The sequence below is a fragment of the Scyliorhinus canicula genome, chromosome 19 (genome assembly GCF_902713615.1).
Source record: "Scyliorhinus canicula chromosome 19, sScyCan1.1, whole genome shotgun sequence".
NCBI lineage: Eukaryota > Metazoa > Chordata > Chondrichthyes > Carcharhiniformes > Scyliorhinidae > Scyliorhinus > Scyliorhinus canicula.
The window spans coordinates 54,829,966-54,896,983 of NC_052164.1; the positions used below are offsets into that span (position 1 = coordinate 54,829,966).

The following is a 67,018-nucleotide window of genomic DNA, read 5'->3' on the forward strand; positions in this document are numbered from 1 at the left end:
AAGAAATAAACTAACTTGCTCTTATTCATGACTGATTGTTTCTGGGTTTTCCTTTTTCCCACCACAATATAGTTTGCTTTCATAGAAATCATAAAATTTACAGTGCAGAAGGAGGCCATTCAGCCCATTGAGTCTGCACTGGTCCTTGGAAAGAGCACCCCATGCCTCCACCCTATCCCTGTAACCCAGTAACTCAGTAACCCTACCCTTGGACACAAGGTCAATTTATCATGCCCAATCCACCTAACCTGCACATCTTTGGACTGTGGGTGGAAACCGGAGCACCCAGAGGAAACCCATGCAGACATGGGGAGAATGTGCAAATTCCGCAGATAGTGACCCAAGGCAGGAATCGAACCTGGGACCCTGGAGCTGTGAAGCAACTGTGCTGACCACTGTGCTTCTGGGCTTCCCAGAAGGAGTTTGAAGCTGCTGGTTGAAACTGGTTCAGAAACCTAGGAGAAAGATCAGTCACATTCAAGTGAGAATACAGTGTGCTGGGCCACGCCCTTGAATAGGGATTTTTGGTTTATTTGATTTTGTTATTGAATTGGAACAGTTATGGGGGAATTTATTAAGTGTTATACATAGAGTACTGTAGCTGCGTCGGGTCTTTATATTTGTAATTTTTTTTTTTTATAAATGTTTTTATTCAGTTTTCATATTTTATATTGAACAAATTACAAATTGTTAGGAGAGAAAAAAAACAAAAAAAACAAACAAACACGCAAAAATTAACATACATATTTACAGGTAAGCATCTTCGTAGTAGTAACTGCGCCCACCCCCCCCCCCCCCCCTCAACATGTTTATTTAGTTTGGTTTTGGGCCTTAGCTAGCCATCGAACCCCCGTACCGAACCTGTAGCCCCCCCCCCCCCCCTCCCGCTACCTTCCCCCGACTATTCTTCCTCTTGTACATTGGCCACAAATAGGTCCCGGAACAGTTGCATGAATGGCTCCCACGTTCTGTGGAAGCCGTCGTCTGACCCTCGGATGGCAAATTTGATTTTCTCCATTTGGAGAGATTCCGAGAGGTCGGACAGCCAGTCCGCAGCTCTGGGCGGTGCTGCTGACCGCCAGCCAAACAGGATTCTACGGCGGGCGATCAGGGAGGCAAAGGCAAGGGCGTCCGCCCTCCTCCCCAGGAATAGATCTGGCTGTTCTGAAACCCCGAAGACCGCCACTATCGGGCATGGCTCCACCCTCACTCCCACCACTTTGGACATAACCTCGAAGAAGGCTGTCCAGTACTCCACGAGTCTGGGGCAAGACCAGAACATGTGGGCGTGGTTGGCCGGGCCTCTTTGGCACCGTTCACATCTGTCTTCCACCTCCGGGAAGAACCTACTCATACGGGTTCTTGTTAAGTGGGCTCTATGTACCACTTTTAGTTGCGTCAGGCTGAGCCTTGCGCACGTGGAGGTGGAGTTGACCCTATGCAGTGCTTCGCTCCAGAGTCCCCACCCTATCTCCATCCCCAGGTCGTCCTCCCATTTCCTTCTTGTTGCGTCCAGTACGGTGTCGTCCCTATCTACCAGTCGGTCATACATGTCACTACAGTTCCCTTTCTCTAGGATACTTGCGTCCAGTAGGTCTTCCAGTAGTGTCTGTCGTGGCGGTTGTGGGTACGTCCTTGTCTCCTTTCGTAGGAAGTTTTTGAGCTGCAGGTACCGTAGCTCGTTCCCCCCAGCTAGCTGAAATTTCTCTGTCAGTTCGTCCAGTGTTGCGATCCTGTCGTCCGTGTATAGGTCCCTGACTGTCAGTGTTCCCCCGTCCTGCCTCCACCTTTTGAAGGTGGCGTCGGTCAGTGCTGGTTTGAACCTATGGTTGTTGCAGATGGGAGCCCTGTTCGACATTTTGGTCAGGCCAAGTTGCTGCCGCAGTTGGTTCCAGGATTGGAGGGTGGCTGTCACCACTGGGCTGCTGGAGTGTTTTTTGGGTGGGGATGGGAGTGCTGCCGTGGCGAGGGCCCGGAGGGAGGTTCCCATGCAGGAGGCCTCCTCCGCACGCACCCACTCAGCCTCTGGCTCCTGGATCCATCCCCTTACTCGCTCGGCTGTTGCTGCCCAGTGGTAGAATTGTAGATTCGGGAGGGCTAGCCCTCCCCTGGTTTTTGTTTTTTGTAAGACCTTCTTTGGGATCCTAGCATTTTTACCCCCCCATACGAACGCCATGATGAGTTTGTCCAGCGCTTTGAAAAAGGCCTTGGGGATGTAGATCGGAATGGATCTAAACAGGAAGAGGAACCTGGGCAGTACGTTCATTTTGATCGTCTGGACTCTCCCCGCGAGGGAGAGCGGGAGTGTGTTCCATCTTTGCAGGTCCTTTTTAACTTCCTCCGTCAGGCTGGTGAGGTTCCATTTGTGGATCCCTTTCCAGTCATGGGCTATTTGGATCCCCAGGTAGCGGAATTTATGTCGGGCTTGATTGTTTATATTTGTAATTGATAAAAATTCTTGCTGTGTGTTAATACATAAATATATATATATATATAAATATATATATATGTGAGAAGGAATGTTAACTATATTCTTAGAATAAACGGTGCTGGTGGAAGTCGTGGCAACCAGATGGCAGTAGCGTAGATGCAAGCTGGAGATGGCAATCCATGTGCAGGTGACCACTGCACACCCTGAGGACCCAGCCACCCATTAGGTCGAGGAAGAACCCAGAGGAGGCCACAGCGATGGTCCAAGGTGTACAGGCATCATTGGTCTATCGAGGAGATGACAGAGAGTGTATGCCACAGGAGACTCTGTCTCAATAAGTAGTCAGTGCGACACCCCGTGAAAGAGGAGGATACCTGCTCCTAGTGGCCATGAAGGTCACTGCAGCCCTGAACCTCCATGACACTGGTTCATTCCAGGGCACGGGCGGGAACTTGTGCGTACTTCTCAAGATACAGCCCACAAGTGAGGTCACAGATGCCCTGTATGCCCGGGTAGCTGACTATATCAACTTTGAGCTGTATCAAGCCCACCATGATTTCCAGCTGGGATGCCATTGCCGGATGCCCCAGGTCCAGGGGGTAATTGATAGCACACATGTCACCATGTGTGCACCGGGGCATCAGGAAGTGCCCTTCATTAACAGAAAGGGGTACCACTCCCTGAATGTTCAACTCATGTGCGACCACCGCCTCCGGATCATGCTTCTCAGGACACGACAGCTGCATCATGGGACACTCAATTCCAGCATCTTTGTGGACCATCCCAGGATGAGGGGTTCGCTCTTGGTGGATAAAGTCCTGGCCGATAGCACAAGTGCAGAGGCTGGAGACCGAGGCAGAGAACCGATATACCTAGGCAAAAGTTGCCACTGTGCTGTCTTTGAGTGGTGCATCGGACGGCTGAAAATGCCTGGACCGCTCTGATAGTGCACTGTTATACACACTCCAGAGAGTCGCCCATTTTCTTGGTGGTCTGTTGTGCCCTCAAAACCTGGCATAATAGAAGGGTGACATGATGGAGGAGGAGAAGGAAGTACCTGCGGCCTCATCTGAGTAGGAGGAGTTGGACCAGGAGAGGAGAGTGAACAAACGCGGGGAGGAACCACAAGAGGAGCCGGAGGGTGGAGGACAGGCAATGACAAGTGTCCTGCATGCCCAGAGGACCAGTGAGACCTTCATACTCGTCCTGTTCTCATAGGATGGGGTTTTGTCCGTCAGCTCACCCTTCCCCTCCATTCCCCTCCTTCTCCCCCATTCCCCTCAGAATTGGAAAAAATGAATTGGGTACTCTAAATTTTATTTTTAAAAAATTAAAAAATGAGAAATGGTGTTGCACGTTTTACTATGGGCGTAAAACGCGTTTATTGGAGTGTATTAACACGCCTCCGAGTTCGACGTGTGCTTAACACTACTAGGCTCTGTTCTATGTAATTATTTAGCTCTGGAGTCGCCAGTTGCCGTATAGGCAACGTCACAAGTATTCCAAGGTCAAGTTCAAAGTAATAAAGACGATACACCGATTAGTAAAGTTCAAACGATCAATATTTATTATACAGTTATAATAAATACTCATGCACACACTAAGAGACTAAGCTATAACTAAACTTAAGTGAACAGAATACTTATCTAACAGGAACAGGCAAGGTCAGAGAACGAGGCCTTCGTCCTGGTTTTGTCTGCAGCCTTCAGCAAGCGTTCTGGTACTTGGGAGTCTAGTGGGCTTGGATCGCGTAGCGAGCGTTGAACTTACGGTTTCGGCGGCTGGTGCTCAACGGCTGGAGTCAGGATGCAAGATGTCAGTCAGAGCCGGAGCACGGGTTTAACAGACCGGGGCTCTGTGGGGGATTTGCTTTTATACCCCTCTCTAATGTCCTTGCCCCCTTCTAGGCGGGCTCTACCTTTCGGTACCGATTGGAACGTTTCCAAACGGCTACCTTCGAAATCCTCCAATGCGGGGCTTTCCTCGATGTTGGGGGGTGGTTTCGATATTTGTTACTCTGGTGCCATCCTGTCTACTCCACCAATTAACTGCTACATTGAGATGGAAATGTTGCCATTGTTTGTGTCTGGATCTGGGCTGCCTCATCAGGATGTTAAGCGCTTTGCCATTAACACCTTTGCTTGGAGATCTGCACCTGGCCAGAAAACTGGTTTGCTGCTTGCAAAATGCTAATTAGTTGAGAGCAGGCTGTCTGTTCTTACTAAACAGGTTTTCCCTGCTGCCTTCCATTTTAGTTTGGCTCAGTGTCCATTTTGCGTGGCCAGCATGGCTACAATGGTGAAAGAAGACCTCTTGGTGGCAATGAGGTCAATAGTTGAGGCCAGAGTTGGCCCCCCTAAAGGAGGCAATGGACAGAGCGGAGCAGAGACTGGGGGCCAAAGAGGCAACGGTGCAGGACCTGGAAAAGGCTGCTGTGGACCGGGGGAGTGGATCGTCTTGCTCGTAGCTGAGGTGGCAAAGTCGGCAATGATCCAGAAGGCAATGAAGGGAAAGGTAGATGACCAGGAATACAGGTCCCATCGGCAGAACCTACTGATCATCAGGCTCCAGGAGGGCACAGAGGGGAGGGACACAACAGAATTTGTGGCTCGGAAAGCTCGTTGGAGAGGAGAGCTTCACCAAACCCCAAGAGGTGGACTGGGCCCACAGGTCACTCCGACAGAGACCCAAGTCAGGGAAACACCAAGGGCCATGATAGTGAGGCCCCAAAGATTCCAGGATAAAGAGCGGGCCCTGAGGTGGGTGAAGTACACGCAGTGTGGCAGTGGGAAGGACACACTGTCCGCTTGTACCAGGACATTGGAGCGGACCTGGCCAAGTGGCAAGCCAAATTTAAAGGAACCAAAACCGTGCTGTTCAAGAACACAGTGTGGCTTGGTGTGCTTGGTGGCCCGGCAGACTCTGGGTCACATACCACGGCAAAGGAGTAAAGCGACTTCACCCATATGAACGAGTTTGGAAAGAAGCAGTGAAGGCCAAGAATCTCAATGTGGACTTTCATGATCCAGGGGGGTAGGGGTACTATACCATGGAGATGGCGGAAGAGGGGGGGGAATCAGATGTGATGGGTACAAAAGAATCTGTTTCTGGGGGGAGCCACCACACTAGCAGCAAGCTGGTGCATGGGAGTAAGAAGGGAAGGAGGAGCTTTACACACCTCCAAGGAGGGAGGGATCACCAGGCAGGAGGGGGGCATAAAGCAATAATCCAGGGAGGACAGGGGGCGAGAGGCAAGGGAAGTGAGGGGGAAGGCAATAGGGGAATGGAAGTAATGGTGAAGCGGGGAAAGGGAAGGGAGACATAAGAGAGCGGGGAAGGTGGGGGTTGAGAGGGGGGAAGGGAAGTGGGGGAGGGTAGAATGCTGGTTACAACATGTACGTGGAGGTGGCTGGAAAGAAGAAGATGATGGCAGTCATCTTGGATGGCACACGATTCTCCTGACCAATTCTCCTGATCGTCCACCTTCACCTTCAACTCCTTACAGGCCGCTCCCATCATCGCCATCTCTGCCTCCAACTCCACAATCTGATCACTGTGATCTGCTACCGCCCTTTCCACCACACGGATTGCTGCACCGTGCGATTCCAGGGGCTTCTCCACCAGCTCCAAAGCCCCATGAAGAGGGGCTACTGCTCCCTCAATAACCTTGGACCTCTTGCATCTCCAGCTAAAACTGCCAGAGTTCCCCCTTGATCAAAACCATCAACTGCTCCGTAGGCAGTGGGGTGGACGATGACAGCGCTCCCGACTCCGTCATTGCCTTCTGTAACTATGCAGATCCTGCACCTCTGGACCCACCACCTTATTCGATTTCTGCCGGGTGTGGTAACCCCATGACATTCCACTTCAGAGGAGAGTTGGAGAATCTCCAACAAAAGTGGCCATTAACTGGGCAGAAAGAAAGCGAGGGAAGAAGCACAAGATGGCGGCCGGCGGAGACCTAGAGGAATGGAGGGAGTGGGCGCAGGAGCAGCAGGAGACTCTCCAGCGCTGCTTTCGGGAGCTCAAAGCGGAGCTGCTAGAGCCGTTGAAGGCTTCCATTGACAAGCTGCTGGAGACTCAGACAGCCCAGGGGGTGGCAATCCGGGAGATCCGACAGCAGGCCTCTGGAAGAGAGGATGAGGTCTCAGCCCTCGCGGTAAAGGTGGAGATGCATGAGGCGCTCCACGAAAAGTGGCAGGAATGGTTCGAGGAGATGGAGAACCGGTCGAGGCGGAAAAATCTGCGGATCCTGGGCCTCCCGGAGGGGCTGGAGGGGTCAGACCTGGGAGCCTACGTGGTCGTCCTGCTGAATTCGCTGATGGGAGCTGGGTCCTTCCAGGGGCCCCTGGATCTGGAGGAGGCCCACAGAATACTGGCAAGGAGGCCCAAGCCGAATGAGCCGCCATGGGCGGTGCTGGTGCGGTTCCACCAGTTCGTTGACCGGGAGTGTGTGCTCAGGTGGGCCAAGAGTAGCGGTGGTGCGGATCTACCAGGACTGGAGTGCGGAGGTGGCTAAGCGGAGGGCCGGGTACAACCGGACGAAGGCGGTGCTACACAGGAAAGGAGTGAAGTTTGGCATGTTGCAGTCGGCGTGTTTGTGGGTCACCTACAAGGACCGACACTTACTTCGAGTCCCCGGAGGAGGCGTGGGCCTTTGTGCAGGCCGAGAAGTTGGACTCAAACTGAGGGTTGGATGCGGGGGTCTGTATGTAACTGTGCTATTTTTCTGAGGCTTTTTGTTTAATGCTGGTTCTGTGTTGTTTTCCGGGCGGGTGGGGCACTGTTTTCCTGCGTGGATTCGGTGGATGGGCTCGAGGCGGGAGGTAGACTTGCAGTGTGGGGAGCTGTTGGTGGGAAGGGGGCTGGGGCCGACAATGGGAGCTGCTTTAGAGGAGGCGGGGTCGGGCAGGTGGAAAGTGCGGGCTTTTTCCCTCACTGAGGGTTGATGGGGGCGGGGTCGGAGCGGAGAAGCGCGGGCTTTTTTTTTCCACGTGAGAGCAGGAGGGGGAGAAGGAGAGCCTGCTGGTGGACACTGGGGAGGAGGGGTAGCCCCACGATGGGAGGGGTCGGAGGAGTGGCGGGAGTTGCCGGGGTCAACAGATGTCAGCTGGCTTATGGGAGTACTATGGAGGGAGTAACGCGGCTAGGAGGGGTCCTAGCTTGGGGGAGGGGGGGGCGTGGGGGGGGGGCTACCAGGTTGCCACTGGAATGGCCAGGGAAGAGCTGGAGTATGCAGGGGGGGTTGAGATGGGGCTTTGCCACCATGGGGAATGGGCCGAGGGGGGGCGCTGGCCAGTGGCAGGCAGGGGAAGGGTTATGGCTAGTAGGCGGGCGAGGGGGGCAGGGAGCCCCCTGATCCGTCTGATAACTTGGAATGTGAGGGGACTGAATGGGCCGGTCAAACGGGCCCGTGTGTTTACGCACTTGAAGGGGCTGAAGGCGGACGTGGCCATGCTTCAGGAGACGCACCTGAAGGTGGCAGACCAGGTTAGACTGAGGAAGGGATGGGTAGGCCAAGTGTTTCATTCAGGGCTGGATGCAAAAAATCGTGGGGTGGCGATCCTGGTGGGAAAGAGGGTGTCGTTTGAGGCGTCAAATGTGGTGGTAGACAGCGGTGGGAGGTATGTGATGGTGAGTGGCAAGCTGGAGGGGGAGCGGGTGGTGCTGGTGAACGTATACGCCCCCAACTGGGATGATGCGGGTTTTATGCGGCGCATGTTGGGTCGCATTCCAGATTTGGATACGGGGGGCCTGATAATGGGGGGGGACTTCAATACAGTGCTGGATCCCCCATTGGATCGATCCAGGTACAGGACGGGTAGGAGGCCAGCGGCGGCTAAGGTGTTGAGGGTGTTTATGGATCAGATGGAGCAGTGGACGCGTGGCCTAATGGGGAAGGCGTCTGACTTCGGTGAATCTGATGACATCAGAAGATTGCACGTTCGAGTCCTGCTGTGGTCGTTTTTACTGAATGATCTGTTGAGCTGCTTGCAGAAAAATACTTTTCACTGTACCTCGGTACACGTGACAATAAACAAATCCAATCCAATCCAATCCAATCCAATCCAGATGGGAGGGGTGGATCCTTGGAGGTTTGCGAGGCCGAGGGCCAGGGAGTTTTCATTCTTCTCCCATGTGCATAAGGCCTATTCCCGGATCGACTTTTTTATTATGAGCAGGGGGCTGGTTTCAAGGGTGGAGGATGCCGAATATTCGGCGATTGTCATTTCGGATCATGCCCTGCATTGGGTGGACCTCGAGCTGGGAAGGAGAGAAACCAGCGCCCGCTCTGGCGCTTGGAGGTGGGGCTGCTGGCAGACGAGGAGGTGGGCAGGCGGGTTCGTGGTTGTATCGAGAGGTACCTGGAGGCCAATGATAATGGGGAGGTCCGAGTGGGGACGGTCTGGGAGGCATTGAAGGCGGTGATTAGAGGGGAGTTGATCTCCATCCGAGCCCATAGGGAGAGGAGAGAGCAGAGAGAGAGGGAGAGGCTGGTGGGGGAGTTGGTGAGGGTGGATAGGACATACACGGAGGCTCTGGAGGAGGGATTGCTGGGGGAGCGGCATAGTCTTCAGGCCAAGTTCAACTTACTGACCACCAGAAGGGCGGAAGCTCAGTGGAGGAAGGCACAGGGAGTGGTCTATGAATATGGGGAGAAGGCGAGTAGGATGTTGGCGCATCAGCTCCGTAAGCGGGATGTGGCCAGGGAGATTGTGGAGTTAAGGATAGAGGAGGGAATGTGGTGCGAAGGGGGGCAGACATCAATGGGGTCTTCAGGGACTTCTATGGGGAATTGTATCGGTCTGAACCCCCAGCGGAGGGGAGAGGAATGGGGCGCTTCTTGGACCGGCTGAGATTCCCGAAGGTGGAGGATGGGCAGGTGGAGGGACTGGGGGCTCCAATTGAGCTGGAGGAGCTGGTCAAGGGGATAGGGAGCATGCAGTTGGGGAAGGCGCCGGGGCCGGGTGGGTTCCCGGTCGAATTCTATAAAATTTATGCAGACCTGCTGGGCCCCCTGTTGGTTAGGACCTTTAACGAGGCAAGGGAGGGGGGGGGGGGCTTTGCCCCCGACTATGTCCCGGGCGCTGATTTCCTTGATCCTTAAACGGGACAAGGACCTCTGCAGTGTGGGTCATACAGGCCGATCTCGCTGTTAAATGTAGATGCCAAGCTGTTGGCGAAGATCTTGGCCACAAGAATAGAGGACTGTGTGCCATGGGTCATCCACGAGGACCAGACGGGGTTCATGAAGGGAAGGCAGCTGAACACCAACATACGGAGGCTCTTGAATGTTATAATGATGCCGGCGGTAGCGGGGGAAGCGGAGATAGTGGTGGCGCTAGACGCGGAGAAGGCCTTTGATAGGGTTGAGTGGGGTACTTGTGGGAGGTGCTGGAAAGGTTTGGGTTTGGGGAGTGGTTTGTCAGATGGGTGAGGTTGTTATATGAGGCCCCGATGGCGAGCGTGGCCACGAATAGGAGAAGATCGGAGTACTTTCGGTTATACCGAGGGACGGGACAGGAGTGTCCCTGCTCTTTCATAGAATTTGCAGTGCAGAAGGAGGCCATTCGGCCCATCGAGTCTGCACCGGCTTTTGGAAAGAGCACCCTACCCAAGGTCAACACCTCCACCTTATCCCCATAACCCAGTAACCCCACCCAACACTAAGGGCAATTTTGGACACTAAGGGCAATTTATCATGGCCAATCCACCTAACCTGCACATCTTTGGACTGTGGGAGGAAACCGGAGCACCCGGAGGAAACCCACGCACACACGGGGAGGATGTGCAGACTCCACACAGACAGTGACCCAAGCAGGAATCGAACCTGGGACCCTGGAGCTGTGAAGCAATTGTGCTATCCACAAGGCTACCGTGCTGCCTACGTTGGCACGTTGGTTCCTTTGCATTGGCAATTGAACCCCTGGCCATGGCGTTGAGGGAGTCGAGGAACTGGAGGGGACTGGTGCGGGGGGGGGGGGGGGGGGGGGGGGGGGGGGGGGGGGAGGAGCACCGAGTGTCGCTTTATGCGGATGATTTATTGCTTTATGTGGCGGACCCAGTGGGGAGAATGCCGGAGGTGATGAAGATTCTCAGGAAATTTGGGGACTTCTCGGGGTATAAGCTCAACTTGGGGAAGAGCGAGCTGTTCGTCGTGCACCCGGGGGATCAGGAGGAGGGGACTGGGAGGCTCCCACTGAAAAGGGCGGATAGGAGCTTTAGGTACCTGGGAGTCCAGGTGGCCAAGAGTTGGGGGGCCCTGCACAAACTTAACCTTACAAGGCTGGTGGAGCAAATGGAGGAACAGTTTAAAAGATGGGACATGTTGCCGCTGTCGTGGGCGGGCAGGGTGCAGTCAGTCAAGATGACGGTGCTCCCGAGGTTTTTGTTCCTGTTCCAGTGCCTCCCCATCCTTATCCCGAAGGCCTTTTTTAGGAGGGTCAACAGGAGTATTACGGGATTTGTATGGGCGCATGGGACTCCGTGGGTGAGAAGGGTGTTTTTGGAGCGGGGCAGGGATTGGGGGGGCTGGCGTTGCCCAACCTCTGTGGGTATTATTGGGCTGCCAACGCAGCGATGGTGCGTAAGTGGGTAATGGACGGGGAAGGGGCAGTATGGAAGAGGATGGAGAAAGCGTCCTGTGCGGACACGAGCCTGGAGGCGCTGGTAATGGTGCCGTTGCCGCTCCCTCCAACAAGGTATACCACGAGCCCGGTGGTGGCGGTTACTCTCAAAATTTGGGGGCAATGGAGACGGCACAGGGGGGAGATGGGGGCCTCGATGGGGTCCCCGATACGGGGGATCCACCAGTTTGTTCCAGGAAGAATTGATGGCGGGTTCCTGAGTTGGCACAGGGCGGGTGTTAGGAGGTTGAGGGACCTGTTTGTAGATGGGAAGTTTGCGAGCCTTGGTGAGTTAGAGGGGAAATACGGGCTCCCCCTGGGGAACATTTTTAGGTATATGCAGGTAAGGACGTTTGCCAGGCGGCAGGTTCCCTCTGTTGCCCCCACATGGGGTCCAGGATAGGGTGCTCTCGGGGGTGTGGGTTGGAGGGGGAAGGATTTTGGACATGTACCAAGTGATGCAGGAGGTAGACGAGGCCTTGGTGGAGGAGCTGAAGGGTAAATGGGAAGAGGAGCTGGGTGAGGAGATTGAGGAGGGGACGTGAGCGGATGCTCTGGAAAGAGTGAACTCCTCCTCTTCTTGTGCGAGGCTTTGCCTCATACAGTTCAAGGTGCTACATAGGGCTCATATGACCGGGACGAGGATGAGTAGGTTCTTTGGGGGCGAAGACAGGTGTACTAGGTGCTCGGGGAGTCCAGCGAACCATGCCCATATGTTCTGGGCATGCCCAGCGCTGGGGGAATTTTGGAAGGGCGTAGCAAGAACGGTGTCGAGGGTGGTAGGATTCAGGGTCACTGGGGACTTGCAATTTTTGGGGTTGCTGTGGAGCCGGGAGTGCAGGAGGCGAAAGAGGCCGGTGTTCTGGCCTTTGCGTCCCTAGTAGCCCGGCGGAGGATTCTTCTTCAGTGGAAGGATGCGAGGCCCCCAAGCGTGGAGGCCTGGATCAATGATATGGCGGGGTTAATCAAATTGGAGAGGGTGAAAATTGCCCTGAGGGGATCAGTACAGGGGTTTTTCAAGCGGTGGGAACCTTTCCTAGATTTCCTGGCAGAACGGTAGGGGAAAAGGTCAGCAGCAGCAGCAGCAGCAGCAGCAGCAGCCCCGGCGGGGGGAGGGGGGGGGGGGGGGGGGCCGTTTCGGTGGGTTGGTTTGAAGGGACGTGTACATGTGTACCTTGTCTATGATGGGTGTTAATCTATTTCTTATTTTTTGTATTTACCGGGGTGGGGGGGGGGTGTTCTTTCTTGTTTTTATTAGCTGTTAATATTATTTTCTGTTAATATTTTCTGTTATTGATATTTTCTGAAAATCTGAATAAAAATTATTTTTTTTTAAACTGGACAGAAAGGGCCAAAACCAAAGCCTCCAAGCAGGAACCACCTTATGAGTGACTGATCAGCTCATGGCTGCCACCGGAAGCCCGATGTTTCCATTTGTGAGCATGAATAAAAGGGGCCATAGATATCAGATCGTGAGAATGAACCCAGAGATAATTAAGGTTAAACTTCCCTACATCGTCAGTGACTAGAATATGAAAATCTCTATCACAAGGAGTGGTTTGTACAAATATCATGGATGGACTTCAGGAAATGCTAGCTAAAGAAATGTAACATAACGCATTACGATACAGTTATCAACTGGGAGGAGGCTCATTTGGAGCATTAACACCAATATGGACCTGATGGACTGAATGATTTTTGTGCTGTAAATACTTCTGCAAGATGTAATTTTATGTCGAGTTAAATTCCCAGCCCGTGCTGAATTTGTTGAACTCAATAGTGAGCAGTGATTATATATTTCATATAATTTGCAGAGGCCATTCGGTCCATCAAGTCTGCACCAGCTCTTGAAAAGAGCACCCTATCCAAGCCCACACCCCCACCCTATCCCCATAACCCAGTAACCCCACCCAACACAAAAGGCAATTTTGGACTAAGGGCAATTTATCATGGCCAATCCACCTAACCTGCACATCTTTGGACTGTGGGAGGAAACTGGAGCACCCGGAGGAAACCCACGCACATACAGGGAGAACGTGCAGACTTCGCACAGACAGTGACCCAAGCCGGGAATCGAACCTGGGACCCTGGAGCTGTGAAGCAATTGTGCTAACCACCATGCTACCGTGCTGCCCTCAGCAACCCTGGTGTGGGGAGGAACTGATAAACTTGCTGCTTCCTGATCACTATCTGATCACTATCTGATGATCCTCCCTGGACAGTACACATATCTGGAGGCAGGGGGTCAGGGTCAGAGGGAAGGAGAGGGCAAGGGCAGGGTCTCATCCAGGGTCAATCTGAGACCCAGGACCAGGGTCAAGTTAAGGCTTGGTTCCAAGTTCACCCAACCCCATGATTGTCAGTGTTTGTGGATGAAATCATTCCAGGAGGCACAGAATGAAAGGCCAAACTGGTTTATTTTAAACTGACAGTAAAGCCGTTACTGCATCAACAAAACAAATGTCCCAAAGAACAAAGAAAATTACAGCACGGGAACAGGCCCTTGGGCCTTCGTCCCAGCCTAGGACTATCAGGAACGGCCGCCCTGGGTCTGGGAGCTACATTTAAAGGTCCAGCTAGTGAACCCCAGCTGGGCGGGTATCTGCCTGCTCACCAGGGAACTCATATTCTACAAATCCCATGTGGAGGTCATTTAGTGATTTCCTCACGGTCCTTGTGAGGATTATCACAGTAACCAAGGCTTCCTCATGAATAAAGGCTCATGGTGAAGGGTCAGACAGAGCAACTGTGATCCAGCAAAACTCAAGACTGTTGTGTTGTATGGGTCCGCTGATCATGAAGAAATGCATAGAACATGCGTGTTTAGCTCCAACAAGTATTTATTATTAAACACGTGGGCAGGTAACCAACAAATCTGTGGACAGACAATGATATCAAAGTTCCTTGAGAGCTTCTGTGAGATGCGACCATCCTGCTTTCCATCCTGCTGCCAACTGCCGCCTCTCGTCAGTCACCTGATCTATATCTGGCTCCATGTATATCTGGCTCCACCTCCTGGCAGGAGGTCATAACTGTCAATACATGTACTGATGATCAGCTTTATACATTTGTACAGTTATATACAGTTACATACAGATATGCATATTATTATATTACTTGAAGTAATATATGTTACGAGAAGTTCTTAATTTTGAAGTCGTCCAGTGATAACAAATAATTTATTGAGTAACTAATCAATTAACTTGTGAGTTTGATTCTTTAATACTTTTACTAGCTATTAAATTAAACAAGATAGAATTAGATTAAACTATGAATATTATACTTGCACTCTGAGCTAACTCTATACTTCTGTTCTCTCGTCACAACACACCCGAAGAGAGCGGGAAAACAGATTGAGCTTGTATTTATACCCTCTGTGTTGCCCTCTGGTGATCATTTGACTGTACTGACTACACATTAACCCTTTAAGTATATACATATACAGAGACCACTACACATATCAGCACATCCCACTTCCTTTGGAAAAAAGAGTATTCACAAACACATTTTCTGGACATTCAGTTACAAGATCAGTCTATCAGACTTGCGCCTTATTCTGTTGACCTTCTGAGTTGGTGAGCCTTCATTAACTGCTGACCTTTCCCTCGGCCCCGCAGTGGATACATAATTAACCTCAGGCTGTGCTAGACAGTCTGTATCTATCTCCAGTTTGGGATTACACCCAGACTCGTCTACTGGGTTAAGAACAAAAGATTGGTGTACTTTGAGGAGCTCGTCGATTCCAGCACATAAGTGAGCCATCCTCGGTAAACACCATATATGAGTGTGGACCTGCTTGTCGAACAACCGTTGCTAGCTTCACCCATCCTTTGCCATTGGGGTCTTCGATTCTGACAGTGTCCTTTATCTGCAAGGGGTGGAGTGCCCTGTCAGGCCTATTGTCTGCTTTTGTTTCTGAATAACCAGTTTCCTCTTGAGCTGTCGATTGACTGTGGAAGCCACCTTGGAGGGCAGGGCTGTTTGCAGCAGCCTGTTCATAAGCAGCTGTGCTGGTGACAGGTTATTTACCAGTGGGGCTGAATGGTAACTGAGTAACGGGAGATACATGTCTTCCCGGCTGCCCAGGGCCATTGTCAGCAGCTGCTCCACTATGTGTATGCCCTTCTCCACCTTCCCATTCGATTGGGATAGAGTGGACTCGAGGGAATGTGTCTGAAGTCATACTGGCGAGAAAACTCAGTCCATTCATGATTACTGAAGCATTGACCATTGTCCGACATGACAATAGATGGTATGCAATGTCGGGTAAAGATCGCTTTGACTTGTTGAATTACACAACAAGCTGTCGCGTTGGACAACTGCGCCACCTCTGGGTAATTGGAGAAGTTGTCGATTAAACCAGGCAGTCACTCCCATTAAAGTGGAACAAGTCCATACCGACTTTCTGCCATGGACTGGCAACAATGTCTTCCACATATATGGGTTCCTTGCTTTGTTTTTCCAGTGAAATTTCTGACAGGTATTACATTGATCAACCATACCTGCTATGTCCTGGGTAATGCCGGCCCATTCTCTCGTTTCCCGGGCCCTGCACTTGCATTTTTCAATTCCCAGGTGCTCTTGGTGCTCATTCTTCAGCATGAGTGGCCTGAGCAAATGCGGGATGACGATTCTGCGTTGCTGTCAGAGAGGACCATTCACCTCACTGAGCTCAGCAAGAACATTATAGTACGCAGAGCACCAAGAACACCAACCCCCGATACTTCCAGCTGCACTGGGGCACCAGACAAGGATGCCCACTGTCCCCGCTGCTGTTCGCTCTAGCGATCGAGACATTAGCAATAGCTCTCAGAGCAACAATAAGCTGGAGGGGGGTCCGAAGGGGAGGCAGAGAGCACAGAGTCTCACTCTATGCAGATGACCTGCTCCTTTACATTTTGGACCCACAAAGCAGCATGGACGGAATCATCCTGAAAGAAAATGAAAATGAAAATCGCTTTTTGTCACAAGTAAGTTTCAAATGAAGTTGCTGTGAAAAGCCCCTAGTCGCCACATTCCGGCGCCTGTTCGGGGAGGCTGGTACGGGAATTGAACCGTGCTGCTGGCCTGCTTGGTCTGCTTTCAAAGCCAGCGATTTAGCCCTGTGCTAAACCAGAGTTTGGCACCTTCTCGGGCGACAAACTCAACATGAGCAAAAGCGAGATCTTCCCGATACACCCACAAGGAGGTGGGTAGCACTAACGGGACTGCTGTTTAAACAAGCCCGACACAAATTCCGCTACCTGGGGATCCAAATAGCCCATGGCTGGAAAGGGATCCACAAATGGAACCTCACCAATCTGACAGATGAAGTATAAAAGGACCTGCAAAGATGGAACACACTCCCACTCTGCCTCACGGGGAGAGTCCAGATGATCAAAATGAACGTACTGCCCAGGTACCTCTTCCTACTTAGATCCATTCCGATCTGCATCCACAAAGGCCTTTTTCAAAGCACTAGACAAACTAATCATGGCGGTCATATGGGGGGGGGGGGTCCTCCCAAACCTACAACTCTACCACTGGGCGTCGACGGCCGAGTGAATAAGGGGATGGATCAAGGAGCCAGAAGCCAAGTGGGTGCGCGCGGAAGAGGACTCCTGCATGGGGTCCTCCCTCTGGGGCTCTTCCCACGGCAGCACTCCTATCCCCACCCAAAAAACACTCCAGCAGCCCGGTGGTGATAGCCACCCTCCAGTCCTGGAACCAACTACGGCAGCAATTTGGCCTGACCAAAACGTTGGACAAAGCTCCCATCTGTAACAACCAGAGGTTCACACCAGCGCTGACTGATGCCATCTTCAAAAGGTGGGGACAGGATAGAGGGACACTGACAGTCAGGGACCTTGATGCACTATCAATTACTACATAGATGAGAGCAGTTAATAATCGAGGCTTTATTGAGCAAAGATGTTGTGCCTCCTGTAGCTGCTACTAGAATGGCTGCAGCACCGGCAAGCACACACATTTATACACCGCCTACTGGGCGGTGCCAGCAGGCAGGGATTTACCCATGTACCTCTAGTATATGTGTCTTACCGTAATACATATAATACAGCTAGTGGTGATGACCACATTCACCCCTTGTTAAAAAAAGAGTCCGGCGGGGAGGGTGGAAAAAAATTAACAAGTTCAGTCTGTCGGGGGCCTTGATCCTCCTCCGTGATCGCCTCAGTCCTGGTGGTGATGTGGGCACCGACTTGGTCACCTGTGACTCTGGGAGCGTGTTGTCCTCGTCTTCGTCACCCCTGAGTGGAACCAGTGGGAGGACGGATCCTCCTGGGGCGGGGACTACGGTGAGGTTCGCTGGGGGGAGGGTGAGTGGCACAGGGGTGAATGAGGCAACCGGAGGGAAGGGGTGTGGGGGGTGTTGGGTCGGAGGCCGTGGGTGGGGATCCAGCGGGTGCCAGGTCCCGGAGGTAGACTGTGTCCTGGTACCTGTTGGGGTGCGCCACGTAGGCGTACTGTGGGTTCGCGTGTAGGAGGTGGACCCTTTCGGCCAAAGGGTCCGACTTAATGGTCCGCACATGCTTGTGAAGGAAGACGGGTCCAAGAACTGTCAGCCATGTTGGGAGCGAGACCCCAGAGGTGGACTTCCTGGGGAAGGCAAACACGCATTCGTGAGGGGTCTCATTAGTCGCAGTGCAGAGGAGCAATCGGATGGATTGGAGCGCGTCGGGGAGGACCTCCTGCCAGCGGGAGACCGGGAGATTTTTAGACCACAGGGCCAGCAGGAATGCCTTCCAGACCGTCCCGTTCTCCCTCTCCATCTGTCCATTTCCCCGGGGGTTGTAGCTGGTCGTGAGGCCGCATATGGTGAGGGGAGGAGGGGTCCGTCGAATTTTAAGGTTAAGCTTTGGAGGTGGCACTGGAAGTCCAGGCCGAGTAACAGGGCAGCGCAGAGGTGGGGGAGGACATACAGCCGGAAGTTGCTAAACTCTAAGCCTTGGGCGGTGAGGGTTGCGATGCAGTACCCCCAGATTTCCATGGAATGGGATCCGGAGGCCAGGGAGACTTTCTGGGAAACGGGGTGTACTGCGAGGTAGCAGCACCTTACCATCGTGGGGTGGATGAAGCTCTCTGTGCTCCCGGAGTCAAAAAGGCAGGACGTCTTGTGCCCATCGATTTTCACTGTTGTCGTTGCGGTTGCGAGGTTGTGGGGCCGGTACTGGTCCAGGGTGATCGAGGTGAGCTGTGGCAGATGCTGGGAGGCCCCAGGCTGGTCAGCGGTGGTGGTAGGCGATGAACGGCCAGACAAAATTTCCGACGAGCAGGGGTCCTGAGGCGCTGTCCAAAATGGCGCCGAAGATGGCGGGCGGCATTAAAGATAGTGGTGCCCACGGGCCACACGTGGCCTACGGAGAAGAAGATGGCGGCGCCCACGGGCTGCACGTGACTTGCGAGGAGGAAAATGGTGGAACCCCTGGGTCGCATGTGGGGGGTGTAGGAATGCTGGGCCTAGAAACTGTGGTGTCCGAACAGGCCTGGAACACAGAAACAAAGTGTCTCTTCTTTCCACATCCATTGCAGGTTGCGCTCCGCGTCGGGCAGCGCTGCCGGGGGTGTTCTGCCCGCAGGAATAGCATTTGTTGGCTGGCTGCCGCGCGGCGCAGGCTTGCGGTGAGCTGTGTTGGTCGTTCTGGGTGAGTGTGCTTGTCTCTGTTTCTCGTTCTAAGCTCTGGAGTCGCCAGGTGCCGTAAAGACACCGCCACCGGTTTCAAGGTGAAGTTCAAAGCAATAAAGCTGTACACCAATTAGTAAGTCCAAAACAATTAGAGTTTATTATAACACAATTATAATAACACTCATGCACACGCTAAAGATTAAACTTACTTCTACCACTAAACAACTAATACTTAGCTAAGAAGGAACTGCGAGGTCAGGGAACAAGGCCTTTGTTCTGTTCTGGTCTGCAGGCTTCGAATCGCTATCAGTTGGCAAGGGTGTCAGTAATGCCGGTTTCAGGTAGCGGTCGTCGTTTAGGCACTTACGTTTTGGTGGCTGCTGCCCCTAGAAGACAGGGGTCTGGAGGCTGGAGCCGGAGGCCGGAGACAGGAGACTGAACCATGTGTGGGACCTTTCTTTTATAGGTCCCAGGGGGTCCGCGCCCCTTTGGGCGGACTCCCTTACCTGCTTGGGATCGATTGGGCCTCTTCCCAATCAATATGTTTTGAACCCCCCAATCATAGGGCCGTTCCTTGGTTGCTGGGGCGGTTCTTAGGACTTATTGTCCTGGGCTTCTCTGGTGCCACTGGGTCTGGTCTCCTATAGAATGTATCGATTGATACTTAATTTGTGTCCATTGTATCTGGGACTTGCCCGGTATCACCTCATTAGTATGCTAACGACTTCTCTTTCACAGCGCTGCCTGGTCTCTGCAGCAGTCAGAAACCGGTTTCTGCAGTTGTCCCAATACATAATTGCTCTGCAAGCTGTTTGCTCTTTAACATGTCCGTTTTCCCTGCACTCTTTGCAGTCTTCCATTTTGTGTTCGTTAGTGGCCATCTCAGGTGGCTACAGCTGGAGTCGGCAGCTGGTGGGGCCCACGATGCCCATAAGGATGCCATGCAGTCGGGGGCGTACGACTGGATGTTACGGGAGGCCACTGTTAACGAGTTCGCGAGCTGCCTGGTTCCTGAAAGATCAAGCGTTCCCCCATCCAATAGGCACTGGCGGACGTACGTAGACCTCATGCCCATAACAAAGCCGTCTCGGATTAAATGTTCTGTGTGCTGGACTGCCGAAACTGCCTGGCAGTTGCAGTTCCTCCCCAGGATGTGCAGGGCATGCCAGAAATCGTCTAGGTTCTCACCGGGGAGTTGCTGTCTCGTGGACAGGAGGTGCCTGGCGTATGGTTGGTTGACTGGCCGAACGTAATGTCCCTTCAGGAGCTCCATTGCTTCGGAGTAAGTGGGCACATCCTGGATGAGAGGAAAAATGTTAGGGCTAACCCGTGAATCAAGGATCTGGGGCTTATGTGCGTCCGACGGTTCCGCAGCGGATGTTCGGAGGTAGCTTTCAAAGCAGGCTAGCCAGTGGTCAAAAGCGGACCTAGTGTTGGCTGCTTGAGGGCTCAGCTGCAGGTGATCAGGCTTGATGCGAAGTTCTATCTTTTTCTATATTTTTCAAAATCTTGCTCAATAAATTGATGCACTATCACTTACTACAAAGACGAGAGTAGTGAATAATCGAGGCTTTATTGAGCAAAGATGTTGTGCCTCCTGTAGCTGCTACTAGAATGGCTGCAGCACCAAAATTGCCCTTAGTGTTGGGTGGGGTTACTGGGTTATGGGGATAGGGTGGAGGTGTTAACCTTGGGTAGGGTGCTCTTTCCAGGAGCCGGTGCAGACTCGATGGGCCGAATGGCCTCCTTCTGCACTGTAAATTCTATGATCTATGATCTGGCCCTTCGAGCCTGCTCTGCAAACCTCACATCACTCCGGGAGGCATCCTTCTGAAGGACGACAATGGTCACCGGATGCCAACTTTGGGAGAATGCGAGCTTGATGTCACCGTTAGGGAGGTAACGCACTGAATACTATTCTCCGTGGTGGAGACAGAGCGTGGATCGCTCATTGGGGTGCAGTCATGTGAAGAGCTCGGGCTCGTCAAGAGGATGTATACCGCAGCGTGCATCACACCCCACCGACACATCTCAGTGGAGTCGATCCTAAAGGCACATCCAGAGGTGTTTCAAGGGTTTGGCACCCTACCCTTCACTTACTGCATGCAGCTAAAGGAGGATGTGAGACCGGTTGTGCATGCACCCAGACAGATGCCTGATCCGCTGAGAGAGAAGCTCAAAGCTGAATTGTAGCAAATGACAACCCTGGGTCATTAGATGCATAGAAGAGCCCACTGACTGGGTCAACTCCATGGTATGCGTTAAGAAACAGAATGGAGACCTAAGAATTTGCATGGACTACAATTGCAAGAATTTACTGACTGTATAGAAAGCATTTGTTGATTTGTATCACAGGCTTATCTCTCACTTCCACCTGGAAAACTATCAGACTTGTCGCTCGGATACTATTGTGAAAAATATTGCTATCTTCCCCATTCCTCCCAGGAAAATGGCAGTGACATTGCCTCCAAATGACTCCTCCCAAGTCTCTGTATAAACATTATTACAATACTTGTGTTTCTATAAATAGGACTGTGTGGATCCCCTGTGGAATGTTGCCCCAGCTTCTCCTGATAAGATTGGATGTATTTCCTGCTGTTTTGGAAAAGCAAATTCCTGTTTCATTTCTGAATGCTGAAAGAAGTCTGATGGTTTTCCAGGTGGAAGAGTGATCAGTTTGTGGCATAAAAACATAGAAAATAGCAGCAGGAGGAGGCCATTCGGCTCTTTGAGCCTGCTCTGCCATTCATTGTGATCATGACTGATCACCCAACTCAATAGCCTAATCCCGCTTTCCCCCTCATTTCCTTTGATCCACTTCGCCCTAAGTGCTACATCTAACTGCTTCTTAAAAACATATAATGTTTTGGCCTCAACTACTTCCTGTGGTAACACATTCCACAGGCCGCCCACTCTCTGGGTATAAATCATGAAGACCCAGGTTAGCTAGCAGTCAACCAACAAAGCCAATAGCCCCAGCATAAAGAGAGCTTGCCCTTAGCCAGATCCCTGTGCATGCATCCCTCATCTCTCCCACAGCCCTTTGTTACTGGATTCCAGTTCCCCACCTTCACTGCTGCCTGACCCAGACTCTATCTTCCTGCTCCCCCATCAACTGGAGGAGGTGGGAGTGACAGGTTGCAGAGTTGGGCATGTTGAGCACAGGTGCTTTGGTTTGGTGCTGGGGTCCTGGCTTCATTGAGGAGTTTAAATTCTTTAAAAAAAATAAATTTAGAGTATATAATCTTTTTTTTCCAATTAAGGGTCAATTTAGTGTGGCCAATCCACCTCGCCTGCATATCTTTGGGTTGTGGGGGTGAGACCCACGAGATGTGTTGGGTATTCTGGATCCGTGGAGAATGCGTCTACCTCAGCAGTAACACATACAGGCTACCAACACTTGAAATAGTACAACACTATTTTATTAAGCTAGAAACTGTTGAACATATTTTCACTGTGGGTCGACACTATGTTAGATTAAACTAAAGACCTATGCCTATCCTAACCAGTCTATGCACTCAGCACATGGTGAAGATCTGTGCTGTAAGCTGAGAGCTCAGTCCTTCTGAGAGGCTGCATCCCGAATGAGCGGGAAAACTGATGCCCTCTGTCTTTATAGTGAGTGTGCTCTAACTGGTGATTGGCTGTGGTGTTGTGTGTGTTGATTGGTCTTGCTGTGCGTCAATCAGTGTGTGTGTCTGCACCATGATATACTAGTGTATATTATGACATCACCATTTTATAAAAAATGTATGTTTGTGGCAATAAATAATGTGTGGTGATGATGTTCCTAACTACATGTGGGGTGCGAAGACATATTTACAAGACAATGTACATAAGAACTAAGCTATTTACATGGGAAGGTGCCTGGAGCAGATAAACAGCATGCAACAAAAGAGTAACTAGATCACCATTATATACAAACCAGGGAATTGATCAAACAAAGCAACAAAACAATTCAGAGAGTCCATAAAATCGAATAGTTCATAAATTTAGTCTCTGAGGTGGGCGACGAATTCTGGTTGACCGCCTCAAGGGTAGGTCGAGAGCCGCCGGTTCAAGAGCGGACTGGACTGCGTCAGAGTCAGGGGGAGGCAGAGCGACAGGGAGCTCTGCATAGTCCATGGCAGGGTCGCCATGATGGCAAGGCGAGACCTGAAGATCACGTGGCGAGCGTGGAACGAGGCGAAGAGCGCGTCGATTGCGGCACAGAATAGAGCCATCCGGTAGACGAACCTGGAACGAACGGGAGGGGCCACCTGCCGAAGGACAACAGTGGTTGCAGACCAGCCACCATCCGGAAGATGGATGCGGACGTTGTCATCAGGAGCCAGAGCAGGGAGATCAGCTGCACGGGAGTCATGAGCCGCCTTGTGCTGTGCACAAGGCAGCTGCATCCGGCGAAGGACCGGAACGTGGTCGAGGTCTGGGACATGGATGGACGGCACCATCGTCCTCAGGGTGCGATTCATGAGTAGTTGGGCTGGCGATAGGCCAGTGGACAGTGGGGCGGAGCAATAGGCCAGCAAGGCAAGGTAGAAATCAGACCCAGCATCGGCAGCCTTGCATAGGAGCCTTTTGACGATATGCACTCCCATCTCTGCTTTGCCGTTGGATTGGGGGTACAGGGGACTGGACGTTAAATGGGCAAAATTGTACTGCCTGGCAAAGTTGGACCTTTCTTGGCTGCTGAAGCAAGGGCCATTGTCTGACATAACCGTGAGCGGGTTGCTGTGTCGAGCAAAGGTTTCTTTACATGCACGAGTGACTGCAGACGAGTTGAGGTCATGCAACTGTATCACCTCCGGGTAGTTTGAAATGTAGTCCACGATCAGGAGATAGTCTCTACCCAGCGCGTGGAACAGGTTGATGCCCACCTGGGTCCAGGGTGACGTGACCAACTCATGGGGCTGCAGGGTTTCACGTCAGCTGGAATCGCTGACAAGTGGGGCAGTTGAGCACTGTGTTGGCTATGTCCTCATTAATGCCGGGCCAGTACACTGCCTCTCGGGCCCGTTGGCGGCACTTTTCCACGCCAAGGTGGACCTCGTGTAGTTGTTCCAGCAAAAGTTGGCGCGTGCTATGCGGGATGACAATGCAGTCCAGTTTTAGAAGAACCCCGTCTACAACCGCCAGATCACCTTGGACATTATTGAATTGAGGGCATTGGCCCTTGAACCACCCATCCATTAGGTGGCGCATGGCACGCTGTAGCAAGGGGTCGGCAGCCATCTCGTGACGAATTTGGATGAGGCGTTTGATGCGACCATGAATTCATTCGAAGACTCGTGTCGAAGTAAACAGTGGTTTTAATCAGCTTACAACTTTGCCTGCCTGCGACCGGTACAATACTGAAGGCAGTCCCGCAGGTCTGCTGCTCTTATCTTCCTATTAGGGGCGGAGCCATGGGAGGAGCCCGTACATGCTCCACATCTCCCCCTGTGGGTGAAGCCACACAATGGCAGCAGGGTAGCATGGTGGTTAGCATAAATGCTTCACAGCTCCAGGGTCCCAGGTTCAATTCCCGGCTGGGTCACTGTCTGTGTGGAGTCTGCACGTCCTCCCCCTGTGTGCGTGGGTTTCCTCCGGGTGCTCCGGTTTCCTCCCACAGTCCAAAGATGTGCGGGTTAGGTGGATTGGCCATGCTAAATTGCCCGTAGTGTCCTAATAAAAGTAAGGTTAGGGGGGGTTGTTGGGTTGCGGGTATAGGGTGGATACGTGGGTTTGAGTAGGGTGATCATGGTTCGGCACAACATTGAGGGCCGAAGGGCCTGTTCTGTGCTGTACTGTTCTATGTTCTATGTTCTAATGGCCCATAGATGGAGCCCACAGGCTTAATAACATGGTGTAACGTAATACAGTATACTGGTGAATTAACAGTACCACATTCACCCCCTGTAAAAAAGTCCGGCGGGGGTGACGGGTTCACAAATTCAGTCGGTCCGGCGCCCGGATCGTACGTTGCAACCGCCGAAGCACTGGTGTCGCAGCCGTTTCGGGTGGCTGTGGAAGTGGGTCCGGTGTGGGCCCGGGGGTGGACCCCGGGGGCGGTTCTTCCGGAGCTTCATTCCTGTGGACTGATGTGCCGGGTGGAAGGGAGCGCGGGAACCAAATAGGTGCGGGGGCACAGGACATGGGAGGTTGGGTGGGGTATAGTGTGGGGGGTACAGAAGTGGTAGTGGTGGAGGAGCCTGCGGGCACCAGGTCTTGGAGGGAGACGGTATCCTGCCGGCCATCGGGGTGTTCGACGTATGCATAGTGTGGGTTTGAGTGCAGGAGCTGGACTCTCTCTACTAGGGGGTCGGTCTTATGGGTCCGAACGTGTTTCTGAAGGAGGACAGGGCCTGGTGTCCTCAGCCAGGGCAGAAGCGAGGCCGCTGTGGTAGTTCCCCTGGAGAAGATAAACAAGCGGTCATGGGGAGTCTGGTTTGTGGCCGTGCAAAGGAGGGACCTAATAGCGTGGAGCGCATCGGGGAGGACCTCCTGCCAGTGGGAAACCGGGAGATTCCTGGACCGTAGGGTCAGTAGGACGGTCTTCCAGACCGTCGTGTTCTCCCTCTCCACCTGCCTGTTTCCCCTGGGGTTGTCACTGGTAGTCCTGCTCGAGGCGATGTCCTTACTGAGCAGGTACTGACGCAGTTTGACGCTCATGAAGGACGAGCCCCTGTCACTGTGGACATAATTGGGGAAACCAAACAGGGTGAAGACGCTGTGCAGGGCTCTGATAACGGTGGGGTGATCACATCGGGGCATGGGATAACAAATGCGAAGCGGGAGAACTCATTTATAATGTTGAGAAAATAGGTATTGCGATTATTTGAGGGGAGGAGCCCTTTGAAATCAATACTGAGGCATTCAAAGAGCCGGGATGCCTTTACCAGGTGGGCCTTATCCGGTCGATAGAAACGCGGTTTACACTCCGCAATGATTTGGCAATTCCTGGTTACTGCTTTGACCTCCTCAGTGGAGAAGGGCAGGTTGCAGGCCTTGATGTAATGGGCGAGCCGGGTGACCCCCGGTTGGCAGAGGTCGTCGTGGATAGCCTGTAGTCGGTCATCTTGCGCTCCGGCGCATGTGCCGCGGGACAGGTAATCTGGGGGCTCGTTGACCTTCCCAGGACGATATAGTATATCGTAATTATAGGTGGAGAGTTCGATCCTCCACCTCAAGATCTTATCATTTTTGATCTTGCCGAATGATCAAACATGAAGGCAACCGATCGTTGGTCGGTGATGAGGGTAAACCTCCTACCAGCAAGGCAGCGCCTACAGTGCCGCACGGCTTCCACGATGGCTTGAGCTTCTTTTTCGACCGAGGAGTGTCAAAGTTCAGAGGTGGAGAGGGTGCGTGAGAAAAACACTACCGGCCTGCCTGCTTGGTTAAGGGTGGCGGCGAGAGCGACCTCTGATGCGTCGCTCTCCACTTGGAAGGGGACAGACTCGTCCACCGCACTCATGGCGGCTTTGGCGATGTCTGTTTTGATGCAGTTGAAGGCCTGGCGAGCCTCGGCTGACAGTGGGAAAAGGGTGGCCTTAAATAGTGGGCGGGCTTTGTCCACATACTGGGGGACCCATTGGGTGTAATAGGAAAAAAATCCAAGGCACCTCTTGAGGGCCTTGGGACAGTGAAGGAGAGGGAGTTGTAGGAGGGGGCGCATATAGAATATAGAACAGTACAGCACAGAACAGGCCCTTCGGCCCTCGATGTTGTGCCGAGCAATGATCACCCTACTCAAACCCACGTATCCACCCTATACCCGTAACCCAACAACACCCCCCTTAACCTTACTTTTTAGCACACTACGGGCAATTTAGCATGGCCAATCCACCTAACTCGCACATCTATGGTCAGGGTCGGGCCCTAGGACCCCGTTTTCCACGACGTAGCCGAGGATGGCTAGCCTGTGTGGTGATTGTAGATGCAATACAACTGAGCAAGCACTAGAGGGAGCACGGGAGAGCTATAAATACAGAGGAACAGGAAGTGAGGGAACACTTCACAGAAGGGAGAACTGGTAGCAAGACACAGGGAGCAAGACACAGGCAGGCAGCATTTGAGGTAGCTGTAAGTTAAGCTCTGAAGACAGAACAAATTCACAATAAAGCATCTTCTCCACCTTTGAGACTACGAGCTTCATTAAGACACAAGGAACAACACATGGTACCCAGGAGTGGCTTCAGACGCTTACTACAAGATTACTCAGCTGCAGACACAGAAAGACCAAAATGGCAAGAAGAACTCCTACCGGGCATTGGACTTGGGAAGACCTCGCTTATTCGATGATGTGGGTTGGAACCCCACCTCAGCTGGACCTAACCAATAATGTAAGTAATGTCTGGAAAAGATTTAAACAAGTGTTCGATATATATATCATAGCTAATGATTTAGCAGCAGCCTCAGACGAAATGAAAATAGCAATGCTCATCGCAGGACATGAAGCTCGAAAAGTATATAATGGCTTTAAATACTCAAAAGCTGAAGGAAGCAACAACTTACAAATAATACTAAAAAAATTTAAAGAGTGCTGTATGGAATTTGAACAGTACTGTATGGTCAGAGGCCAAACTGCACAGGGACTGAGTGATGCAAAACTCAAACAATCACTATCAGAACAGAAAGGGTTCAGTCTAGAAATCGCAAGTGAAAAGTACAGATCAAAAGGAAACAGTAACTTGAACTTCTCACATAGCCAAAACGCTGAAATCCAGTTGAGATCAAAAGAAAGAAGTAACTTGAACTTTTCACAAAGACAAAACGCTGAAATCCTGTCCAGATCGAAAGGAAAAGGTAACTTACACTTTTCAGAAAACAAAAACGCTGAAATCCGCTGTAAAATGGCGTCGGAGCACATTTTACAGTCTCTGGGGAACAAAGAACGAAAATCTGCATCTGCGCATGCGCAGGAAACAGAAGCCACGCATGCGCAGTTACAATCACCCGATTTGCGTTCTGCGCATGCGCAAGCCGCTCATGCGCAGTCTCAAAAAGTTTTGGTCGCGGATCGATATGCGCATGCGCAGTGGACACAAAAACCGCACAGTAAAGGAAGGCCGATTTGCGCATCAAATGATGATTTGTTTTTCGAACAATACTACTCAGACTACTCAGATAGCGCCATCACTTGTATAGATACACATATCGTAAGTAATCTAACTGTTTTGTACAATTTTCTTTAACGATGTACAGAAAATATGTAAAGAAAAAAGGGGGGGATGTGGTGATTGTAGATGCAATACAACTGAGCAAGCACTAGAGGGAGCACGGGAGAGCTATAAATACAGAGGAACAGGAAGTGAGGGCACACTTCACAGAAGGGAGAACTGGTAGCAAGACACAGGGAGCAAGACACAGGCGGGCAGCATTTGAGGTAGCTGTAAGTTAAGCTCTGAAGACAGAACAAATTCACAATAAAGCATCTTCTCCACCTTTGAGACAACGAGCTTCATTTTAAAAAAAAAATAATTTTTATTGAGATTTTCAAAAACATATCAAAAACAGAAAATAACAACAAGAAAACAGTATTAACAACAACAAAAAGAAAAACACACTAACCGCAAAAACCAACCCCCCCCCAGTAACTACAAAAAGAAGAAATAGAAACCCGGCATATTCAATAAACGCATATACACATTTCTCCCTTCCCCGAAACAAACCCCCCCCCCCCCCCCCCTCTCCCTCCCTCCCCCCGGGTTGCTGCTGCTGCCGGCCTATTTTCCTACCGTTCTGCAAGGAAGTCAAGGAAAGGCTGCCACCGCCTAAAGAACCCCTGTACTGATCCCCTCAGGGCAAATTTCACCTTCTCCAATTTGATGAACCCCGCCATATCATTGATCCAGGCCTCCACGCTTGGGGGCCTCGCATCCTTCCATTGAAGCAAAATCCTCCGCCAAGCTACTAGGGACGCAAAGGCCAGAACACCGGCCTCTTTCACCTCCTGCACTCCCGGCTCCACTGCAACCCCAGAAATTGCGAGTCCCCAGCCTGGCTTGACCCTGAATCCTACCACACTTGACACCGTCCTTGCTACCCCCTTCCAAAACTCCCCCAGCGCCGGGCATGCCCAGAACATATGGGTGTGGTTCACTGGGCTCCCCGAGCACCTAGCACACCTATCTTCGCCCCTGAAAACCTACTCATCCTCGTCCCAGTCATGTGGGCCCTGTGCAGCGCCTTGAACTGTATGAGGCTAAGCCTCGCACAGGAAGAGGAGGAATTCACTCTTTCCAGGGCAAGTCCCCTCCTCAATCTCCTCGCCCAGCTCCTCCTCCCATTTACCCTTCAGCTCCTCCACCGAGGCCTGATCCACCTCCTGCATGACGTGGTACATGTCCGAAATCCTCCCCCCTCCAACCCACACCCCCGAGAGCACCCTGTCCCGTACCCCACGTGGGGGCAGCAGAGGGAACCCCTCCACCTGCCGCCTGGAAAACGCCCTAACCTGCATGTACCTAAACATGTTCCCCGGGGGGGAGCCTAAACTTCCCCTCCAACTCACCCAGGCTCGCAAACCTCCCATCCACAAACAGGTCCCTCAACCTCCTAATACCTACCCTGTGCCAGCCCAGAAGCCCACCATCGATGCTCCCTGGAACAAACCGGTTGTTCCCCCATATCGGGGACTCCATCGAGCCCCCCACCTCCCCCTATGCCGTCTCCATTGCCCCCAAATTTTGAGGGTAGCAGCCACCACTGGGCTAGTGGTATACCTCGTTGGAGGGAGCGCCAACGGCGCCGTTACCAGCGCCTCCAGGCTCGTGTCCACGCAGGACGCCATCTCCATCCTCTTCCATGCTGCCCCTGCCCCGTCCATTACCCACTTACGCACCATCGCTGCGTTGGCAGCCCAATAGTACCCACAGAGGTTGGGCAACGCCAGCCCCCCCATACCTGCCCCGCTCCAAGAACACCCTCCTCACCCTCGGAGTCCCATGCGCCCATACAAATCCCGTAACACTCCTGTTGACCCTCCTAAAAAAGGCCTTCGGGATAAGGATGGGGAGGCACTGGAACAGGAACAAAAACCTTGGGAGCACCGTCATCTTGACGGACTGCATCCTGCCCGCCAGCGACAGCGGCAACATGTCCCATCTTTTAAACTCCTCCTCCATTTGCTCCACCAGCCTAGTGAGGTTAAGCTTGTGAAGGGCCACCCAGCTCCTAGCCACCTGGACTCCCAGGTACTGAAAGCTCCTCCCCGTCCTTTTCAGCGGGAGCCTACCAATCCCCTCCTCTTGATCCCCCGGGTGCACGACGAACAGCTCGCTCTTCCCCAGGTTGAGCTTGTTCCCAGAAAAGCCCCCAAATTCCCTAAGGATCTGCATCACCTCTGGCATTCCCTCCACTGGGTCCGCCACATAAAGCAACAAGTCATCTGCGTATAATGACACTCGGTGCTCCTCCCCACCCCGCACTAGAACCCTCCAATTCCTCGACTCCCTCAACGCCATGGCCAGGGGCTCAATTGCCAACGCAAAGAGCAAAGGGGACGGGGGACACCCCTGCCTCGTCCCCCGGTACAACCGAAAGTACTCCGACCTCCTCCTATTCGTGGTTACGCTCGCCATCGGGGCCTCATATAGCAGCCTCACCCAACTGACAAACCCCTCCCCGAACCCAAACCTTTCCAGCACCTCCCACAAGTACCCCCTCTCAACCCTGTCAAAGGCCTTCTCCGCGTCTAATGCTACCACTATCTCCGCCTCCCCTTCTACCGCCGGCATCATTATAACATTCAGAAGCCTACGTATATTGGTGTTCAGCTGCCTTCCCTTCGCAAACCCTGTCTGGTCCTCATGAATGACCCCCGGCACGCAGTCCTTGTGGCCAAGATCTTCGCCAACAGCTTGGCATCCACATTTAACGAGATCGGCCTATATGATCCATACTGCAGGGGGTCCTTGTCCCTTTTAAGGATCAAGGAAATCAGCGCCCATGACATAGTCGGGGGCAAAGCCCCCCCCCCCCCCCTCCCTTGCCTCGTTAAAGGTCCTAACCAATAGGGGGCCCAACAGGTCTGCATACATTTTGTAAAATTCGACCGGAAACCCATCCGGCCCCTGCCCCTTCCCCGACTGCATGCTGCCTATCCCTTTGACCAGCTCCTCCAGCTCAATCGGCGCCACCAGCCCCTCCACCTGTCCCACCTCCACCTTCGGAAATCTCAGCCTATCCAAAAAGCGCCCCATTCCCCGGGGGCTCGGACCGGGGGCTCGGACCGGTACAATTCCCCATAAAAGTCCCTGAAGACCCCATTAATGTCCACCCCCCTTCGCACCACATTGCCTCCCCTATCCGTCACTCCACCAATCTCCCTGGCCGCGTCTCGCTAACGTAGCTGATGTGCCAGCATCCTACTCGCCTTCTCCCCATATTCGTACACCGCTCCCTGTGCCTTCCTCCACTGAGCTTCCGCCTTTCCGGTGGTCAGCAAGTCGAACTTGGCCTGAAGGTTACGTCGCTCCCTCAACAGTCCCCCCTCTGGAGCCTCCGCGTATCTCCTGTCCACCCTCACCATCTCCCCCACCAACCTCTCCCTCTCTCTTTGCTCTCCCCTGTCCCTATGGGCTCGGATGGAAATCAACTCCCCTCTAATCACCGCCTTCATTGCCTCCCAAACCGTCCCCACCCGGACCTCCCCATTATCATTGGCCTCTAAGTACCTCTTGATACACCCCCGAACCCGCCCGCCCACCATCTCATCCACCAGCAGTCCCACCTCCAAGCGCCAGAGTGGGCGTTGGTCCCTCTCCTCCCCCAGCTCAAGGTCTACACAGTGCGGGGAATGGTACGAAATGACTATGGCCGAATACTCGGCATCCTTCACCCTCAAAATTTGCCCCCTGCTCAGGACAAAAAAATCGATCTGGGAATAGGCTTTATGCACGTGGGAAAAAAATGAATACTCCCTGGCCCTCGGCCTCGCGAACCTCCAAGGATCCACCCCTCCCATCTGGTCCATAAACCCCCTCAACACCTTAGCCGCCGCGGGTCTCCTGCCCGTCCTGGACATGGATCGATCCAATGGGGGATCCAGCACTGTGTTAAAGTCCCCCCCCCCAGTATCAGGCCCCCGTCTCTAGATCCGGAATGCGGCCCAGCATGCGCCATATAAAACCCGCATCGTCCCAATTTGGGGCATAGACATTCACCAACACCACCCGCTCTCCTTGCAACTTGCCGCTCACCATCACATACCTCCCTCCACTGTCAGCCACCACCTTTGATGCCTCAAACGACACCCTTTTTCCCACCAGAATCGCCACCCCCCGATTTTTTGCATCCAGCCCCGAATGAAACACCTGGCCTACCCAGCCCTTCCTCAGTCTAACCTGGTCCGCCACCTTCAGGTGCATCTCCTGGAGCATAGCCACGTCCACCTTCAGCCCCTTCAGGTAAACACCCGGGCCCGTTTGACCGGCCCATTCAGCCCCCTCACATTCCAAGTTATCAGCCGGATCAGAGGGCTCCCTGCCCCCCTCCCCTGCCGACTAGCAATAACCCGTCCCCTGCCCGCCCCATGCCAGCGCCCCCCGCTCGTACCCCCCCATACACCTCCTCCCCCCCCCCCCCCCCCAAGGCTAGGACCCCTCCCAGCCGCGTTACTCCCTCCGTAGCACTCCCGTGAGCCAGCTAACTTCTGCTGACCCCGACGACTCCCGCCACACCTCCGACCCCCCCCCCAACGTGGGGCTACACCTCCTCCCCCAGACCCATCAGCAGACCCTCCTCCTCCCCCTCCCGCTCTCGCACGGGAAAAAAGCCCGCGCTTCTCAGCTCTGACCCCGCCCCCATCCACCCTCAGCGTGGGAAACAGAAGAAAAGCCTGCGCTTTCCCTCTGCCCGACCCCACCCACGCAAAACAGACAGCACCCCACCCGCCAAAGAACCAACACACAACCAGCTTAAAACAGCATAAAACAGCATAAAACAGAGACCCTTCCCCCCAAAAGTTAACACAGTTATTTACAAACCCCCGACCCTCATTCAGAGTCCAACTTCTCGGCCTGCACAAGGGCCCCGCCTCCTCCGGGGACTCAAAATAAAAGTGCCGGTCCTTGAAAGTGACCCACAGACGCGCCTGCTGTAACATGCCAAACTTCACACTCTTTCCCATCAGCGAGTTCAACAAAACGACCACATAGGCCCCCAGGTCTGACCCCTCCAGCCCCTCCGTGAGGCCCAGGATCCGCAAATTTTTCCACCTCGACCGGTTCTCCATCTCCTCGAACCGCTCCTGCCACTTCTTATGGAGCGCCTCATGCATCTCCACCTTTACCGCGGGGCCGCGGCCTCATCCTCTCTTTCGGAGGCTTGTTGTCGGAACTCCTGGATCTCCACCCCCTGGGCTGCCTGCGCCGCCAGCAGCTTGTCCGTATTAGCCTTCAGTGAGTCTAGCAGCTCCACCTTTAGCTCCTGAAAACGTCGCTGGAGAGTCTGCTGCTGCACCTGCGCCCACTGTCTCCATTCCTCGAGGCCTCCGCCGGCCGTCATCTTGATTCTCTTCCCTCGCTTTTTCTTAGGCGCTGCCACCGCTATTTTGCTGGCCCCACTCCTTTTTTTTTAAATTTAGAGTTCCCAATTCATTTTTTCCAATTAAGGGGCAATTTACCATGGCCAATCCACCGAGTCTGCACATCTTTGGGTTGTGGGGGGTGAAACCCACGCAGACACGGGGAGAATGTGCAAACTCCACACAGACAGTGACCCAGAGCCGGGATCGAACCTGGGACCTCAGCGCCATAAGGCAGCAGGGCTAACCCTCTGCGCCACCGTGCTGCCCTTGCTGGCCCCATTCCTGGTCAAGACCATAGACCACTGGGGGTCCGCTGCAGACACCTTCCCACGTCGGGAACCGTCGAGCTGGGGGCCCTGAAAAGAGCCCAAAAGTCCGTTCCTGGCGGGAGCTGCCGAACGTGCGGCTTAGCTCCGCATAGCCGCAACCGGAAGTCCGACTACGAGCTTCATTAAGACACAAGGAACAACACAGCCTGGTTGTGCGGAAAATGCATTTCTCCTTGTTATAAGTGAGGTTAAGTTTTTGAGCGGTTTGGAGAAATCGGTGGAGGTTGGCGTCGTGGTCCAGCTGATCATGGCCGCAGAGGGTGACATTGTCCAAGTACGGAAACATGGCCTGCAGCCCGTTGTGGTCCACCATTCGGTCCATCGCTCGTTGGAACACCGAAACCCTGTTTGTGACACCAAAGGGGACCCGGAGGAAATTAAAAAGTCGGCCGTCTGCCTCAAACGCCGTGTAGTGGCGGTCCTCTGGGCGGATTGGGAGCTGATGGTATGCAGACTTCAGATCCACCGTGGAGAACACGCGGTAGTGCGCGATCTGATTCACTACCTCTGCAATCCGGGTAAGGGGGTACGCATCAAGTTGCGTAAACCGGTTAATGGTCTGGCTGTAATCAACCACCATCCAGAACTTTTCCCCGATCTTGACGACCACCACCTGAGCTCTCCAGGGACTATTGCTGGCTTCCATGACTCCATCCCGCAAGAGACGCCGGACCTCGGACCTAATAAATGCCCTGTCCTGCAGACTATACCTCCTGCTTCAAGTGGCTACTGGCTTGCAGTCAGTAGTGAGGTTAGCGAAGAGTGGAGGGGGGTCGCTTTTTAGGGTTGAGAGGCTGCATATGGTGAGCGGGGGCAGGGGTCCGCCAAAACTAAGAGTTAGGCTTCTGAGATTGCACTGAAAATCGAGTCCTAAGAGGAGAGGGCGCAGAGGTCTGGGAGCACATACAATTGAAAAATAGTATACTCTGCGCCCTGTATCGCTACGGTTGCAGTAGTGTGCCCTTGGATTTGTACTGAGTGCGACCCAGAGGCGAGGGAGATTGTTTGTTGCGTCGGGAATATCGGGAGCGAACAGCGTCTTACCAGATCCGGGTGAACAAAGCTCTCGGTGCTCCCGGAGTCGAACAGGCAAGGTGTCTCGTATCCGTTAACCTGGACGGCCATCATGGAGCTCCTGAGGTGCTTGGGTTGCGACTGGTCCAAGTTGAGGGAAGTCGGCGGCGTGGTCGGCGGTGCTGGGGCGGCCCTGCGATGACTGGCCGTGCAGGTCGTACGCATCGAGCGGCGTAGCGGGGGTTGATCGCACGTGGCGGGTGGCGAGGAAGATGCCGCCCAAGATGGCGGCCCCCATGGACGCACGATGCGGGCGGCGAGGAAAATGGCGCCCAAGATGGCAGCCCCCATGGATCGCACATGGCCAGCTGCGTGGGGGAGGATTGCCAAGATGGCGGACCCCGTGAATCGCACGTGTTGTGCGGAGTCAGAGTCGGAGTCGGCAGACACGCTGCCACGTTACGGGGTCTGTGGGCCTGAGAGACGTTGGATTGAGTCTGTGTGTTCGAGTTCGAGTGTTTAGGCTTGGCCAGGCAGACCTTGGCGAAGTGTCCTTTTCGCCCGCAGCTGCTGCAGTTCGCATTGCGGACCGGGCATTATTGCCGGGGGTGTTGAGTTTGGCCGTGGTGGGCGGCCGCTCGGCCCAGGCCTGGGGTAGTCTCTGGTCGGGGGCCCACGAGCGGGTCGCGTGGATTGGCTGGGAACGCAGTGAGACTCTGAAAAGTGACCTCCAGCGAGGACGCCAGTTTTACCGTGTCCTCCAGGTCCTGGGCCCCTTTTTCGAGCAAGCACTGCCTCACATAGTTTGATCGGATCCCCGCAACGTAAACGTCTCGGACGGCGAGTTCCATGTGCTGAGTGGCTGTAACGGCCTGATAGTTACAGTCGCTCGCGAGGGCTTTGAGATCGTGCAGATAGTCATCTAGCGACTCTCTGGGGCGGTGGCGGCAAGTAGTGAAGATATGTCGCGCGTAGACTTCATTCACAGGCCGCACGTAGATGCGTTCGAGTGTCACGATGGCCTCAGTATAGGAAGTGGCTTCGTCGAGTTGGGCAGAAATGCGATGGCACACCCATGCGTGGAGGAGACTCAATTTCTGTTCGTCCGTGACGGATGATGTCAACGACCAGGTAAGCCTTGTCAAGGCCAGGTAGGCCTTGAAACACCGAAGCCAATATGAAAAAATTTCTTTCGCCTCCGCGGCCTGTGGATCGAGTTCCAGTCTGTCAGGTTTGAGGGCTGACTCCATAGTAGTTCTTTAAGCTGATTAAATGATGCGACCATCAATTCACTTGAAGACTCGTGTCGAAGTAAACAGTGGTTTTAATCAGCTTACAACTTTGCCTGCCTGCGACCGGTACAATACTGAAGGCGGTCCCGCAGGTCTGCTGCTCTTATCTTCCTATAAGTCATGGGCGGAGCCCGTACATGCTCCACATCTCCCCCTGTGGGTGAAGCCACACAATGGCCCATAGATGGAGCCCACAGGGTTAATAACATGGTATAACGTAATACAGTATACTGGTGAATTAACAGTATTTATACATTCACCACAGCGTTCATCTGAGGCAGGTAGATTGGAGGCAGCGAATGCCACATGGGCGTCAACCTGGCAGACAAATCCCGCTGGGTCACATGGAGTGGTGACTGATCTGGAGAGAGCGTCAGCAACGATGAGTTCCTTGCCTGGGCTGTATACCAGCTGGAAGCCGTATCGCCGGAGCTTGAGAAGAATACGCTGGAGGCGAGGCGTCATGTCGTTCAGGTCTTTTTGTATGATATTGACCAGCGGGCGATGGTCTGTCTCGACGGTGAACTGAGGAAGTCCGTAGACATAATCGTGGAATTTAACGACACCAGTCAGAAGGTCCAGGCACTCCTTTTCTATCTGCGCGTAGCGCTGCTCAGTGGGGGTCATCGCACGCGACGCATACGCAACAGGGGCCCATGACGAGGCCTCATCACGTTGAAGGAGCACTGCTTCAATGCCGGATTGACTGGCATCGGTAGAAATTTTGGTCTCCTTGGCTGGATCAAAGAAAGCTAAGACCGGGGCCGTGGTCAGTTTTGCCTTGAGTTCCCTCCATGGGGCTGGTTTAGCTCACTGGGCTAAATCGCTGGCTTTTAAAGCACACCAAGCAGGCCAGCAGCACGGTTCAATTCCCGTACCAGCCTCCCCGAACAGGCGCCAGAATGTGACGACTAGGGGCTTTTCACAGTAACTTCATTGAAGCCTACTCGTGACAATAAGCGAGTTTCACTTTCACTTCACTTTTCACATTAGTGCTCGTGGGCAGGGAGCCATTGGAAGTCTGTCGTCTTCCTGAACAGGTTCCTGAGAGCCGTGGTATGAGAGGCGAGATAAGGGATGAATTTCCCTAAGAAGTTGACCCTGCCCAGAAAGCTGAGGACCGCCTTCTTGTCCTCCGGTGTCTTCATAGCTGTGATGGCAGCTACCTTGTCCGCATCCGGCTGCACACCCAATTGGGAGATGGGGTCCCTGAGGAATTTAATTTCTGTCTGACCAAAGGAGCATTTGGCCCTGTTGAGGCGGAGGCCATGCTCATGTATCCGTCTGAAGACGCGGTGGAGGCGATTAACATGCTCCTGCGGGGTGGTGGACCAGATGATTATGTCATCGACATAGACGCAGACACCTTCAATACCTTCCATCATCTGTTCCATAATCCTATGGAACACTTCTGATGCAGAGATGATCCCAAACGGCATCCTGTTGTAGCAATATCTTCCAAAGGGAGTATTAAACGTGCAGAGTTTCCTGCTGGATTCATCGAGCTGGATTTGCCAGAATCCCTTTGAGGTGTCAAGTTTGGTAAAGAGCTTGGCGCGAGCCATCTCACATGTGAGCTCTTCGCGCTTGGGAATGGGATAGTGCTCTCTCATAACATTTGTCGTGAGATCCTTGGGATCAATGCATATTCTCAGTTCGCCGGAAGGCTTTTGTACACATACCATGGAACAGACCCAGTCGGTCGGTTCCGTGACTCTGGAAATCACTCCTTGGTCCTGGAGGTCCTGCAGCTGCTGCTTGAGGCGGTCCTTGAGGGGTGCTGGGACCCTGCGAGGTGCGTGCACCACAGGCGTGGCATTCGGTTTTAATAAAATTTTGTAGGTGTACGGGAGCGTGCCCATGCCCTCGAAGACATCGTGGTATTGGTTAATAATGGCGTCGAGCTGCGCCCTGAAATCAGTGTCCTGAAAGGCAGACGTGTCAGTAGGAGAGAGAGAGAACTCTCTGGACCAGGTTCAACAGCTTGCATGCCTGCGCGCCAAGCAGGGAGGCTTTTGTGGATCCCACGATTTCAAAGGGAAGGATGGTTTTGCGTGACCTGTGCATCACTTCAAGTTGGCATGAGCCACTGGCATTGCCATTGTAATCTAATAGCTGGCAGGCTGATGGCAGGATGGCTGGTTTGACACGAAGGCTTTGGAGGTCAGACTGTGCAATAAGATTGGCAGAGGCACCGGTGTCCAGGCGGAATCGTATTTGGGACCGGTTGACCATAAGGGTGGCACACCACTCATCATCCGGATCGATGCTGTATACCGGTAGAGGCTGGATTCTTTGCTTCAGGGACACCCTGTTTTTTGTAATGATACCAACTCGAAAAGACGCCTTCGGGTCCTCAGTGTCAATATCGGGCAGCAGGTCTGAATCGTGTTTGGTGACAGTGGATTGAATGGCACAGACATCCCTGCGAGGCTGGCTGGAGCAACGAGAGTTGGCAGGCTGAGCAGACCTGCATAAAGCAGCATAGTGGCCAAGTTTGCCGCATTGTCGGCAGCGTCGGGATTTGGCAGGACATTGCCGCTTTAAGTGGGCGGAGCCACAGTTGCTGCACGTTGTAGTGTCAGTACGCTCGCTGCGTCACCACGCATGCGTGGTGCGGTCGAACGTGGTGCGCGCCTGCGCAGTGCAATCGTCGACGTCGCCCACCCTTGTTCAGTGCGCGCATGCGCGGGAGTCCGCAAAAAGCACGTGAAATAGCCGCCCTCATCCAGGCTGAGGCCCTGGATTTGCTTGATTGCTTGGACCCATTCTGCCTCGTGGGGACCTTGCTGCGCCGTTTCAGCCGCTTGGATTTGGGAATTCCGACTAGTGGCATGTTCGTGTAGCACGCAGGTCTAGATGGCAATCGCTTGGGTGAGCTGCTTTACCTCGAGGAGCTGCTGGCGTAGGAGGTCCGACTGAACACCGAAAACGATCTGGTCGCGTATCATGGAGTCGGAGGTGGACCCGTAATTACAGGACTGCACAAGGATGCGGAGGTGGGTGAGAAAGGACTGGAAAGGTTCATCCTTACCCTGCAAACGCTGTTGGAAGACATAGCGCTCAAAACTTTCATTCACCTCAATGTCGCAGTGACTGTCAAATTTGAGGAGGACCGTCTTGAATTTAGATTTGTCTTCACCATTAGCAAAGGTGAGAGAGTTGAAGATGTGGATGGCGTGGTCCCCAGCCGTGGAGAGGAAGAGAGCGATCTTCCTGGTGTCTGGAGCAGCTTCCAGGTCTGTGGCTTCAAGGTAGAGCTGGAAGTGTTGTTTGAAGATCTTCCAGTTGGCCCCTAGGTTGCCGGTGATGCGGAGCGGCGGTGGCGGGCGGACGCTGTCCATTTTGCAGGATGGCTGTATGCTGGTGGAAGGCAGATCATTTGCAGGTAGGTCTAAGAAGTTCTAACATCAACTATTGGCACCATGATGTGTTGGGTACTCTGGATCCGTGGAGAATGCGTCTACCTCAGCAGGCTACCAACACTTGAAATAGTACAACACTATTTTATTAAGCTAGAAACTGTTGAACATATTTTCACTGTGGGTCGACACTATGTTAGATTAAACTAAAGACCTATGCCTATCCTAACCAGTCTATGCACTCAGCACATGGTGAAGATCTGTGCTGTAAGCTGTGAGCTCTGTCCTTCTGAGAGGCTGCATCCCGAATGAGCGGGAAAACTGATGCCCTCTGTCTTTATAGTGAGTGTGCTCTAACTGGTGATTGGCTGCGGTGTTGTGTGTGTTGATTGGTCTTGCTGTGCGTCAATCAGTGTGTGTCTGCACCATGATATACTAGTGTATATTATGACACCACGCAGACACGGGGAGAATGTGCAAACTCCACACAGGTGACAGGATTGATAAGGGTTTAAATTCTTGAGGTGGGAGTTTACTGTGGAAATCTCGTGCTGGTGTGGTGCCTTTATTGGGAGGATTTAATTGTTTTGGTGGAAGGTGGTGAAGTGGGCCTGTAATTGTTCAGGTGGGATTTATTGAGAGTATTTAAAGGCTGAGGTTGGGGTGCACGAACAAAATAAGGGCAGGAGCAGACCACTCAGCCCATCGGGTCTGCTCTCCCATTCAATATGAGCATGGCTGATCTTGGGCTTCAAGTCTGTTTTCACACCCGATTCTCCGATCCCACAGCTTTAAATCTATTCAATGATGGAACATCCACAACCCTCTGGTGTAGATAATTCCAAAGATTCACAACCCTTTGAGTGAAATAATTTCTCCTTATCTCAGTCTGAAACTATCGTTCCTCTTATCCTGGTACTGTGCCGCCCTGTTTTAGATTCCTCGACCAGATACAATCTCTCACAGCCACCTTGTCAAACCTCTTCGGAACCCTATAGGTTTTAATGCGATTTCCCCTCATTCATTTAAACTCCAGAGAACATCAGCCCAATTTCCTCAGCCTCTCATCGTAGAACAACCCCATCATTCCAGGGCCAATTTCGTGAATCTTCACTCCAACGCCTCCAATGCAAGAATAGCCTTCCTTAAATGTGGAGACCAATACCAGATCTGCAGCCTCGTTTTCCTGGGTGCCCTCGCCAGCAGCCGGATTCTCCGTTCCTGCCATTCCCGCCAAATGCCAATTGGATTTCTCATTGTGCCCACCCCACACTGCCAGGAAACCCGCATCCTGCTGGCGTAGAATCCCGCCTAGTATTCCAGATGTGGCCTCACCAAAATCCTGTACAATTGTAACAAAGCATCTTTACTCCTGTACTTACAATGAACGGCAACATGCTATTTGCCTTCAGTCACAGCTTTGTCACAGGATCAGTGCCAATCCTGTTCCGATGCTCCAGTCTCCCACGAGCAGTACATAGAACATAGAACATAGAACGATACAGCGCAATACAGGCCCTTCGGCCCTCGATGTTGCACCGACATGGAAAAAAACTAAAGGCCATCTAACCTACACTATGCCCTTATCATCCATATGCTTATCCAATAAATTTTTAAATGCCCTCAATGTTGGCGAGTTCACTACTGTTGCAGGTAGGGCATTCCACGGCCTCACCACTCTTTGCGTAAAAAACCCACCTCTGACCTCTGTCCTATATCTATTACCCCTCAATTTAAGGCTATGTCCCCTCGTGCTAGCTCTCGCTGTCCACCCTATCTAACCCTCTGATCATTTTGTATGCCTCTATTAAGTCACCTCTTAACCTTCTTCTCTCTAACGAAAACAACCTCAAGTCCATCAGCCTTTCCTCATAAGATTTTCCCTCCATACCAGGCAACATCCTGGTAAATCTCCTCTGCACCCGTTCCAAGGCTTCCACGTCCTTCCTATAATGAGGCGACCAGAACTGTACGCAATACTCCAAATGCGGCCGTACTAGAGTTTTGTACAACTGCAACATGACCTCATGGCTCCGGAACTCAATCCCTCTACCAATAAAGGCCAACACACCATAGGCCTTCTTCACAACCCTATCAACCTGGGTGGCAACTTTCAGGGATCTATGTACATGGACACCGAGATCCCTCTGCTCATCCACACTACCAAGAATTTTACCATTAGCCAAATATTCCGCATTCCTGTTATTCTTTCCAAAGTGAATCACCTCACACTTCTCCACATTAAACTCCATTTGCCACCTCTCAGCCCAGCTCTGCAGCTTATCTATGTCCCTCTGTAACCTGCAACATCCTTCCGCACTGTCTACAACTCCACCGACTTTAGTGTCGTCTGCAAATTTACTCACCCATCCTTCTGCGCCTTCCTCTAGGTCATTTATAAAAATGACAAACAGCAACGGCCCCAGAACAGATCCTTGTGGTACGCCACTCGTAACTGAACTCCATTCTGAACATTTCCCATCAACTACCACTCTCTGTCTTCTTTCAACTAGCCAATTTCTGATCCACATCTCTAAATCACCCTCAATCCCCAGCCTCCGTATTTTCTGCAATAGCCGACCGTGGGGAACCTTATCAAACGCTTTACTGAAATCCATATACACCACAGCAACTGCTCTACCCTCGTCTACCTGTTCAGTCACCTTCTCAAAGAACTCGATAAGGTTTGTGAGGCATGACCTACCCTTCACAAAACCATGCTGACTATCCCTAATCATATTATTCCTATCTAGATGATTATAAATCGTATCTTTTATAATCCTCTCCAAGACCTTACCCACCACAGACGTTAGGCTCACCGGCCTATAGTTACCGGGGTTATCTCTACTCCCCTTCTTGAACAAAGGGACCACATTTGCTATCCTCCAGTCCTCTGGCACTATTCCTGTAGCCAATGATGACCGAAAAATCAAAGCCAAAGGCTCAGCAATCTCTTCCCTGGCTTCCCAGAGAATCCTAGGATAAATCCCATCCGGCCCCGGGGACTTATCTATTTTCACCTTGTCCAGAATTGCCAACACTTCTTCCCTACGCACCTCAATGCCATCTATTCTAATAGCCTGGGTCTCAGCATTCTCCTCCACAATATTATCTTTTTCTTGAGTGAATACTGACGAAAAGTATTCATTTAGTATCTCGCTTATCTCCTCTGCCTCCACACACAACTTCCCACCACTGTCCTTGACTGGCCCTACTCTTACCCTAGTCATTCTTTTATTCCTGACATACCTATAGAAAGCTTTTGGGTTTTCCTTGATCCTACCTGCCAAAGACTTCTCATGTCCCCTCCTTGCTCGTCTCAGCTCTCTCTTTAGATCCTTCCTCGCTTCCTTGTAACTATCAAACACCCCAACTGAAACTTCATGCCTCATCTTCACATAGGCCTCCTTCTTCCTCTTAACAAGAGATTCCACTTCTTTGGTAAACCACGGTTCCCTCGCTCGACCCCTTCCTCCCTGCCTGACTGGTACGTACTTATCAAGAACATGCAATAGCTGTTCCTTGAACAAGCTCCACATATCCAGTGTGCCCAACCCTTGCAGCCTACTTCTCCAACCAACACATCCTAAGTCATGTCTAACGGCATCATAATTGCCCTTCCCCCAGCTATAACTCTTGCCCTGCGGGGTATACTTATCCCTTTCCATCACTAACGTAAAGGTCACCGAATTGTGGTCACTGTTTCCAAAGTGCTCACCTACCTCCAGATCTAACACCTGGCCTGGTTCATTACCCAAAACCAAATCCAATGTGGCCTCGCCTCTTGTTGGCCTGTCAACATATTGTGTCAGGAAACCCTCCTGCACACATTGTACAAAGAATGACCCATCTAATGTACTCGAACTATATCTTTTCCAGTCAATATTTGGAAAGTTAAAGTCTCCCATAACAACTACCCTGTTACTTTCGCTCTTTTCCAGAATCATCTTCGCCATCCTTTCCTCTACATCCCTAGAACTATTAGGTGGCCTATAGAAAACTCCCAACAGGGTGACCTCTCCTTTCCTGTTTCTAACCTCAGCCCATACTACCTCAGAAGAAGAGTCCCCATCTAGCATCCTTTCCGCCACCATAATACTGTCCTTGACTAGCAGCGCCACACCTCCCCCTCTTTTGCCCCCTTCTCTGAGCTTACTAAAACACCTAAACCCCGGAACCTGCAACAACCATTCCTGTCCCTGCTCTATCCATGTCTCTGAAATGGCCACAACATCGAAGTCCCAGGTACCAACCCAGGCTGCCAGTTCCCCGACCTTATTTTGTATACTCCTGGCATTGAAGTAGACACACTTCAAACCACCTACCTGAACACTGGCACCCTCTTGCGAAGTCAAATCTGTGCTCCTGACCTCTATACTCTCAATCTCCCGTACCCCAAAACTACAATCCAGGTTCCCATGCCCCTGCTGAATTAGTTTAAACCCCCCCAAAGAGCACTAACAAATCTCCCCCCCAGGATATTGGTGCCCCTCAGGTTCAGATGTAGACCATCCTGTCTATAGAGGTCCCACCTTCCCCAGAAAGAGCCCCAGTTATCCAGAAATCTGAATCCCTCCCGCCTGCACCATCCCTGTAGCCACGTGTTTAATTGCTCTCTCTCCCTATTCCTCATCTCACTATCACGTGGCACGGGCAACAAGCCAGAGATAACAACTCTGTTTGTTCTCACTCTGAGCTTCCATCCTAGCTCCCTAAAGGCCTGCCTGACATCCTTGTCCCCTTTCCTACCTATGTCGTTAGTGCCAATGTGGACTACGACTTGGGGCTGCTCCCCCTCCCCCTTAAGGACCCGGAAAACACGATCCGAGACATCACTTACCCTTGCACCTGGGAGGCAACATACCAAACGTGAGTCTCTCTCGCTCCCACAAAATCTCCTATCTGTGCCCCTGACTATTGAGTCCCCAATTACTAATGTTCTACTCCTTTCCCCCCTTCCCTTCTGAGCAACAGGGACAGACTCCGTGCCAGAGGCCCGTACCCCATGGCTTACCCCTGGTAAGTCGTCCCCCCCACAAGTATCCAAAACGGTATACTTGTTACTCAGGGGAACGACCGCAGGGGGTCCCTGCACTGACTGCTTCTTCCCAGTCCCTCTTACAGTTACCCATCTATCTCCAGTCTTTGGTGTAACTACTTCCCTGAAGCTCCTATCTATGACCCCCTCTGCCTCCCGAATGATCCGAAGTTCATCCAGCTCAAGCTCCAGGTCCCTAACACGGGTTTTGAGGAGCTGGAGTTGGGTGCACTTCCCACAGATGAAATCAGCAGGGACACTGACGGCGTCCCTCACCTCAAACATTCTGCAGGAGGAGCATTGTACTGCCTTCCCTGACATCACCTCTAGATTAAAAAAAAAAACAAGAAAAAGAAAAAGAAAGGAAGAGCTTACCTGATATTACCTCAAACCCTGCTCCCGCTGAAAGTTAAGCAAATTTAAAGGCACTCACTCACCTTCACGACAGGCCCCTGCTCCCGCTTCCCAACCACCGTGGGGTGGGGGGGGGGGTTGGTTAGAGGAGGAGGTAGGGTGGGAAACACTCACTAAGTGTTTCGGGTTTAACTGTCAGTTGCCAACAGCCCCTCCACAAACCACCTTTAACTTAGGCTGACCGCACTGCACGTATGCAAATTTCCCCAGAACAGCTGATCAGTAGCTCTGCTCTGCTGCCCTCTGCTGGATGCTTGTCTTCACTCAAACTCCTTGGGTCTCCTTCGCCAGTTCACCTTCAACTTAGGCTGACCGCACTGCACGTATGCAAATTTCCCCAGAACAGCTGATCAGTAGCTCTGCTCTGCTGCCCTCTGCTGGATGCTTGTCTTCACTCAAACTCCTTGGGTCTCCTTCGCCAGTTCACCTTCAACTTAGGCTGACCGCACTGCACGTATGCAAATTTCCCCAGAACAGCTGATCAGTAGCTCTGCTCTGCTGCCCTCTGCGAGCTACACACTCCACACAGGTGGGAAGATGCAGATGGGTAATTTTCACCCATTTACATCTGATTAACAGGCCTTAAACCTGAATTTCCAGGCCCCTGTGATGGCCCAGGCCCTCTTAGCCAGGATTCACATGGGCATGGATTGGTGTAGGTATTTTCAAACATGGATCTGACGCAGTGGACCCAGCAAAGGATCAAAGGGGTCAGTGCAAAACAGAGGTGTCTCCTCCCCTCCACAATGTAAATCCTGCTTTCTGCTGTGACAAATAGGAAGTCAAAGGACTTTGCTGCTTTCTATGTGGTGAGGAGCTATCAATCATAGCAAGAGTAGCAACAAACATTGAAGAGAAAGCTAGATCAACAATCCACCAAACACCTGTTTCTGGAGTGATAAAACAGTCCATCACTGCATAATACAATGTATTTGTTTTAATGTTTTTATTGGGTTTTGTACATGATATAAATACAGGTATATACACAGCAAAGCAAAACACAAAGGGCGCGATTCTCCCCAAAGGTCGTGAAGGCTGCCACGAAAACGGCCGTGTTTCACGGCAGCCTCCGAGCCCCCGCCCGGGACCCGATTCTGCTCCCCGGTCGGGGCTAGCATCGCGGCCCCGTGAACTACGGCATCGCGGGCTTAACGAATTTCGTTAAGCCCGCGCGCCAAAGTTAGCGACGGCTGACGCATTGATGACGTCAGACGCGCATGCGCGGATTGGACGACTCCAACCCGTGCATGAGCGGATGACGTCATCCGCGCATATGCGTTAGACCCGCGCATGTGCGGTCGGTAATGCCCCTCAGCCGCCCCGCGGACTGATCCAGCGGGGCGGCGGTGTAACAACGAGTGCGCGGGGTAAGTACCCGCTGCCCGCGATCGGTGGGCACCGATCGCGGGCCCATGCCACCCTTGGCACGGCCGTGGTGCGGCCGTGCCAATCGGTGGCATGGTTGTGCAGAACGGCACTTTGGCGCCGTTTTCACGAACTTGTATAGCAGGTGTATTCAAATTCGTGAAAACGGCCGTAAAGGCCTTGGAAATCGGCCAATCGGCCAGGGTAAGAAAACGGCGAGCAGCGATTCGTGTCGGGGGGCGGGCTTGGGGGGGGGGGGGGAGAATAGCGGGAGGGCGTCGGACCAGCGTCGCCGTAAAAATTTGCGCCGCCCGCTATTCTCCCCCCCATCGTGAATGCGGAGAATCGCGCCCAAAGGATCTGGGAAACATGTAACAGGAAAGGGGGTCTTTCCCACTCCTTTTTCTATTTTCTCTTTCTTTTTACAGAATATCAAACTAGGGGGGGAAATGCTATTTACATTTTTCGGTGAAGTTGCCTGGGCTTCAGCCATTGTTCGTTTCTCCTTCTCGCTCTTCAGTACTTTCTCTGGCCGTGCTGTGGATGTTTCAGCCGTTGTTCTCCCTCCCTACTACCACCCCCCCCCCCCCCCCCCCCAAGCCTCAGCTAATACAATGTATTGCTGTGTGAAAGTGAATGGGCGATCAGTATTTTGATGATTTTAAAGGGATTTCAAGCCTATTGAAGTGTACTGGATTGAGAACATAGAACATAGAACATTACAGAGTAGTACAGGCCCTTCGGCCCTCGATGTTGCGCCGACCTGTGAAACCCCTCTGAAGCCCATCTACACTATTCCCTTATCATCCATATGCCTATCCAATGACCATTTGAATGCGTTTAGTGTTGGCGAGTCCACTACTGTTGCAGGCTGGGCATTCCACGCCCTTACTACTCTGAGTAAAGAACCTACATCTGACATCTGTCCTATATCTATCTCCTCTCAATTTAAAGCTATGTACCCTCGTGCTAGCCATCACCATCTGAGGAAAAAGGCTCTCACTATCCACCCTATATAATCCTCTGATCATCTTGTATGCCTCAATTAAGTCACCTCTTAACCTTCTTCTCTCTAACGAAAACAGCCTTAAATCCCTCAGCCTTTCCACATAAGATCTTTCCTCCATACCAGGCAACACCCTGGTAAATCTCCTCTACACCCTTTCCAATGCTTCCACATCCTTCCTATAATGCGGCAACCAGAACTGCACGCAATACTCCAAATGCGGCCACACCAGAGTTTTGTACAGCTGCAACATGACCTCATGGCTCCGAAACTCAATCCCTCTACCAATAAAAGCTAACACACCGTACGCCTTCTTAACAACCCTATCAACCTGGGTGGCAACTTTCAGGGATCTACGTATATGGACACCGAGATCTCTCTGCTCATCCACACTACCAAGAATCTTACCATTAGCCCAGTACTCTGTATTCCTGTTACTCCTTCCAAAATGAATTACCTCACACTTTTCTGCTTTAAACTCCATTTGCCACCTGTCAGTCCAGCTCTGCAGCTTATCTATGTCCCTCTGTATTTTTCTTCAGTATTTACAAACGAGAGGGGCCATATTGTTGGAGAGGACAGCGTGAAACAGACTGATAAGCTCGAGGAGATACTGTTGGAAGGAAGATGTGTTGGGCGTTTTGAAAAACTTGAGGATAGACAAGTCCCCCGGGCCTGACGGGATATATCCAAGGATTCTATGGGAAGCAAGAAATGAAATTGCAGAGCCGTTGGCAATGATCTTTTTGTCCTCGCTGTCAACAGGGGTGGTACCAGAGGATTGGAGAGTGGCGAATGTCGTGCCCCTGTTCAAAAAAGGGAATAGGGATAACCCTGGGAATTACAGGCCAGTTAGTCTTACTTCGGTGGTAGGCAAAGTAATGGAAAGGGTACTGAGGGATAGGATTTCTGAGCATCTGGAAAGACACTGCTTGATTAGGGATAGTCAGCATGGATTTGTGAGGGGTAGGTCTTGCATTGCAAGTCTTATTGACTTCTTTGAGGAGGTGACCAAGTATGTGGATGAAGGTAAAGCAGTGGATGTAGTGTACATGGATTTTAGTAAGGCATTTGATAAGGTTCCCCATTGTAGGCTTGTGCAGAAAGTAAGGAGGCATGGGATAGTGGGAAATTTGGCCAGTTGGATAACAAACTGGCTAACCGATAGAAGACAGAGAGTGGTGGTGGATGGCAAATATTCAGCCTGGAGCCCAGTTACCAGTGGCGTACCGCAGGGATCAGTTCTGGGTCCTCTGCTGTTTGTGATTTACATTAACGACTTGGATGAGGGAGTTGAACGGTGGGTCAGTAAATTTGCAGATGATACGAAGATTGGTGGAGTTGTGGATAGTGAGGAGGGCTGTTGTCGGCTTCAAAGAGACATAGATAGGATGCAGAGCTGGGCTGAGAAGTGGCAGATGGAGTTTAACCCTGACAAGTGTGAGGTTGTCCATTTTGGAAGGACAAATATGAATGCGGAATACAGGGTTAACGGTAGGGATCTTGGCAATGTGGAGGAGCAGAGAGATTTTGGGGTCTATGTTCATAGATCTTTGAAAGTTGCCACTCAGGTGGATAGAGCTATGAAGAAGGCCTATGGCGTGCTAGCGTTCATTAGCAGAGGGATTGAATTTAAGAGCCGTGAGGTGATGATGCAGCTGTACAAAACCTTGGTCAGGCCACATTTGGAGTACTGTGTGCAGTTCTGGTCGCCACATTTTAGGAAGGATGTGGAAGCTTTGGAAAAGGTGCAAAGGAGATTTACCAGGATGTTGCCTGGAATGGAGAGTAGGTCTTGCGAGGAAAGGTTGAGGGTACTAGGCCTTTTCTCATTAGAACGGAGAAGGATGAGGGGCGACTTGAAAGAGGTTTATAAGATGATTAGGGGAATAGATAGAGTAGACAGTCAGAGACTTTTTCCCTGGGTGGAACAAACCATTACAAGGGGACATAAATTTAAGGTAAATGGTGGAAGATATCGAGGGGATGTCAGAGGTAGGTTCTTTACCCAGAGAGTGGTGGGGGCATGGAATGCACTGCCTATGGTAGTAGTTGAGTCGGAAACGTTAGGGACCTTCAAGCGGCTATTGGATAGGTACATGGATTAGGGTAGAATAATGGAGTGTAGATTAATTTCTTCTTAAGGGCAGCACGGTAGCATTGTGGATAGCACAATTGCTTCACAGCTCCAGGGTCCCAGGTTCGATTTCGACTTGGGTCACTGTCTGTGTGGAGTCTGCACATCCTCCCCGTGTGTGCGTGGGTTTCCTCCGGGTACTCCGGTTTCCTCCCACAGTCCAAAGATGTGCAGGTTGGGTGGATTGGCCATGATAAATTGCCCTTAGTGTCCAAAATTCTATGATTAACCTAGGACAAAAGTTCAGCACAACATCGTGGGCCGAAGGGCTTGTTCTGTGCTGTATTTCTCTATCTATCTCTGTAACCTGCAACATCCTTCCGCACTGTCCACAACTCCACCGACTTTAGTGTCATCTGCAAATTTACTCACCCATCCTTCTACGCCCTCCTCCAGGTCATTTATAAAAATGACAAACAGCAGTAGCCCCAAAACAGATTCTTGTGGTACACCACTAGTAACTGAACTCCAAGCTGAACATTTCCCATCAACCACCACCCTCTGTCTTCTTACAGCGAGCCAATTTCTGATCCAAACTGCTAAATCACCCTGAAACCCATGCTTCCGTATTTTCTGCAATAGCCTACTGTGGGGAACCTTATCAAACACTATACTGAAATCCATATACACCATATCAACTGCTTTACCTCGTCCACCTGTTTGGTCACCTTCTCAAAGAACTCAATAAGGTTTGTGAGGCACGAACCCTTCACAAAACCGTGTTGACTATCTCGAATCAAATTATTTGTTTCTAGATTATTATAAATCCTATCTCTTATAAACCTTTCCAAGACTTTGCCCACAACAGAAGTAAGGCTCACTGGTCTATAGTTACTGGGGTTGTCTCTACTCCCCTTCTTGAACAATCGGACAACATTTGCTATCCTCCAGTCTTCTGGCACTATTCATGTAGACAACGACGACATAAAGATCACATCCAAAGGCTCAGCAATCTCCTCCCTTGCTTCCCAGAGAATCCAAGGATAAATCCCATTCAGCCCAGGGGACTTATCTATTTTCACAATTTCTAGAATTGCTCACACCTCCTCATGAACCTCAAGCCCTTCTAGTCTAGTGGTCTGTATCTCAGTATTCTCCTCGACAACATTGTCTTTTTCCTGTGTGACTACTGACAAAAAATATTCATTTATCACCTCTCCTATCTCCTCGGACTCCACGCACAACTTCCCACTATTGTCCTTGACTGACCCTACTCTTACCCTAGTCATTCTTTTATTCCTGACATACCTATAGAAAGCTTTAGGGTTATCCTTGATCCTACCTGCCAAAGACTTCTCATGTCCCCTCCTGGCTCTTCTTAGCTCTCTCTTTAAGTCCTTCCTAGCTAACTTGTAACTCTCAAGTGCCCTAACTGAACCTTCATGTCTCATCTTTACATAAGCCTCCTTCTTCCTCTTGATAAGTGATTCAACTACTTTGGTAAACCACGGTTCCCTCGCTTGACCACTTCCTCCCTGCCTGACAGGTACATACTTATCAAGGACACGCAGTAGCTGTTCCTTGAACATGCTCCACATTTCAATTGTGCCCATCCCCTGCAGTTTTCCTCTCCAACCTGTCCTGGTTCATTACCCAGTACCAAATCCAATGTGGCCTCGCCTCTTGTTGGCCTATCTACATACTGTGTCAGGAAACCCTCCTGCACACATTGGACAAAAATTGACCCATCTAAAGTACTCAAACTATAGCGTTTTCAGTCAATATTTGGAAAGTTAAAGTCCCCCATAACAACTACCCTGTTACTTTCGCTCCTATCCAGAATCATCTTTGCAATCCTTTCCTTTACATCTCTGGAACTTTTCGGAGGCCTATAGAAAACTCCCAACAGCGTGACCTCTCCTTTCCTGTTTCTAACCTCAGCCCACACTACCTCAGTAGACGAGTCCTCATCAAACGTCCTTTTTGCCACTGTTATACTGTCCTTGACTAACAATGCAACCCCTCCCCCTATTTTACCACCTTCCCTGAGCTTACTGAAATATCTAAACACCGGAACCTGCAACAACCATTCCTGTCCCTGCTCTATCCATGTCTCCAAAATGGCCACAACATCGAAGTCCCAGGTACCAACCCATGCCACAAGTTCACCCATCTTATTCTGGATACTCCTGGCATTGAAGTAGACACACTTTAAACCACCTTCCTGCCTGCCGGTACACTGCAGCAACCTTGAAACCTTACTCATGACCTCACTACTCTCAACCTCCTGTATACTGGAACTACAATTCAGGTTTCCAACCCCCTGCTGAATTAGTTTAAACCCTCCCGAAGATTTAGCAAATCCCCCCCCCCCCCCCCCCCCCCCCCCCCGATATTAGTACCCCTCTGGTCCAGGTGTAGACCATCCTGTTTGTAGAGGTCCCACCTCCCCCAGAATGGGCCCCAATTGTCCAGGTATCTGAAATCCTCCCTCCTGCACCATCCCTGTAGCCACGTGTTCAACTGTTCTCTCTCCCTATTCCTCGTCTCGCTAGCACGTGGCACGGGTAACAACCCAGAGATAATAACTCTGTTTGTTCTAGCTCTAAGATTCCACCCAAGCTCCCTGAATTCCTGCCTTACATCCCTATCCCTTTTCCTACCTATGTCATTGGTGTCTATGTAGACCATGACTTGGGGCTGCTCTACCTCCCCCTTAAGGATCCTTAAGGACCCTTAAAGAATTAACCAATCCTCTATCCATGCCATCCTTTACCCTTAATGCCATGCATCTTTATCTTATGCAGTAGCCTTTTGTGTGGCACCTTGTCAAAAGCTTTCTGAAAATCCAGATATACCACATCCATTGGCTCCCCGTTATCCACTGCACTGGTAATGTCCTCAAAATCCATTTCGATTTGAATTTAGAAGAATGAGAGGTGACTTTATTGAAACATCTAAAATTCTAGGGGACTTGACGGGTTAGATGCTGAATGGATGTCTCCTGATGTGGGAGAGACCAGAACTAGGGGACATTGTTTCAAAACAAGGGACCTCACACTGAAGACAGTGATGAGTTGTGAGTCAGTGGGTTTCTCTTTCCCAAAGAGGTCGAGGCAGAGCCAGTGAATGCCCTTAAGGCAGAGATAGATAGATTCTTGATTAACAAGAAAATCGAATGGTATCGAGGGAAGGCAGGATAGTGACTCTGAGGCCACAATTAGATCAGTCTTGGTCTTATTGAATGGAAGCTCAAGGAACTGCCTTCTCTTGCTCCTAATTCATATGCTAGATGAATATTCGTGTGAAGGCAGTTTCAGAGTTTCGGGACTTAACCAGCAAAGGTCAGGACCAACAATCAACGCATGATAGAAGTGGAGAATATGCAAGAATATGCAAGAGGCCAGAAGTGGAGGAATATCTCGATAAACATTTCTCAGGCCAACAGCTTTATATTGATTGAATAATAAAGGAGGAAATGAATGATGTAACCATCATTGATGGTTGTGACTGGTTTTGTCCGACAGCAGGGGTTCTGCAGCTTCTGTTTATTGTCAGGACAAAGCAATGTGGAAGTCAGGCTCATAAAACAAAGCAGAGGTTGGTTTACAGCAAAAGATAGAGGCTCTGAGTCAAAGCCAAGTTACAAATCATGTGTCTGACTCTGTTCCTGCAAGCACTGATAAAGAGCCATTTCTGAGTCATTTCCTCTCAACTAAGGCAGGCGAACTGACACTCAGGCTGAATTGCCATAAATAACTCACATGACAAAACCAAGTGGTCTCACATTCACAGAAAGCTGCTGCATGGCAGACTGGGCACAAATTCAAAAGGAGTTTGCTGTTCCCACACTGCATATCACAGAATCACATCATCTTCAAATCGTTACAGTGCCGAGAGACCATTCAGCCCATCATCTATCGGAATGAGGAATCCACTTTGTGCTATGCTGCTGCCTCCTCCCTGTAATGCTGTACATTCTTCCTTTGCAGCGAATTGTCTAATTTCCAGTTGAATACTTTGATCGAATCTGCCAGACTCTCAGGCACTGCATTCTGGAACATGACCTGTGTGTAAAACTTTTCCTCCTGTCGATTTTGCTTCTTTTGGAAATTATTATAAATCTGTGGCTTCTCATTTTCGATCCTTTCATGAACGTGAACAGTTTTGCCCTATCTACTCTGCCCAGACCCCTCGGGGACAATTTTGCGCCGGTGTCTCAGCGAGAATGGCGGTGTGGGTGCAAAATCTCACGAGATTTGTAAAATGAGATCCTTGCTGACGAGATCTTGTTTCCCAATTTTCCCTTGCTCCTTGCGGGTGACATACATTCATAGAATCATACAGTACAGAAAAGGCCCTTCGGCCCATCGCCTCTGCGTACCACACCGAGGGTCACTCAGCAACACACCGGGGTTCACTCAGTCACACATCTTGGTTCACTCAGTGACACACTGTGGTTCACTCAGAGACACACCGGGGTTCAGCCAGTGACACACCCAGGCTTAACTCAGAGACACACCGGGTTCACTCAGTGACAGAGCGGTGTTCACTCAGTTACACATCTGGGTTCACTCAGTGACAGAGCGGGGTTCAGCCAGTGACACACCCAGGCTTAACTCAGTGACACAGCGGGGTTCACTCAGCGACACATTGGGGTTCAATCCGTGACACACCGGGGTTCACTCAGCGACACACAAGGGTTCACTCAGCGACACAACGGGGTTCACTCAGCGACACACCGGGGTTCACTCAGCGACACACCGGGGTTCACTCAGTGACACACCGGGGTTCACTCTGCGACACACCGGGGTTCACTCAGTGACACACCAGGGTTCACTCAGTGACACATCGGGGTTCCCTCAGCGACGCATCGGGGTTCACTCACCGACACAGCGGGGTTCACTCAGTGACACACCGGGGTTCCCAGAGCGACACATCGGGGTTCCCTCAGCGACGCATCGGGGTTCACTCACCGACACAGCGGGGTTCACTCAGTGACACACCAGGGTTCACTCAGTGACACATCGGGGTTCACTCACCGACACAGCGGGGTTCACTCACCGACACAGCGGGGTTCACTCAGTGACAGACACACAGGGGGTTCACTCAGCGACACACCCGGGTCACTCAGTCACACACTGGGGTACACTCAGCGACACACTGGGGTTCACTCAGCTAAACACCGGGGTTCACTCAGTTACACATCTGGGTTCACTCAGTGACAGAGCGGGGTTCAGCCAGTGACACACCAGGCTTCACTCATTGACACAGCGGGGTTCACTCAAGAGACACACCCGGATACACTAAGTGACACACCGGGGTTCACACAGCGACACATCGGGGTTCACTCAGCAACACATCGGGGTTCACTCAGCGACACACCCGGGTTCACTCAGTGACACAACGGCGTTCAGTCAGTTACACACCGGGGTTCACTCAGCGACACACTGGGTTTCACTCAGTGACACATCGGGGTTCACTCAGCGACACATCGGGGTTCACTCAGCGACACATCGGAGATCACTAAGCGACACACCGGGGTTCACTCAGCAACACACTCAGGATTCACTCAGCTAAACACCGGGGTTCACTCAAGCGACACACTGGGGTTCACTCAGTTACACATCGGGTTTACTCTGCGACACACCGGGATCACCCAATGACACACCAGTGTGCACTCTGAGACACACCCGGGTTCTCTCAGTACCACACCGGGGTTCATTCAGAGACACACCGGGATACATTAAGTGACACAACGGGGTTCATACAGCGACACATCAGGGTTCACTCAGCGACACACCCAGGTTCACTCAGTCACAGAGGGGGATTCACTCAGCGACACACCGGGGTTCACTCAGTTGCACACGGGGGTTCCCTCAGCAACACACCTGGGTTCACTCTGTCACACATCTGGGTTCACTGAGTGACACACCAGGGTTCACTCACCGACACAGCGGGGTTCACTGAGCAACACACTCAGGATTCACTCAGCTGAACACACGGGTCACTCAGTTACACACCTGGGTTCTCTCAGTGACACACTCAGGATTCACTCAGCTAAACACCGGGGTTCGCTCAGCGCCACACGGGGGTTCCCTAAAGTTACACACTGGGGTTCACTCAGCTACAAACCGGGGTTCACTCAGTGACACACCGGCATTCACTCAGCTACAAACCGGGGTTCACTCAGTGACACACCGGCATTCACTCATTTACACACTGGGATTTAGTCAGCGACTCATCGAGGTTCACTGAGCGACACACCGGGGCTCCCTCAGTGACACACCGGGGTTCACTCAGCGACACATCGGGGTTTTCTCAGTCACACACAGGGGTTCATTCATTGACACACCCGGGTTCACTCTGCGACACACCGGGGTTCTCTCAGCGACACGCCGGGGTTCACTCAGTGACACACCGGGGGTCACTCAGTGACACACCGGGATTCTCTCAGTCACACACTGGGGTTCATTCATTGACACACCCGGGTCACTCAGTCACACACTGGGTACACTCAGCGACACACTGGGGTTCACTCAGCTAAACACCGGGGTTCACTCAGCTAAACACCGGGGTTCACTCTGTTACACACCGGGGTTCCCTCAGCGACACACCGGGGTCCACTCTGTCACACATCTGGGTTCACTCACCGCCACAGTGGGGTTCACTCAGTGACACACCAGGGTTCACTCACCGACACAGCGGGGTTCACTCAGTCACACACCTGGGTTCAATCAGCAACACACCAGGGTTCACTCAGTCACACATCTGGTTTCACTGAGTGACACACCGGGGTTCATTCACCGACACAGCGGGGTTCACTCAGCAACACACTCAGGATTCACTCAGCTAAACACCGGGGTCCACTCAAGAGACACACCGGGATACACTAAGTGACACATCGTGGTTCACTCAGCGACACACCGGGGTTCATACAGCGACACATCTGGGTTCACTCAGCGACACACCGGGATTCACTCAGTTCCACACCGGGGTTCACTCATGACACAATGGGGTTCTCTCAGTTACACACCGGGTTTCCCTCAGCGACAAGCCTGGGTTCACTCAGCGACACACCGGGATTCACTCAGGGACACATCGGGGTTCACTCACCGACACAGCGGGGTTCACTCACCGACACAGCGGGGTTCACTTGTTGATTCCTGGTTAATTTGCTGTCAGTCTAGATTCAATAAAATCTGAGATGGATTTGCAGGTATCATATCATTTAATAATAACTAACTTGCAAGGCTGACTCAATCCATAGGACCTCAGGACACACACACTGTCTTCTGAGAGCCCAGAATAAAGAGAGAGAGTGTACAAAGAAACTTCTGCTGATATATTCAAAATCACAGTAAGATTCACATATAAGCTTCCCATTGGTCATTCTATACACCTCCTGACCTGGCCCTATATCCTAATTGGTCACTTTGCATTGTAACCCCAGCATCCTTTTCACCTTCTGACCATGCGGTCACCCATCCCCCGATAGTTTCAAACAGGCTTTGGCTGAATCTCTTTGTCCTTTGTCTGTGAGCCCAGTACGCTCAGGGTCCTGCGGTCCACCTAATTTTATCACATTCATTTATTCATTTCCTCACACTCAGCAACACACTCAGGATTCACTCAGCTAAACACCGGGTTCACTCAAGAGACACACCCGGATACACTAAGTGACACATCGGGGTTCATTCAGTGACACACCGGGGTTCCCTCAGCGACACATCGGGGGTCACTCAGCGACACATCGGGGTTCACTCAGCGACACACCGGGGTTCACTCAGCAACACCCTCAGGATTCACTCAGCTAAACACCGGGGTTCGCTCAGCGACACACGGGGGTTCCCTAAAGTTACACACTGGGGTTCACTCAGCTACAAACCGGGGTTCACTCAGTGACACACCGGCATTCACTCAGTTACACACCGGGGTTCACTCCGTGACACAACGGCGTTCAATCAGTTACACACTTGGGTTTAGTCAGCGACACACCGAGGTTGACTCAGCGACACATCTGGGTTCAGTCAGTGCCTCATCGGTTTTCACTCAGCGACACACAAGGGTTCTCTCAGTGACACATCGGGGGTCACTCAGCGACACATCGGGGTTCACTCAGCGACACATCGGGGTTCACTCAGCGACACATCGTGGGGTTCACTCAGCGACACATTGGAAATCACTCAGTGACACACCGGGGTTCCCGCAGCGACACATCGGAGATCACTAAGCGACACACCGGGGTTCACTCAGCAACACACTCAGGATTCACTCAGCTAAACACCGGGGTTCACTCAAGCGACACACTGGGGTTCACTCAGTTACACATCGGGGTTTACTCAGCGACACATCAGGGTTCTCTCAGTCACACACTGGGGTTCATTCAATGACACACCCGGGTTTACTCTGCGACACACCGGGGTTCTCTCAGCAACACATTCAGGATTCACTCAGCTAAACACCGGGGTTCGCTCAAGCGACACACGGGAGTTCACTCAGCAACACACCGGGGTTCCCTCAGTGACACACCGGGGTTCATTCAGAGACACACTGGGATACATTAAGTGACACAACGGGGTTCACACAGCGACACATCGGGGTTCACTCAGCGACACACCCGGGTTCACTCAGTCACAGAGGGGGATTCACTCAGCGACACACCGGGGTTCACTCAGTTGCACACGGGGTTCACTCAGCTACACACCAGTGTTCACTCAGCTGAACACATGGGTCACTCAGTTACACACCGGGGTTCTCTCAGTGACACACTCAGGATTCACTCAGCTAAACACCGGGGTTCGCTCAGCGACACACGGGGGTTCCCTAAAGTTACACACTGGGGTTCACTCAGCTACAAACCGGGGTTCACTCAGTGACACACCGGCATTCACTCAGTTACACACCGGGATTCACTCAGTGACACACCGGCATTCACTCAGTTACAAACCGGGGTTCACTCAGCTACAAACGGGGTTCACTCAGTTACAGACCGGGGTTCACTCAGTGACACAACGGCGTTCAATCAGTTACACACTGGGGTTTAGTCAGCGACACACCGAGGTTGACTCAGCGACACATCTGGGTTCAGTCAGTGCCTCATCGGTTTTCACTCAGCGACACACAAGGGTTCACTCATTGACACACCCGGGTCACTCAGTCACACACTGGGGTACACTCAGCGACACACTGGGGTTCACTCAGCTAAACACCGGGGTTCACTCAGTTACACACCGGGGTTCCCTCAGCGACACACCGGGGTCCACTCAGCAACACACTGGGGTTCACTCAGCTAAACACCGGGGTTCACTCTGTCACACATCTGGGTTCACTCACCGCCACAGTGGGGTTCACTTAGTGACACACCAAGGTTCACTCAGTCACACATCTGGGTTCACTGAGTGACACACCGGGGTCACTCACCGACACAGCGGGGTTCACTCAGTCACACACCTGCGTTCACTCAAGAACACACCAGGGTTCACTCAGTCACACACTGGGGTTCATTCAGCGACACAATGGGGTTCACTCAGAGACGCACCGGGCTTCACTCAGCGACACACTGGGGTTCACTCAACGACTCATCGGAGTTCACTCTGCGACACATCGGGGTTCACTCAGATACACACCGGTGTTCACTCAGTGACACACCGGGGCATTCAGTGACATACCGGGGTTCCCTCAGCGACACATCGGGGTTCTCTCAGTCACACACTGGGGTTCATTCATTGACAGCACGGTAGCATTGTAGATAGCACAATCGCTTCACAGCTCCAGGGTCCCACGTTCGATTCCGGTGTGGGTCACTGTCTGTGCGGAATCTGCACATCCTCCTCGTGTGTGCGTGGGTTTCCTCCGGGTGCTCCGGTTTCCTCCCACAGTCCAAAGATGTGCTAGTTAGGTGGATTGGACATGATAAATTGCCCTTAGTGTCCAAAATTGCCCTTAGTGTTGGGTGGGGTTAGTGGGTTATGGGGATAGGATGGAGGTGTTGACCTTGGGTAGGGTGCTCTTTCCAAGAGCCGGTGCAGACTCGATGGGCTGAATGGCCTCCTTCTGCACTGTAAATTCTATGAATCTATGGCACACCCAGGTTCACTCTTCGACACTTGGGAGTTCAATCAGTGACACATCGGGGTTCACTCAGCGACGTACCGGGGTTCACTCAGTTACACACCGGGGTTCACTCAGCTGCACCCCGGGGTTCACTCAGTCACACACTGGTGTTCACACAACGACACACCCGGGTCACTCAGTCACACACTGGGGTACACTCAGCGACACACTGGGGTTCACTCAGCTAAACACCGGGGTTCACTCAGTTACACACCGGGGTTCCCTCAGCGACACACCGGGGTTCACCCATTGACACACCGGGGTTCACACGCGACACACCGGGATTCACTCACCGACACAGTGGGGTTCACTCAGCAACACACTCAGGATTCACTCAGCTAATCACCGGGGTTCACTCAAGCGACACATTGGGGTTCACTCAGTTACAAACCGGTGTTCTCTCAGTGACACACTCAGGATTCACTCAGCTAAACACCGGGGTTCGCTCAGCGACACACGGGGGTTCCCTAAAGTTACACACCGGGATCCACTCAGTTACACAACGGCGTTCAATCAGTTTCACACCGGGTTTCACTCAGCGACACACCAGGGTTCACACAGCGACACATCGGGGTTCACTCAGCGACACACCGGGTTTCACTCAGGGACACACTGGGGTTCACTCAGCGACACACCGGGTTTCACTCAGGGACACACCGGGGTTCACTCAGCGACACACCGGGTTTCACTCAGGGACACACCGGGGTTCACACATCGACACACCGGTGTTCGCTCAGCGACGCATCGGGGTTCATTCTGCGACACAACAGGGTTCACTCAGGGAGTCATCGGGGTTCACTCCGCGACACAACGGGGTTCGCTCAGTGACGCACCTGGGTTCATTCTGCGACAACCCAGGTTCACTCAGCGATACACCGGGGTTCACTCAGTGACGCATCGGGGTTCTCTCAGTTACAAACCGGGGTTCCCTCAGCGACAAACAGGGGTTCACTCAGCGACACACCGGGGTTCGCTCAGTGACACACCGGGGTTCACTCAGCGACGCATCGGGGTTCTCTCAGTCACAAACCGGGGTTCCCTCAGCGACAAACAGGGGTTCACTCAGTGACACACCGGGGTTCGCTCAGTGACACACCGGGGTTCACTCAGCGACACACCGGGGTTCACTCAGTCACACACCGGGGTTCGCACAGCGACACATCGGGGTTCACTCAGCGACACATCGGGGTTCACTCAGTCACACACCGGGGTTCGCACAGCGACACATCGGGGTTCACTCAGCGACACATCGGGGTTCACTCAGCGACACACCGGGGTTCACTCAGTCACACACCGGGGTTCACTCAGTCACACACCGGGGTTCTCTCAGCTACACCCCGGGGTTCACTCAACGACACACCCGGGTCACTCAGTCACACACTGTGGTACACTCAGCGACACACTGGGGTTCACTCAGCTAAACACCGGGGTTCACTCAGTTACACACCGGGGTTCCCTCAGCGACACACCGGGGTCCACTCAGCAACACACTGGGGTTCACACAGGGACACATCGGGGTTTACACAGGGACACATCGGGGTTTACACAGGGACACATCGGGGTTCACTCAGTGACACTGCGGGGTTCACTCAGCGTCACACGGCGTTCACTCAGTGACACACACGGCTTCAATCAGTGACACATCGGGGTTCACTCAGCGACACATCGGGATTCATTCAGTGACACATCGGGGTTCCCTCAGCGACACATCGGGGTTCACTGAGGGACACATCGGGTTTCACTCAGCGACACACCGGGTTTCACTCAGGGACACACCGGGGTTCACTCAGCGACACACCGGCGTTCACTCAGGGACACAGCGGGGTTCACTCAGCGACACATCGGGGTTCGCTCAGCGATGCACCGTGATTCACTCATTTTGACACAGGGGTTCACTCACCGACGCACCGGGATTCACTCACTCACACATTGGGGTTCACTCATTTAGACACCGGAGTTCACTCAGCGATGCACCGGGATTCACTCAGTTACACACCAGGGTTCAATCAGTTACACACTGGAGTTCACTCAACGACACACCGTGGTTCACTCATTTAGACACCGGGGTTCACTCAGCGACACACCGGGGTTCACTCAGTGATGCACCGGGGTTCCCTCAGCGACACATCGGGGTTCTCTCAGTCACACACTGGGGTTCATTCATTGACAGCACGGTAGCATTGTGGATAGCACAATCGCTTCACAGCTCCAGGGTCCCACGTTCGATTCCCGGCTGGGTCACTGTCTGTGCGGAGTCTGCACATCCTCCCCGTGTGTGCGTGGGTTTCCTCCGGGTGCTCCGGTTACCTCCCTCAGTCCAAAGATGTGCAGGTTAGGTGGATTGGCCATGATAAATTGCACTTAGTGTCCAAAATTGCACTTAGTGTTGGGTGGGGTTAGTGGGTTATGGGGATAGGGTGGGGGTGTTGACCTTGGGTAGCGTGCTCTTTCCAAGAGCCGGTGCAGACTCGATGGGCTGAATGGCCTCCTTCTGCACTGTAAATTCTATGAATCTATGACACACCCGGGTTCACTCAGTGACACACCGGAATTCACTCAGTTACACACCGGGGTTCACTCAGTGAGACACCGGGGTTCACTGAGGGACACATCGGGGTTCACTCAGCGACACACCAGTGTTCACTCAGTCACACATGAGGATTCACTCAGCAAACACCGGGGTAAACTCAGCGACACACCAGGGTTCACTCATTTAGACACTAAGGTTCACTCAGCGCCACACCGGGATTCACTCAGTTACACACCGGGATTCACTCAGTTACACACTGGAGTTCACTCAATGACACACCGGGGTTCACTCATTTAGACACCGGGGTTCACTCACCGACGCACCGGGGTTCACTCACTCACACATTGGGGTTCACTCATTTAGACACCGGGGTTCACTCAGCGATGCACCGGGATTCACTCAGTTACACACCAGGGTTCAATCAGTTACACACTGGAGTTCACTCAACGACACACCGTGGTTCACTCATTTAGACACCGGGGTTCCCTCAGCGACACATCGGGGTTCACTCAGTCACACACTGGGGTTCATTCATTGACAGCACGGTAGCATTGTGGATAGCACAATCGCTTCACAGCTCCAGGGTCCCACGTTCGATTCCGGCTTGGGTCACTGTCTGTGTGGAGTCTGCACATCCTCCCCGTGTGTGCGTGGGTTTCCTCCGGGTGCTCCGGTTTCCTCCCACAGTCCAAAGATGTGCAGGTTAGGTGGAGTGGCCATGATAAATTGCCCTTAGTGCCCAAAATTGCCGTTAGTGTCGGGTGGGGTTAGTGGGTTATGGGGATAGGGTGGAGATGTTGACCTTGGGTAGCGTGCTCTTTCCAAGAGCCGGTGCAGACTCGATGGGCTGAATGGCCTCCTTCTGCACTGTAAATTCTATGAATCTATGACACACGGGTTCACTCTGCGACACACCCGGGTTCCCTCAGTGACACACCGGGATTCTCTCAGTCACACAGGATGATTCACTCAGCGACACACCAGGGTTCACTCAGCGACACACCGGGGTTCTCTCAGTCACACACTGGGGTTCATTCATTGACACACCCGAGTTCACTCAGCGACACACCAGGGTTCACTCAGCGATACACCGGGGTTCACTCAGTGACACACCGGGGTTCAATCAGTTACACACTGGAGTTCACTCAATGACACACCGGGGTTCACTCATTTAGACACCGGGGTTCACTCATTTAGACACCGGGGTTCATTCACCGACGCACCGGGGTTCACTCACTCACACATTGGGGTTCACTCATTTAGACACCGGGGTTCACTCAGCAATGCACCGGGATTCACTCAGTTACACACCAGGGTTCAATCAGTTACACACTGGAGTTCACTCAACGACACACCGTGGTTCACTCATTTAGACACCGGGGTTCACTCAGCGACGCACAAGGGTTCTCTCAGTCACACACTGGGGTTCATTCATTGACAGCAATGGAGTACTGCAATGGAGTACAGCATTGTGGATAGCACAATCGCTTCACAGCTCCAGGGTCCCACGTTCGATTCCGGCGTGGGTCACTGTCTGTGCGGAATCTGCACATCCTCCCCGTGTGTGCGTGGGTTTCCTCCGGGTGCTCCGGTTTCCTCCCACAGTCCAAAGATGTGCAGGATAGGTGGATTGGCCATGATAAATTGCCCTTAGTGTCCAAAATTTCCCTGAGTGTTGGGTGGGGTTAGTGGGTTATGGGGATAGGGTGGAGGTGTTGACCTTGGGTAGCGTGCTCTTTCCAAGAGCCGGTGCAGACTCGATGGGCTGAATGGCCTCCTTCTGCACTGTAAATTCTATGAATCTATGAAACACCCGGGTTCACTCAGTGACACAGCGAGGATCACTCAGCGACACACCGGCGTTCACTCAGCGACACACCGGCGTTCACTCAGCGGTACACCGGGGTTCACTCAGCGACACACCCGGGTTCACTCAGTCACACAGGGGGATTCACTCAGCGACACACCGGGGTTCACTCAGCGACACACCGGGGTTCACTCATCGACACACCGGTGTTCGCTCAGCGACGCATCGGGGTCTCTCAGTTACAAACCGGGGTTCCCTCAGCGACAAACAGGGGTTCACTCAGCGACACACCGGGGTTCACTCAGCTACACACCGTGGTTCACTCAGCTACACACCGTGGTTCACTCAGCTACACACCGTGGTTCACTCAGCGACATATCGGGGTTCGCTCAGCGACGCATCCGGGTTCTCTCAGTTAAAAACCAGGGTTCCCTTAGCGACAAACAGGGGTTCACTCAGCGACACAACGGGGGTTCGCTCAGTGACACACCGGGGTTCACTCAGCGACACACCTGGGTTCACTCAGCGACACACCGGGGTTCACTCAGCGACACACCTGGGTTCACTCAGCGACACACCGGGGTTCACACAGGGACACATCGGGGTTCACTCAGCGACACACCGGGGTTCGCTCAGTGACACACCGGGGTTCACTCAGCGACACACCTGGGTTCACTCAGCGACACACCGGGGTTCACACGGGGACACATCGGGGTTCACTCAGCGACACACCGGGGTTCACTCAGTTACACACCGGGGTTCACTCAGTACCACACCGTGGTTCATTCAGAGACACACCAGGGTTCACTCAACGACACACCGGGGTTCACTCAGTCACACATCTGGGTTCACTCAGTCACACACCGGGGTTCACTCAGTGACACATCAGGGATCACAAAGTGACACACCGGGGTTCACTCAGCTAAACACCGGCGTTCACTCAGTCACACACCGGCGTTCTATCAGTCACACACCGGCGTTCACTCACCGACATACCGGGATTCACTCAGTGACACACCGGGGTTCACTCAGTGGCACACCGGGGTTCACTCAGCGTCACACCGAAATTCACTCAGTGACACACCGGGGTTCACTCAGCGACACACCGGGGTTCGCTCAGCGTCACATAGCGTTCACTCAGCGACGCTTCGGGGTTTACTCAGCAACGCACCGGGATTCGCTCAGTTAGACACCGGATTTCCCTCAGCGACAAACCGGGGTTCACTCAGCGACACACCGGGGCTCACTCAGCGACACACCGGGGTTCACTCAGCGACACACCGGGGTTCACTCAGTTACACACCGGGGTTCACTCAGTTACACACCGGGGTTCACTCAGTGACACACCGGGGTTCATTCAGCGACACACCGGGGCTCACTCAGCGACACACCGGGGTTCGCTCAGCGACACACCGGGGTTCACTCAGCGACACACCGGGGCTCACTCAGCGACACACCGGGGTTCACTCAGCGACACACCGGGGTTCGCTCAGCGTCACACAGCGTTCACTCAGTGACACACACGGGTTCAATCAGTGACACAGCGGGGTTCACTCAGCGACGCATCGGGGTTCACTCAGCGACGCATCGGGGTTCACTCAGCGACACAGCGGGGTTCACTCAGCGACGCATCGGGGTTCACTCAGCGACGCTTCGGGGTTTACTCAGCAACGCACCGGGATTCTCTCAGTTAGACACCGGATTTCCCTCAGCGACAAACCGGGGTTCACTCAGCGACACACCGGGGCTCACTCAGCGACACACCGGGGTTCACTCAGCGACACACCGGGGTTCACTCAGCGACACATCGGGGTTCACTCAGCGACACATCAGGGTTCACTCAGTTACACACCGGGGTTCACTCAGTGACACACCGGGGTTCATTTAGTGACACACCGGGGCTCACTCAGCGACACACCGGGGTTCACTCAGCGACACATCGGGGTTAACTCAGCAACACATCGGGGTTCACTCAGCGATTCATCGATGTTCACTGAGCGACACACAGGGGTTCACTCAGTTACACACCGGGGTTCCTTCAGTGACACAATGGGGTTCACTGAGTGACACACCGGGGTTCAATCAGTTACACAACGGGGTTCACTCAGCGACGCACCGGTGTTCACTCAGTCACACATTCGGGTTCACTCATTTAGACACCGGGGTTCACTCAGCGATGCACCGGGGTTCTCTCAGTTACACACAGGGTTTCCCTCAGGGACACATCGGGGTTCACTCAGTTACACACCAGGGTTCACATTGCGACACATCGGAATTCACTCAGTGACACACTGGGGTTCACTCGGCGACATATCGGGGTTCACTCAGCGACGCATCGGGGTTCTCTCAGTTACAAACCAGGCTTCCCTTAGCGACAAACAGGGGCTCACTCAGCGACACAACAGGGTTCACTCAGTTACACATTGGGGTTCCATCTGTGACACATTGGGGTTCACTCAGTGACAGACCAGGGTTCACTCTGCCACACACCGGGGTTCACTCAGTGACAGAGCGGGGTTCAGCCAGTGACACTGCGGTGTTCACTCAGCGACACATTGGGGTTCCATCTGTGACACATTGGGGTTCACTCAGTGACAGACCAGGGTTCACTCAGCGACACACCGGCGTTCACTCAGCGGTACACCGGGGTTCACTCAGCGACACACCCGGGTTCACTCAGTCACACAGGGGGATTCACTCAGCGACACACCGGGGTTCACTCAGCGACACACCGGGGTTCACTCATAGACACACCGGTGTTCGCTCAGCGACGCATCGGGGTCTCTCAGTTACAAACCGGGGTTCCCTCAGCGACAAACAGGGGTTCACTCAGCGACACACCGGGGTTCACTCAGCTACACACCGTGGTTCACTCAGCGACATATCGGGGTTCGCTCAGCGACGCATCCGGGTTCTCTCAGTTAAAAACCAGGGTTCCCTTAGCGACAAACAGGGGTTCACTCAGTGACACACCTGGGTTCACTCCGCGACACACCGGGGTTCACTCAGCGACAAACAGGGGTTCACTCAGTGACACACCTGGGTTCACTCCGCGACACACCGGGGTTCACTCCGCGACACACCGGGGTTCACTCAGCGACACACCTGGGTTCACTCAGCGACACACCGGGGTTCACGGGGACACATCGGGGTCACTCAGCGACACACCGGGGTTCACTCAGTTACACACCGGGGTTCACTCAGTACCACACGTGGTTCTTCAGAGACACACCAGGGTTCACTCAACGACACACCGGGGTTCACTCAGTCACACATCTGGGTTCACTCAGTCACACACCGGGGTTCACTCAGTGATACATCAGGGATCACGAAGTGACACACCGGGGTTCACTCAGTGACACACACAGAATTCACTCAGCTAAACACCGGCGTTCACTCAGTCACACACCGGCGTTCACTCACCGACACACCGGGGTTCACTCAGCGACACACCTGGGTTCACTCAGCGACCAC

The 67,018-nt window shown here is 52.5% G+C and overlaps 1 long non-coding RNA gene across 1 annotated transcript; it reads right to left on the minus strand.

The window, feature by feature from the left end:
- Window positions 1-13,880: 13,880 nt before the first annotated feature.
- LOC119954441 lies at window positions 13,881-56,398 on the minus strand. Its single transcript, XR_005458246.1, has 2 exons — window positions 56,230-56,398; window positions 13,881-14,090 (listed from the first exon to the last, which is right to left on the minus strand). It is a non-coding gene; the product is annotated as an uncharacterized LOC119954441 (long non-coding RNA).
- Between the last annotated feature and the right edge of the window lie 10,620 nt (window positions 56,399-67,018).